Source organism: Zingiber officinale, chromosome 5A, assembly GCF_018446385.1.
Source record: "Zingiber officinale cultivar Zhangliang chromosome 5A, Zo_v1.1, whole genome shotgun sequence".
NCBI classification, from domain to species: Eukaryota; Viridiplantae; Streptophyta; class Magnoliopsida; order Zingiberales; family Zingiberaceae; genus Zingiber; species Zingiber officinale.
In genome coordinates this window covers 93,522,789-93,593,336 of record NC_055994.1, presented here as the reverse complement: position 1 = coordinate 93,593,336, position 70,548 = coordinate 93,522,789, and the positions used below count along the sequence as shown (strand labels likewise).

General features: G+C 37.0%; 5 protein-coding genes across 10 annotated transcripts; 3 read left to right on the top strand and 2 right to left on the bottom strand.

Annotated features, from left to right (window-relative positions):
• The first annotated feature begins 27,951 nt into the window (after window positions 1-27,951).
• Window positions 27,952-38,732, top strand: LOC121981020 (E3 ubiquitin-protein ligase RFWD3-like). Of its 3 annotated transcripts, none has more exons than XM_042533337.1 (14): window positions 27,953-28,499; window positions 29,337-29,415; window positions 29,527-29,616; window positions 29,691-29,735; window positions 30,765-30,800; window positions 30,998-31,033; window positions 33,153-33,246; window positions 33,365-33,423; window positions 36,208-36,318; window positions 36,431-36,561; window positions 36,648-36,687; window positions 37,268-37,330; window positions 37,428-37,615; window positions 38,036-38,732. In XM_042533337.1, the coding sequence occupies exons 1-14, from the start codon at window positions 28,096-28,098 to the stop codon at window positions 38,523-38,525; spliced, it is 1,866 nt and encodes a 621-aa protein (XP_042389271.1). In that variant the 5' UTR covers window positions 27,953-28,095; the 3' UTR covers window positions 38,526-38,732. The 3 variants fall into 3 exon arrangements, with proteins under 3 accessions (XP_042389273.1, XP_042389271.1, XP_042389272.1); XM_042533338.1 differs by having other exon boundaries at window positions 27,955-28,499; window positions 37,434-37,615; XM_042533339.1 differs by lacking the exon at window positions 30,998-31,033 and having other exon boundaries at window positions 27,952-28,499.
• A 596-nt stretch (window positions 38,733-39,328) lies between these two features.
• LOC121981019 (vacuolar protein sorting-associated protein 24 homolog 1-like) lies at window positions 39,329-42,565 on the top strand. Its single transcript, XM_042533336.1, has 6 exons — window positions 39,329-39,539; window positions 39,604-39,680; window positions 40,307-40,409; window positions 41,318-41,439; window positions 41,926-42,117; window positions 42,187-42,565. The coding sequence occupies exons 1-6, from the start codon at window positions 39,428-39,430 to the stop codon at window positions 42,262-42,264; spliced, it is 684 nt and encodes a 227-aa protein (XP_042389270.1). The 5' UTR covers window positions 39,329-39,427; the 3' UTR covers window positions 42,265-42,565.
• Window positions 42,566-42,994: 429 nt separating this feature from the next.
• Window positions 42,995-45,365, bottom strand: LOC121981017 (deSI-like protein At4g17486). Of its 2 annotated transcripts, none has more exons than XM_042533332.1 (4): window positions 45,015-45,365; window positions 44,101-44,388; window positions 43,954-44,022; window positions 42,995-43,314 (listed from the first exon to the last, which is right to left on the bottom strand). In XM_042533332.1, exons 1-4 carry the CDS (start codon window positions 45,178-45,180, stop codon window positions 43,187-43,189), a joined length of 651 nt encoding a protein of 216 aa, XP_042389266.1. In that variant the 5' UTR covers window positions 45,181-45,365; the 3' UTR covers window positions 42,995-43,186. The 2 variants fall into 2 exon arrangements, with proteins under 2 accessions (XP_042389266.1, XP_042389267.1); XM_042533333.1 differs by having other exon boundaries at window positions 42,995-43,311.
• A 154-nt stretch (window positions 45,366-45,519) lies between these two features.
• On the bottom strand, window positions 45,520-46,521 carry LOC121981018. Its single transcript, XM_042533335.1, has 3 exons — window positions 46,320-46,521; window positions 46,042-46,247; window positions 45,520-45,945 (listed from the first exon to the last, which is right to left on the bottom strand). The coding sequence occupies exons 1-3, from the start codon at window positions 46,407-46,409 to the stop codon at window positions 45,684-45,686; spliced, it is 558 nt and encodes a 185-aa protein (XP_042389269.1). The 5' UTR covers window positions 46,410-46,521; the 3' UTR covers window positions 45,520-45,683.
• Window positions 46,522-62,748: 16,227 nt separating this feature from the next.
• LOC121981016 (CDT1-like protein b) lies at window positions 62,749-68,283 on the top strand. 3 transcript variants are annotated; one of them, XM_042533329.1, is made up of 10 exons: window positions 62,749-63,007; window positions 63,111-63,348; window positions 63,877-64,123; window positions 64,204-64,270; window positions 64,340-64,459; window positions 64,532-64,763; window positions 65,473-66,234; window positions 66,692-66,896; window positions 67,005-67,095; window positions 67,778-68,283. In XM_042533329.1, the coding sequence occupies exons 3-10, from the start codon at window positions 63,892-63,894 to the stop codon at window positions 67,839-67,841; spliced, it is 1,773 nt and encodes a 590-aa protein (XP_042389263.1). In that variant the 5' UTR covers window positions 62,749-63,007; window positions 63,111-63,348; window positions 63,877-63,891; the 3' UTR covers window positions 67,842-68,283. The 3 variants fall into 3 exon arrangements, with proteins under 3 accessions (XP_042389263.1, XP_042389265.1, XP_042389264.1); XM_042533331.1 differs by lacking the exon at window positions 63,111-63,348; XM_042533330.1 differs by lacking the exon at window positions 62,749-63,007 and having other exon boundaries at window positions 63,080-63,348.
• Window positions 68,284-70,548: the final 2,265 nt, after the last annotated feature.

Below are 70,548 nucleotides of genomic sequence, written 5' to 3'. Positions count from 1 at the left end.
AATTTCTTAGTCCAAGAGTAGTACCACTCAACCTTATCATCATGTCGGACTAAGTCCACCTGCAGGGTTTAACATGACAATCCTTATGAGCTCCTCTTGGGGGCATTATCAACCTAGATTACTAGAACACGATTTCCTTCTATAATCAACAACACACACTATTAGTAATATTATTTCCCAACTTATCGGGCCTATTGATTTATCGAGCTAAATCTCACCCTTTGATAAGTCAAAGAAATAAAAATACTAAATATATACGCTTGTTATTATATTAGGATTAAGAGCACACACTTCCATAATAATTAAGGTCTTGTTCTTTTATTAAGTTAGTATAAAAAGAACTTACCTTAAATGGTGCTACTTAATACACTTAGAGTGTACTAGTGTAATTTATTAGTCAAGATAAACTAATACCTAATTACACTACGACTATTCCAACGGTTTATTCCTTTCCATCTTAGTCGTGAGCTACTGTTTATAATTCATAAAGAACTGATAACATAATCTTCTGTGTGTGACACCACACATCATGTTATCTACAATATAAATTAATTGAACAACTACATTTAGCATATAAATATAGATATTGACTAATATGATTCTTATTTCTAAGTAAATGTTTATACAAAAAGCTAGGCTTTTAGTATACATTCCAACAATCTCCACTTATACTAAAAGACTATGCTGTCATACAACTGATTCACATCCCTTCTGTTGGAGTGTATACTGAAAGCCTAAGCTTTGTAAACATTCATTATGAATAAAAAATCACATTTGGTCAAATTGTCTACATTTAGTTGTAGTTGTTCAATTAATTTATACTGTAGATAACATAGTATGTGGTGTCACATGCAGAAGATGATGTTGTCAGTACCTTATAAATTATAAACAGTAGCTCACGACCAAAATGGAAAGGAACAAACCATTAGAAGGTCGTAGTGTAATTAGGTATCGTCTTATCTATATAATTACACTAGTACACTTAGAGTGTATTGAGTGGGACCATTTGAGGTCATTTTTTTATATTGACTTTATAAAGAAACAAAGACCTCGGTTATTATGGAAGTGTGTGTAATCTGATATAATAACAAGCACATATATTTGATATTTATTTCTTTAATTTATCAATGTGTGATATTTAGTTTGATGAATCAATAAGCCCGATAAGTTGAAATGGTATCACTTATAGTGTGTTGTTGATTATAGAAGGAAACCGTGTCCTAGAGATACTGGGTTGATAATGTCCCCAAGAGGAGCTCATGGGATTGTCATGTTAAACCCTATCGACATGATGATAAGGTTGGTGGTACTCTTGGACAGATATTAATTAAATGAGTTGTCGAACTCACTTAATTAGTGGACATTCGATATCTTAAACACAGGGAGACTAACACACTCATAATAAGAAGGAGCCAAAAAATGTAATTTGGGATTGGTGCGGTAGTTCAATGATAGTTCTTTAGTGGAATGAATTATCATTGATAAAATTAAGTTGTGTGTTCGGGGCGAACATGAGACCAAAACCAATTCCTCCTCTCGGTCCCTATCGTAGCCTCTTAGTTATAGAGTTCTATACCCACCTATACCCACCATCTATACCCACCCAATAGGGGCCGGCCAAGCTAGCTTGGGAAACAAGCTAGGGCCGGCCTAGGTATAAGATTGGGTGGCCGGCCCTAGCTTGAACCCAAGCTAGTAGGGCCGGCCAAAATAAATTAAAAAGAATTTTAATTTTAATTTTAATTTTTATTATGTGGAAGAAATAATTTATTAAAGAAAATTTAAATTAAATTATCTCTCTTGTAAAATTTACAAAAGATTAAAGAAAGAGATTAGATCTCTTTCCTTATTTGTAGATTGGTGAGATATTTTATTTTCTCTTTAAAAATTATTCACATGTTGTAAAATTAAAATTATAGAAATTTCTTTTATTAACCATGTAGAGATTTTTAAAGAGAAATTTTAATTTTAAAATTTCGGAAACAAATTAGGAAGTTTTAATTGTTGATTGAAACTTGTCCAATTTGTTCTCCAATGATGTGGTCGGCCAATGTAGATTTAATTGGGAAATTTTATTTTATTTTTCTCAATTAAATCATGTCAAGGAAATTGAGGAAATTTTATTGTAATTAAATTTCCTAATTTGCCTAGGCCAAGGAATATAAAAGAAGGGGAGAGGGTGCCTTCATGAGATAACATCTATTATTTCTCTCCCTCTTTTGTTCCTTGGTGTGGCCGGCCATCCTCTCCCTCTCTTCCTCTTGTGGTGGCCGAACCTCTCTCTCTCTCTTGGAGCTCTTGTGGTGGCCGGATACTACTTGGAGAAGAAGAAGAAGAAGGAGAAAGCTAGCATCTCTTGGAGCTTGGTTAGTATTTTGGTTTTTCTCCTTGGTGAAGTTTTCCTTTGTGGCCGAACCTTGCTTGGAGGAGAAGAAGGTGGTTGGTGGTTTCTCATCTCGGTAGATCGTTGCCCACACAACGTCCGAGGTTAGAAGAGGAATACGGTAGAAGATCAAGAGGTTTTTCTACAATGTATAACTAGTAATTTTTATTTCCGCATCATGCTAGTTATTTATGGAAATAATACCAAATACAAGAGGCTTACGTTCTAGAATTTCAAATATGTTTTTCGATGCTGTGTTCTTTTGTTTTTTCTTTTCCTTGTGATTTGATTGTTCTTTTTGGTTAACCTAAAGTTATTTTAGGAAATTAAATATTAGCTTTCTATAAAAGGTTTTGTCTAGTCGGTGGTGGTTGCTCCCATATCCAAGAAGGCCATGTGCCTCGCCCGTTGATACTGGGAACCGATTATGGAAATTAATATTTAATAGAATTAATAACTTAAGGTGATTTGGGTCGAGCGTGTTAAGTTCCGCAGAAGACCCAAGTCAAAACCTAAAAGAACGAATAGATTAAGTTTTGGATCAAGCGTGTTAAGTTCGCAGGCGATCCAAAATTTAATTTAAAAGAACACATGGTAGCTAGGAAAAGGTTCGGACCTTTGTACAAAATTTTTATACAATGGAACCTATAGGTTTTCGAGTAGCAACCAACAATTGGTATCAGAGCTAGGGTTTTGCCTCTGTGTATTTGGTATTAGTTTAATTATGCATATGTCATACATAATTTAGGCGGGTTAATAGTAGGATGTGCTAACTTTGTGGATGCAGATCCAACTATTATGGCTTTTAGTTATTATGTGTGTGATTGGACCCTGGACATGTCAAGGGCATTTATATGTGTGCATGATTGTATTAAAATACAGAAGGAGTTGTATTTATTAGGTTTTATTTTTGATCTAGATACATGTACATTCCTTTTATGGAATATAGGATCAAAATGTAAAATTCTATTTATGTCGCGGATCGAATCTTGCAAAGCGTGGAACCTTCTAAGGACCAGAGGCGCAGCGGAACTAGGAGCAAGATGGATGCGACAGCTAGACCCGGTGGCGGTGGCCAAATATGGCAGCAGCTTGGGATGACAACACACGGAGGACAACTAGAGATAAAAGCCATAATAGTTGAAAATTAGATTTTCTATTTATTGCTTTTATATTGTGCTGTGTGTATGTGTTAGTTTACATGCTTAGTAGGCTAGCATAGTTAAAATTCCTCATTTATAAATAACTAAGTGGGAGAGGGATTTTTAAATAAATCCCATGGTCTCCATTACTGGTTTGTAAGTGATGCAAACAAGCTTGCGCGTTGGCTCTTAGTGCCTTCCTCCATAACGGATGAGCTTGTTTGTGGATCACTAGAACAGACTTCCATTTTTGGATGACTATAGGAAGTTAATTAAGAGCGTGTGATCTTCCCCAACGGAAGAGGCATAATCTTATTAATGGACTTAGTGTCAAGTAATGGTATACACTTAGACACACCTAATAGTATACTCCCCATCGGAGTCACTGCTATTATTTGTGTGACCAAAAGATACCAACTATTAATTCTATTTGTCAAAAAGTTAGGTTGACAAGATAATAAAATTAATGGGTTAAAACCCTCCTTTTACAAATGTTGAATTTGTATACGTCCACACTAACGTGGCATACAAAATTCACAGTGTTTTGAGGTGTTGGTTAATTTAAAATAGTATTGTTTGAGGAATCAATATTATTCTAAATTTAGAGTTCTGACCAAAAGTTATTTGTGATTCTTAGGATGTCTTTCAACCCACTGTCCATCATACTTCAACAGAATAGACTTACTGGACCAAACTACATAGATTGGAAAAGAAACCTGGACATTGTTCTTACTGCTGAAAGCTATAAATTTGTACTGACTGAGTAGTGCCCTGATGCACCTACTGGTGAATCTACCCAAGAGGAGATTGAATATCATAGGAAATGGGTAAAAGGAGATGAGATGGCGCGGTGTTACATTATGGCTTCAATGTCAAATGTATTGCAACATCAAGATTTACCAACTGCTGATGATATTATGAACAATCTCAAGGAACTCTTTAGTCATCAGGATAGGGCTTCAGGCAAGAAGCCATGAGAAAGATAATGACACCACCATGCAAGAGGGTACTCCTGTAAGGATCATATCCTAAAGATGATGGCTTATCCGAACGAGATAGATCCTTGGAGGAGAAATTGATGGGAAACCGGATCGATATGATCCTCCAAACGCTACCTAGAAGTTTTGAGCAGTTTCCCGAACTATAATATGAATAAGAGGGTTTATTCATTAGCGGAACTATTAACTGAGAAGGATTATTTCGTCACAATGCTTAAATTCACTATGTGAAAATGGTTCTACTTCTAAACCGAAGGAAAGAAGAACAAGAAACAAGCTGGTTCAAGAAAGAAAGTGAATAAATCTCAGTCTGGGATTTAAAGCCGGAATGAAGAAGCCAAGGGCAAGTGCTTCATCTGTAAGCGGGCAGGACATTGGAAGGCGGATCGTCCTCGTAGGAACCAAAACAAAGGTATATCTCATGCTCTAGTTGTTGAAACATGTTTAACGGTGTTATCTACCAGCACTGGTGTGTAGATACGGGAGCCATGTCTGCAATTCCTTGCAGGGGTTCTAGGAAACCCGACGACTATCTGAAGGAGAAATTACCGTCTACATGGGCAATGCTACTAAGGTGGCAGCTGTTGCAGTGGGAGACGTCTACTTATCTTTTAGTAGAAATAGAAATTTGATTTTAAGAAATTGTCTTTATGTACCCAGTTTTAGAAAGAATTTAATTTCAGTTTCTAAACTGTTTTTAGATGGATATTCAGTTTCTTTCAGTAACGATGTAGTTATTAAAAGAAATAAAGTGATTATCTGTTCTGGTACATTAGTTGGCAATTTGTATACTTTAAATCCAATTTCTTCCACAAAGCAAAACATGAAAATTTATAACTCATCTTCTAACTCTAATAAGAGAAAAGAACCTTCGGAAATGAACCAAGCATATCTTTGGCATCTAAGGTTTGGTCATATTAACTTAAGTAGGATTCAGAGGCTTATAGCCGATGGACTTTTGAGTTCATTTGAGTTGGAAAATTTTCCAACCTGTGAATCTTGCTTGGAAGGTAAAATGACCAAGAGGCCGTTCAAGGCCAAGGGGTATAGAGCCAAAGAAGTGTTAGAGTTGGTCCACTCTGATTTGTGTGGTCCTATGTCCGAGCAAGAGGAGGTTTTGAATATTTTGTCTCTTTCATAGACGATTATTCAAGATATGGATACATTTACCTAATGCGCCAGTCCGAGTGCTTTGATAAGTTCAAAGAATATAAGGCGATGTGGAGAAACGACTAGGTAAAGTATCAAGACACTACTGTCAGATCGTGGTGGCGAATACCTCTTAGGAGAGTTTAGGAATTACTTATCGAGGCCGGGATTCAATCCCAATTGTTCACACTGGAACACCCCAGAATGGTGTGGCAGCGAAGGAATAGGACTCTTATGGAGATGGTTAGATCAATGATGAGTTATTCAATTACCAAATTCGTTTTGGGGATATGCTCTGGAAACAAGTATGTTCCGAACTTAGTACCTTCTAAATCGTTTCTTCTACTCCCATAGAATTGTGGAATGGGCGAAAGCCCGATCTAAGACATATTCGGATTTGGGGTAGTCCAAGACATGTCTGAAACCAGATCTTGATAAGTTAGAATCCGTACAGAGTGCGATTTGTAGGATATCCCAAAGGAACGAAAGGTGGTTTATTTTATAGTCCTAAAGACCAGAAGGTCATTGTTAGCACCAATGCCCGCTTTTAGAAGAAGACTATATAATGGATCACAAGCCCAGAGCAAAGTTGTTTTAGAAGAACTTAGAGAGGACATGTCTACTTCAGTACCAACAGTACAAGATGAAGTACCACAAGAGACTGCAACACGTGTTGCACATGATACACAACCACAGACAGTGCCTCGTCGTAGTGGGAGGGTTGTGAGGCAGCCTGAAAGATTAATGTTTCTGGGAGAGTCTTCGGACTTGATCCCGGGTAAACATGAACCTGATCCACGAACATATGACGAAGCACTCCAAGATATAGATGCAGCATCTTGGCAAAAGGTAATGAATTCTGAAATAGAGTCTATGTACTCTAATAAGGTCTGAGAGCTTGTAGAACCACCTGATGGTGTAAAAGTCATTGGATGCAAGTGGATCTACAAAAGGAAAAGAGGGATAGACGGGAAGGTAGAAACCTTCAAAGCTAGGCTTGTTGCGAAAGGGTACACTCAGAAAGAGGGAATCGATTATGAGGAGACTTTTTCACCAGTGGCCATGCTTAAGTCTATCCGGATACTCTTATCCATTGCTGCTCATATGGATTATGAGATTTGGCAAATGGATGTCAAGACAGCTTTCCTTAATGGAAGTCTTGAAGAGAACATCCATATGAAGCAACCAGAAGGGTTCATTGAAAAGGGCAAAGAACATCTAGTGTGTAAGCTCAATCGGTCCATTTATAGACTGAAGCAAGCTTCAAGATCTTGGAACATCCGGTTTAATGAAGTAATCCAGTCATATGGATTTATTCAGTGTCCGGATGAGTCTTGTGTATACAAGAAGTGTAACGGAAACGTGGTGGTATTTCTTGTACTATACGTAGATGATATTTTGTTAATTGGCAACAATGTCAAGGTATTATCAGACGTAAGGGTATGGTTGTCCAAACAATTTGATATGAAGGACTTAGGAGAGTGTGCACACATTCTTGGGATCAAAGTTATAAGGGATCGTAAGAAAAGAATGTTGTGTCTGTCCCAAGCTTCATATATAGATACAATCCTTGCTCGTTTTAGCATGCAGGATTCCAAGAAAGGTTTCCTACCTTTTAGACATGGAGTAGCTCTATCTAAAGAGATGTCTCCAAAGACGTCAAAAGAGATAGAGGACATGAAAGCAGTTCCTTATGCTTCGGCTGTAGGAAGCCTTATGTATGCAATGCTATATACGAGACCTGATATTTGTTTTGCCGTGGGCATGGTCAGCAGATATCAGAGTAACCCTGGACAAGGACATTGGACTGCGGTAAAGCATATATTAAAGTACCTGAGAAGGACTAGAGATTATATGCTAGTTTACCAAGCAGACGATTTGCTCCCTGTGGGTTACACGGATTCAGATTTCCAATCAGATAGGGACAACAGTAAGTCTACATCAGGCTATGTGTTTACTTTAGGAGGTGGAGTCATTTCATGGAGGAGTGTTAAGCAGAAATGCGTTTCGGACTCAACCATGGAAGCTGAGTATGTAGCAGCCTCTGAGGCAGCTAAAGAAGCAGTATGGCTCAGGAACTTTCTAATGGACTTAGATGTGATTCCTGGTTTGCCCAAAATCATCACAATTTATTGTGATAATAGCGGTGCAGTTGCAAACTCGAAGGAACCACGAGCCCATAAGGCAAGTAAACATATAGAGCGCAAGTACCACCTGATACGAGATATCGTGAAGCGAGGAGAAGTTGTCATCGCCAAGATTGCATCAGCAGATAACCTGGCAGATCCTTTCACTAAGGCCCTTCCGGCGAAAGCTTTTGATCGGCATGTGGAGGGAATGGGAATCAGATGTATGGTAGAAGATATGGCAGCTTAGTCATTAGTATAAGTGGGAGATTGTTGGAGTGTATACTGAAAGCCTAAGCTTTGTAAACATTCATTATGAATAAAAAATCACATTTGGTCAAATTGTCTACATTTAGTTGTAGTTGTTCAATTAATTTATACTGTAGATAACATAGTATGTGGTGTCACATGCAGAAGATGATGTTGTCAGTACCTTATAAATTATAAACAGTAGCTCACGACCAAAATGGAAAGGAACAAACCATTAGAAGGTCGTAGTGTAATTAGGTATCAGTTTATCTTGACTGTATAATTACACTAGTACACTTAGAGTGTATTGAGTAGGACCATTTGAGGTCATTTTTTTTATACTGACTTTATAAAGAAACAAAGACCTCGGTTATTATGGAAGTGTGTGCTCTTAATCCTGATATAATAACAAGCACATATATTTGATATTTATTTATTTAATTTATCAATGGGTGAGATTTAGTTTGATGAATCAATAAGCCCGATAAGTTGGGAAATGGTATCACTTATAGTGTGTGTTGTTGATTATAGAAGGAAACTGTGTCCTAGATATACTAGGTTGATAATGTCCCCAAGAGGAGCTCATAAGGATTGTCATGTTAAACCCTGCAGGTGGACTTAGTCCGACATGACGATAAGGTTAAGTGGTACTACTCTTGGACTTAGATATTAATTAAATGAGTTGTCAGTAACTCACTTAATTAGTGGACATTCGATATCTTAAACACAGGGAGACTAACACACTCATAATAAGAAGGAGCCAAAAAATGTAATTTGGGATTGGTGCGGTAGTTCAATGATAGTTCTTTAGTGGAATGAATTATCATTGATAAAATTAAGTTGTGTGTTCGGGGCGAGCACGGGATGCTTAATTTTATCGGGAGACCAATGTTGGTGCAACATCCCTCAGGTCAAGGTTGACCTGTTTGACCAAGCTGAGTCTTGGTTTGGGTTTAGATGTTTGACAATAAGATGTTAATTGAAGAAGAGTCAAGTAGGTCAAGGTTGACCGGATATTTGACTGGGAAGTCCTAACTGGGATGTTAGGCAGAAGGAAGTCCTAGTGAGTGAAGCTAGGCAGAATGAAAGTCCTGGTGAGTGAAGCCAGGCAGAAGGAAAATCCTGGTGAGTGAAGCCAGGTGAAAGTCCTAGTGAGTGAAGCTAGGCAGTATGAAAGTCCTGGTGAGTGAAGCCAGGCAGATAGAAAGTCCTAGTGAGTGAAGCTAGGCAGAATGAAAGTCCTGGTGAGTGAAGCCAGGCAGAAGGAAAATCCTGGTGAGTGAAGCCAGGTGAAAGTCCTAGTGAGTGAAGCTAGGCAATATGAAAGTCCTGGTGAGTGAAGCCAGGCAGAAGGAAAATCCTGGTGAGTGAAGCCAGGTGAAAGTCCTAGTGAGTGAAGCTAAGCAGTATGAAAGTCCTGGTGAGTGAAGCCAGGCAGATGGAAAACCCTAGTGAATGAAGCTAGGTGGAAGCCCTGGTGAGTGAAGCCAGGCAAGGGAAAATCCAGATGGATCGAGGGTGGACATCCGGTGGAAGTCCAAGTAGGTCGAAGGAGTGAATACTTGGCACGACGAGAAAAGTCCAAGTGGGTCAAAGGGATTGACCGACACTTGGTGGGAAGTCCTGGCAGTCAAGGGTGACCAGATGCTAGGCATGATGTACCAACAGTCAAGGTTGACCGGATGTTGGTTTGGGAGTCTTGGAACTTGGTTTTGGGCAAAACCGAGTGTTGGATCGACTGATCGATCCAGAGTGATCGATCGGTGGATCGATCCAGGCTTCTGCTCGCGAGAGATGCCTGGATCGATCCAGATGTCCCAATCGATCGGTGGATCGTTTGGGGCTTCTGCTTCGGCGATAACCGGATCGATCCGTGGATCGATCCAGCGCTTGCGAGAAGCACTGGATCAATCCATGGATCGATCCAAAGCCTCCCGATCGATTGGGAACATTCGAATCGATCGGGATCCGACCGTTGGCGTCGATAAAGGCGTGCGATGGCTGCGGCATCTTTTCACCGATTCATTCCAGCTCTCTCGTCGGCTCCTCCACAGCACTTACAAAGCTCAAATCGCCAGTTCTTGAAGGATCTTGGAGGCTCTCCAAGTCAAGAGGCGAATCAAAGCCAAGAAGAGAAGCTAGGGCTAGGGTTTTGTACTCATTGTAAGCTTGTAAGCTTGTATTTCTTGTATCCTTTCCCTCTCTTCTTGTATTGAGTCTTGTAGGGCTTCTCCGCCCTTGGTAGTTACCATAAAGGAGAGTTTTTACTAGTGGAGGGTGTGTGCGTTGGTGTGGATCCTTGGATTAGTCACCTCTTGTGAGGTGGATACCAAGTAAACCAACCGTGTTAGCGTGTGTGATTGTTTCTGTTATTTTCCGCTGCATATCCTTGAAGAAACAAGCAACGCCGAGCACCGAGAGAACGCGACGAGCTATTCACCCCCCCCCCCCCCTCTAGCTACTTTTGGTCCTAACAAGTGGTATCAGAGCGAGGCCGCTCTTCACCGGAATCACTGCCGGAAGGGTCAAGCATAACAAGAAAAGCTAGAGGGTGAAGAAGTTGAAGCAAATTCATCAAAAGTCAAAGATTTCAAGAAGCTCAACTTCAAGATGCAATTCCAAGATGGACTTGGATTTGACACAAGGGTGGCTCCACCGTACACTTCCACGAGCTTCGATTCTTGGAAATCAAGAATCGAAAACTTTCTTATGATGGAGATAGAGCAATGGTTTGCTCTAATGGAAGGCTTCAAGGCTCCAAGAAATTCAAAGGGCAAAGTTCTCAAGAGGAACAAGTGGAGCCAAGAGCAAGTCCAAAGGTGCGAGGCCAATGACAAAGTGATCAAGCTTGTGGTCAATTTATTGCCAAGCACCATCCTTTGCAAAATTGGAGAATTTGAAGATGCAAAGGAATTATGGAGCAAATTGGCCAAGCTTCATGAAGAGATCCCCTCCACTGCACAAGATCATGAAGAATCCAGAGAGGGTGACTCTTTGGAGCAAGACCAAGACCAAGAGGAGGACTCCGAGATTGAGAGATGCTCAACCTCCGAAGAAGAGAAAATCCAAGAAGCTTCATCCTCAAGGGAATGCACCGAAGGGAACAAGGAGGGAGTATACTCCTTGTTTCATATTCAAGATGATGAAGCCTCCACCGCTAGGATTGAGGGGGAGCAATCCTTGGTGACACCGGATCAAGAAGAAGGAGAAGTTTCTACATCCGGGTCAAGAGACGAAGAGATTGAAGAAGCTTCTACCTCCACGAGTCAAGAAAAATCAAATGGAGGAGAATCAAGGTCCGATCAAGAGGAAGCTTCTACCTCCGGATCCAAAGAAAAAGATGCCACCCCTACAAGCAAAGGTATAAATATTTCAATTAATAATAAAAATCATATTATATGTTTTGAATGTAGGGAACATGGGCACTACAAGAGCAAGTGTCCAAACTTGGCCAAGAAGAAGGGTCAAGTGGCACAAAAGGGCAAGGAGAAGCCAAAGGAGACCATTCCCGGAATAAAGAAGAGCAAGGAGCACATTGTGTGCTTCTCTTGCAATCAAAAGGGGCATTACCGGAGTCAATGCCCTAAGGGGAAGAAGATGGTCAAGGCTCAAGGAGGGAGCTCAAGTCAAGGGGGAGCTTCTAAGGTAAAAAGGAAGGTAACTTTTATTGAGCCTACCCCTTTACATCATGGTAAAAAGCATGCTAGTTCTAATTTTTATCATTTTAATGCTATTTACCATGAAAATAGAAAGCATGATAGCGTTAAAGAAAAACATATAGCTTTTCATGCTAAAACTACTACACCTAAGGCTAGGAATGTAGGTAAAAGTCTAGGCAAGAACTCTAAGGATTGTAGCTACAAGCCTAGACACAAAAATGCTCATGAACTTAATGGAAAACCAAAAACTAAGGACTTAGTGATGGAAAATCAAGTCTTGAGGTCAAGACTTGATAAAATGGAAAAGACCCTAAAAAGAATGGAAAATATCCTATTAGGGCAAAATGAGCATAACCTAGGTTTAGGAGTACAAAAGTCATCCAATGGCCATAGAGGTTTGGGATACAAACCAAAGGCTAAGAAGGATGTGCCCTCTTACCATAGAGTTCCATATAGTTATGGAACAAACCCTAGGTCTAGTGGTCAAGCTAAAAATACTAGGGAAGTCATCCCTAAGAGTATTTTTGCAACAAATGTGACTAAGACTTCTAAGAAGTCTAAGAAAGTCACAAACAAGGTCACAAGGGAGGTTATCCCTAGAGTTGACCTAGAAAGTGTGACCAAGGCTTCCAAGAAACCAAACAAGGTCACTAGGAAGGTATCTAGGGAAGTTATCCCTAGTGAATACCTAGAGCCTCCAAGGAGCACCAATAGGTGTTGGGTTCCTAGGAGCATCTTCTCTACCCCATAGATGGGTTAGAGAGTGTCAACTCCGATTAGAAGGGTAGTTAACCCAACTTTGAGGAAATTGACACTCAAGGAGCATTTTCAAGGTTTTTGTTAACCTTTGAAAATGAAATGGAACTATCATTTACTCATTGAAAGAGTAACATGTGTCTATTGGTGAAAAAAAAAATTGATTTTATCTTAAAATGGCACAAATTAGAAAAATATAAGAAATACCAAGTTGGGACTTTGGTATTTTCTTAGTGCTACTCTTGTGGAAAAATGAAATATGCCAACGATTGAGGATATGTTTAATTATTAAGTGGCATAAACAAATCAAGAGAAATAAGAAATGTCAATTTAGGTTTTGGCATTTCTTTTAAGCATTTAGGGCAATCTAGGTTACATGTTTTAAATTAAAACAAGTGGTATCGTTTTAAGTTAAAACAAGTGGTATATTTTAAGTTTAGCTAAGTGAGTAAGGATATTTAGATAGGTAATCTAGGTATATTTTATTTATGCTAAACCTTGCCATGATTGTTTGCCCATCATATGCCATGACATCATGTCTATTTTTGACTTCATTGTTTTATTATGAAAAATCCAAAAATACCATGTCATGACATTCATACATCATGTAGTAATAGGATATTTTCTTTTGAAAATTATTTTCTTTTGATGTATGCCATAACATAATCATGCATTAAGTTTAATTCCTTGTAATTAAGGACGAATGACATTTAACAACAAGTATTGACAAGTGACATCCTAGGTGGATGTCTAATATCTCTAGAATGCCTAGATAGATATGCATGATCCCTAGATTAGGGCAAAACCAAAATCTCACATCTCACAAGGACTATAAGGTGACTTGTACGTGTTTTAGTGTACATTAGATACAAGTGAGATGTTAGGAAGATGAACAAAACTCAAGATGTTGATTTAGTGCATTCTTTTGAGTTTTAGGTTCATCAAAACACATAGTTATGTGTTTTCCCATCATTGGGAAAGCTAATGTACAAGTCATGTGCATTATGCCCAAGGAACATGATGGGATATTGGTTTTGAAAATGTTTTCAAAATGATTTTGGAAAACCTTGGTGAAGGCTATCTTTTGATAGTAATCACCATTAAATAGTTAGACACAAACTTGAAGAAAACACTAAAGTTTTTGCAAGTTTTCAAGTTTGTGTCAATCTTTGAAAATATGAAGTATTTTCATAGAAAACTATTTTTCCGTGATAGTAAACGCCCTAAATAATGTCCACACGAAATTTCATAATTTTTGGATTTTTGTAGAATTTTCTAGGGGTTTCTGAAGTTGACTGAAATGGAATTTCAGCAACTATCAGAGCTCCGATCGATCCATGGATCGATTGGAGTTCCTGAATCGATCCATGGATCGATTCAAACGGCAATTTCCGCGAGCAGAAGCTCGCTGGATCGATCAGCCGATCGATCCAGGGAGTCTGAATCGATCAGTGGATCGATTCAGAAAGGTTCAATCGATTGGAACCCAACTCAAATCGATCCAAGTTGCTGATTTTGGCTGGGAAGGCCTGATTTCAGCATTTTTGAACCATGGTTAGTCCTTGTAACCATTCCAAACCCTTAAAAATACATTTGTATACACAAACCGGGTGTTTTCATGTTGAAAACAAGGATGGAATGGTTAAGGAAGACTTCGTTGAAGTTTAGGTTGAGGTTTGTTTCAAATTTTGAATATTTGAACCTCCAAAACTTCTAAATTTGGGTTTCCTAAAGGTTTAGGGATTCCAAGTCATTGTTGGTGCAATGACAGAAGTTACCACCATGTCTTTAGGGGGAGGGACTCTTTAAAGACATGAAAATTATTTTTCATGAACCTTGGAAGGTGGTCAACCTTCCGTTAAGAACATGCTCAAGGTTGAGCGTTTGAACTTTAATGGGGAGTGGATATCCTCATTGTTCAAGTGGCTTCAAGTGGATAATGCTCAAGGATGGGCATTTGCCTACATTGGGGGAGAATGTAGGGTTAAGGTTAATGAAGGGTATGGGATCTTCATTATAGTGTTGGTCACAACGAGTGAAGTTGTGTACAACGATGCGCAACTCTTCAGGGGGAGAGTTTTCAACAATGGGGCTTTTGTTGAAGAGTGTCCAAAATTGAGGCACGGGTTGATGTGTGCTCAAAGATGGTTTGATGTGTGCCAATAGGGGGAGAATGAAAGGGAGTAAGTTAGGCTTTCATTACCTAGAGGAAGTTTGCCCTCTTAGGGGGAAAATGAAAGGCTTAACTTATGTATTCATTACCTAGTGGCATGAAGAAGGTTTAGGCTATGGGATTAGCCTAACTTACATGTGGTATTGTAAGTGATAGTGTTGGTATTGTCAAACATCAAAAAGGGGGAGATTGTTGGTGCAACATCCCTCAGGTCAAGGTTGACCTGTTTGACCAAGCTGAGTCTTGGTTTGGGTTTAGATGTTTGACAATAAGATGTTAATTGAAGAAGAGTCAAGTAGGTCAAGGTTGACCGGATATTTGACTGGGAAGTCCTAACTGGGATGTTAGGCAGAAGGAAGTCCTAGTGAGTGAAGCTAGGCAGAATAAAAGTCCTGGTGAGTGAAGCCAGGCAGAAGGAAAATCCTGGTGAGTGAAGCCAGGTGAAAGTCCTAGTGAGTGAAGCTAGGCAGTATGAAAGTCCTGGTGAGTGAAGTCAGGCAGATGGAAAGTCCTAGTGAGTGAAGCTAGGCAGAATGAAAGTCCTGGTGAGTGAAGCCAGGCAGAAGGAAAATCCTGGTGAGTGAAGCCAGGTGAAAGTCCTAGTGAGTGAAGCTAGGCAATATGAAAGTCCTGGTGAGTGAAGCCAGGCAGAAGGAAAATCCTGGTGAGTGAAGCCAGGTGAAAGTCCTAGTGAGTGAAGCTAGGCAGTATGAAAGTCCTGGTGAGTGAAGCCAGGCAGATGGAAAACCCTAGTGAATGAAGCTAGGTGGAAGCCCTGGTGAGTGAAGCCAGGCAAGGGAAAATCCAAATGGATCAGGGATTGACCAGACATCTGGTGGAAGTCCAAGTAGGTCAAGGAAGTGAACGGATACTTGGCACGACGAGAAAAGTCCAAGTGGGTCAAAGGGATTGACCGGACACTTGGTGGGAAGTCCTGGCAGGTCAAGGGAGTGACCAGATGCTAGGCATGATGTACCAACAGGTCAAGGTTGACCGGATGTTGGTTTGGGAGTCTTGGAACTTGGTTTTGGGCAAAAACCAAGTGCTGGATCGATCAGGGGATCGATCCAGGAGCTGGATCGATCAGTGGATCGATCCAGGCTTCTCTCAGCGAACAGAAAGCCTCTGGATCGATCCGTGGATCGATCCAGATGTCCCAATCGATCAGTGGATCGTTTGGGACGCGGCTGCTTCGTGCGATAAGCGCTGGATCGATCCGTGGATCGATCCAGGCGTTTTTCCCAGAGCACAGAGGCACTCTGGATCAATCCATGGATCGATCCAAAGCCTCCCCGATCGATTGGGAACATTCGAATCGATCGGGATCCGACCGTTGGCGTCGTTTATAGCTGCAGGCGTGCGATGGCTGCGGCATCTTTTCACCGATTCATTCCAGCTCTCTCGTCGGCTCCTCCACAGCACTTACAAAGCTCAAATCGCCAGTTCTTGAAGGATCTTGGAGGCTCTCCAAGTCAAGAGGCGAATCAAAGCCAAGAAGAGAAGCTAGGGCTAGGGTTTTGTACTCATTGTAAGCTTGTAAGTTTGTATTTCTTGTATCCTTTCCCTCTCTTCTTGTATTGAGTCTTGTAGGGCTTCTCCGCCCTTGGTAGTTACCATAAAGGAGAGTTTTTACTAGTGGAGGGTGTGTGCGTTGGTGTGGATCCTTGGATTAGTCACCTCTTGTGAGGTGGATACCAAGTAAACCAACCGTGTTAGCGTGTGTGATTGTTTCTGTTATTTTCCGCTGCATATCCTTGAAGAAACAAGCAACGCCGAGCACCGAGAGAACGCGACGAGCTATTCACCCCCCCCCTCTAGATACTTTTGGTCCTAACAACCAAAACCAATTCCTCCTCTCGGTCCCTATCGTAGCCTCTTAGTTATAGAGTTCTATACCCACCTATACCCACCTTCTATACCCACCCAATAGGGGCCGGCCAAGCTAGCTTGGGAAACAAGCTAGGGCCGGCCTAGGTATAAGATTGGGTGGCCGGCCCTAGCTTGAACCCAAGCTAGTAGGGCCGGCCAAAATAAATTAAAAAGAATTTTAATTTTAATTTTAATTTTTATTATGTGGAAGAAATAATTTATTAAAGAAAATTTAAATTAAATTATCTCTCTTGTAAAATTTACAAAAGATTAAAGAAAGAGATTAGATCTCTTTCCTTATTTGTAGATTGGTGAGATATTTTATTTTCTCTTTAAAAATTATTCACATGTTGTAAAATTAAAATTATAGAAATTTCTTTTATTAACCATGTAGAGATTTTTAAAGAGAAATTTTAATTTTAAAATTTCGGAAACAAATTAGGAAGTTTTAATTGTTGATTGAAACTTGTCCAATTTGTTCTCCAATGATGTGGCCGGCCAATGTAGATTTAATTGGGAAATTTTATTTTATTTTTCTCAATTAAATCATGTCAAGGAAATTGAGGAAATTTTGTTGTAATTAAATTTCCTAATTTGCCTAGGCCAAGGAATATAAAAGAAGGGGAGAGGGTGCCTTCATGAGATAACATCTATTATTTCTCTCCCTCTTTTGTTCCTTGGTGTGGCCGGTCATCCTCTCCCTCTCTTCCTCTTGTGGTGGTCGAACCTCTCTCTCTCTCTTGGAGCTCTTGTGGTGACCGGATACTACTTGGAGAAGAAGAAGAAGAAGGAGAGAAAGCTAGCATCTCTTGGAGCTTGGTTAGTATTTTGGTTTTTCTTCTTGGTGAAGTTTTCCTTTGTGGCCGAACCTTGCTTGGAGGAGAAGAAGGTGGTTGGTGGTTTCTCATCTCGGTAGATCGTTGCCCACACAACGTCCGAGGTTAGAAGAGGAATACGGTAGAAGATCAAGAGGTTTTTCTACAAGGTATAACTAGTAATTTTTATTTCCGCATCATGCTAGTTATTTATGGAAATAATACCAAATACAAGAGGCTTACGTTCTAGAATTTCGAATATGTTTTTCGATGCTGTGTTCTTTTGTTTTTTCTTTTCCTTGTGATTTGATTGTTCTTTTTGGTTAACCTAAAGTTATTTTAGGAAATTAAATATTAGCTTTTTATAAAAGGTTTTGTCTAGTCGGTTGTGGTTGCTCCCATATCCAAGAAGACCATGTGCCTCGCCACGTCAGTACTGGGAACCGATTATGGAAATTAATATTTAATGGAATTAATAACTTAAGGTGATTTGGGTCGAACGTGTTAAGTTCCGCAAGAGACCCAAGTCAAAACCTAAAAGAACGAATAGATTAAGTTTTGGATCAAACGTGTTAAGTTCCGCAGGCGATCCAAAATTTAATTTAAAAGAACACATGGTAGCTAGGAAAAGGTTCAGACCTTTGTACAAAATTTTTATACAATGGAACCTATAGGTTTTCCGAGTAGCAACCAACACCTTCAACATTTCCATCAAAAGCTCTTGTTTAAGGGCCTCAGTGAAAGGATCTCCCAGGTTATCACCTGATGCAATCTAGGTGGCAACAACTTCTCGTTATACGATGTCTCGTATTGGGTGGTACTTACACTCTATTGTGTTTACTTGCCTTATGAACTTATGGTTTCTTCTAGTTTGTTATTGGACCACTATTATTACAATAAATTGTAATAATTTTTACGCAATCCAGAAATCATGTCTAAGTCTATTATGAAATTTCTGAGCCATATAACTTCTATGGCCGCCTCAGAGGCTGCCACATACTCAGCATCTATGGTGGAGTCCGGAAAAGCACCTATACTTAATACTCCTCCATTGTTATGGCTTCATCTCCTAAAGTAAACACAAAACCCCGAGGTCAATTTACTATTGTCCCTATCTGATTGGAAGTCAAAATCTGTGTAACCCACAGGGATCAAATTATCTGCCTTGTAAACTAGCATATAATCTCTAGTCCCTCTAAGGTATATGCTTTACGGCAGTCTAGTGTCCCGGTCCTGGGTTACTTCGATATATGCTAACTATGCCCTGGGCAAAATAGATATCTAGTCTCGTATTACATACATTAGGCTTCCGATAGCCGAAGCATAAGGAACTACCTTCATGTCCTCTATCTATTTTGATGTCTTCGAAGACATCTCTTTAGATAAAGATTCTCTATGCACAAAAGGTAAAAAAACTTTTCATGGAGTTTTGCATGCTTAAACGAGTTAGGATAGTATGAAGCTCGAGATAAGCACAACATTCTTTTTTTGTGATCCCTTTGATCTCGAGAATATGTGCGCACTCTCCCAAGTTCTTCATATCGAATTGTTTGGACAACCATACCCTTACTTCCAACAATACTTTGATATTGTTTCCAAGTACCAAAAAATGTCATCTACATATAGTACAAGAAATACCACCACGTTTTCATCACACTTCTTGTATACACAAAACTCATCCGGACACTGAATAAATCCATAGGTCTAGATTACTTCATTAAACCAGATGTTCCAAGACCTTGAAGCTTTACTTCAGTCCATAAATAGACTGATTGAGCTTACATACTAGATGCTCTTTGCTCTTTGCAATGAACCCCTCTTATTGCTTTATATGGATGTTTTCTTCAAGACTTTCATTAAGGAAAGTTGTCTTGACATCCACTTGCCAAATCAATATGATACAAGTATCCGGATAGACTTAAGCATGACTACTGGTAAAAGGTTTCCCTTTTTCAACAAGCCTTGCTTTGAAAGTTTCCATTTTCCCGTCTGTCCCTCTTTTTCTATTGTAGACTTATTTTCATCCAATGGCTTTTACACCATTTGGTGGTTCTATAAGCTCAGTATTCATTGCTCTTTGCCAAGATGCTGCATCTTTATCTTGGAGTGCTTCATCATATGTCCGGGAATCAGGTTCATGTTCACCAGGGATCAAGTCCAAAAACTCTCCCAAAACATGAATCTTTTAGGTTGTCTAACAACTCTCCCACTACAACGAGGCACTTTGTCCAATTATGTATCATTTGTGATACGTGTGATATCTCATCTTATACAGTTGGTACTAGATTATACGTGTCCTTTATTATTTCCTTAAGAACAAATTTACTTATGGACATGTGGTTCATTACATAGTGCTTTTCTAAAAATCGGGCATTGGTGCTAACAATGACCTTCTGATTTTTAGGACTATAAACCTCCTTTCGTTTCTCTAGGATAACCCATAAACAAGTGAACTCTTGTTCTTAATTCCTATTTATCAGTGTCTCCCTTCAGCACATGTGCTCGACTACCCTAAGTCAGAATATGCTTTAGACTAGGCTTACACTCATTCTACAATTCTATAAGAGTAGAGGGTTCTGATTTAGAAGGTACTATGTTCACTTTCGTTTCTAGAGTATATCCTCAAAATGAATTTGGTAATAACTCATCATCGATCTAATTATTTCTATAAGAGTCCTATACATTCTTTCTGTCACACCATTCTGTTGGGGTGTACCAGGTGCAGTCAGTTGAGATTTAATCTCGACTTCTGATAAGTGTATCCTAAACTCTCCTAAGAGGTACTTGCCACTATGATCTCACCGCAGTGTCTTGATACTTTTACCTTGACATTTCTCCGCATCAGCCCTGTACTCTTTAAACTTATCAAAGTATTTAGACTTGTGGGACATCAAGTAAATATACCCGTATCTCGAATAGTCGTCTATAAAAGAGACGAAATATTCGAAACCACCTCTTGCCTGGATAGTCATAGGTCCTCACAAATCAGAATGAACTGATTCCAATATGTCTTTGGCTCTATACCCCTTAGACTTAAAAAGCTTCTTGGTTATTTTTCCTTCCAAGTAAGACTCGCAGGTTGGAAAGATTTCCACTACTAATGAACCCAAAAGTTCATTGGCTATTATCCTTTGAATCCTACTCAAGTTAATATAACCTAGCCTTAGATGCCAAATATATGATTGGTTCATTTCCGAAGATTGATTTCTCTTATTAGAGTTAGAAAATATGTTATTTTGTTGCATCGTGGGAGTTATTGGATTTATAAATTGCCAACCAACGTACCAGAACAGATAACTTCCCTCTTTTTATTGATAACAATTTTGTTATTAAAAGAGGCAGAATATCAAGTTCTTTGAATAGTTTGGAAACTGAAAACTAGTTCTTTCTAAACTTGATACGTAAAGATAATTTCTTAAAATCCATATTTTATTTCTATCAGAAGATAAACATCTCCCACTGCAACAGCTTCTACTTTTGCAGTAGTGCCCATGTAGATGGTGTTTTCCCTTTCATATAGTTGTCGGGTTTCCTGGAACCCTGCAATGAATTACAGACATGACTAGTGACTCCCGTATCTACACACCAGGTACCGGTAAATAACACCACTAAACATGTTTCAACAACTAATGAATAAAATACACCTATATTGTTCTTAGTTCTGAAAAGACAGTCCATCTTAATGTCCAAGTCTTATTTCCAATCTTAATTGGGACTATTAAGTCTATTCTATAGTATAACAGCTAGGGAATTGACAAACATTTGAAATCCTAAGAATCACTAAAATATTTGGTCAAGACCAACACCTTAAAATCCCCATGAATTTTGTATGCCACGATAGTGTGGACGTATACAAAATCAAAAAGGAGATTTTATCCATTAATTTTATTATCTCGTCAACATAACTTTATGACAAATTAATAGTTGGTCTATCTTTGATCAAATATTTGGTCAAAACTTTGAATTTAAAATAATATTGATTCATCAAAATAATATCATTTAAATTCACTAACACCTCAAACACTGTGAATTTTGCATGCCACGATAGTGTGGACGTATACAAAATCAAACATTTGTAAGAGGAGGGTTTTACCCATTAATAACCTTGTCAACCTATCTTTATAACAAATTAATAGTTGGTTTTCCTTCGGTCACACAAATAATAGCAGTGACTCAAATGGGGAGGATACTATTAGATGTGTCTAAGTGTATACCATTACTTGACACTTAGTCCATTAATTAAGATTGTGCCCCTTCCGATGGAGAAGATCACACGCTCCTAATTAATTTACGCTACCATTACTTGACACTTAGTCTATTACCACTTGCTTGATCATGAATTCAATAGAGAGGGGTGTGAATATCGATTTAAAACTTGGGCGAGTAAATGCACAGCGGAATAAACGAAAAACAACAATGCTAACAAGGTCGTTTTACTTGGTTCGAAGCCTTTGTCGACTTCTACTCCAAGGCCCGCACTCGTTGAGTGCTTTCGTTAGGCAATTACTAATAATTTGAAATGTTTTTACAAATGCAGTACAGAAATTTTAGTAAAGGAAAAGAAACCGACAATAAGAGAATAATAAGAAAACAAAACTTATCGGAGAGTCTTCGCAGCGTCGCAGGAGCACAGGAGAGTAGATCGTTCGTTGTTGTTCTTTGACTCCAGCCTTTACCCTCCTTATATAGGAGGTTCAGGGCGCCTGAATCCCTTCGGGTGCCCTGAATATGTCGTAGCCGAGCTAACCAGGGCGCTCCACGTGGTGAATCTCGTTAGGGAAAGATTTTGCATTCTGAGTGCCCGGACCCGTTCCGGGCGCTCGGACCTCCACTTTTCAACAACCTGCAAAAAAGAGTTAGTCCAAGGTAAAATGCAAACTACCCTGTAAAATAAAGTGTTAGCACAGTTAAAGAATAGAGTAGTAATTAGATTTTGTCTCCTCGAGACCGGAATCTAGTCACGATCTCGACTTAGATATCCGAAATGGATCTAAGTCGGATCGGCGCCTAATGTTCCCTTCCCGGGAACACGTCCTCACAATCACTTCTCTCCAGTGACTTACCTTCACTTACTTGTCAGATGTCTGGTCAGCCCTTCGACTCATCTGGGCTTCGTGCCAGCTATCCGATCAGCCCGTCGACCTAGCTGGACTTCGTGCCAAATGTTCGGTCAGCCCATCGACCCGTTTTGACTTCGTGCCAACTATCTGGTCGGCTCGTCGACCTGTTTGGGCTTCTCCTGCACACTCGATCAGAGTGTTAAATAACAATGAAACTAACTTAACCTATTTTGTCATTCATCAAAACTTGAGTTAGACCGTTAGTGCTAATCGCACCAACAAACGAGACTAACTTAACCTATTTTGTCATTCATCAAAACTTGAGTTAGACTGTTAGTGCTAACCGCACCAACAGGTATCATCCACATCTTCAAGGGAGGAAGAAATGGAACCATCCACGTCTTTAAGTAAAGAGGACGAAGAGTAATCCAAGGAAGAGGAGATCTTGGAAACTCAACCCTCCACCTCAACTACCAAGAAGAGCACAAAGGACCATATCAAATGCTTTAAGTGTAGTAAGATGGGGCACTACAAGAGTATGTATCCTTTGCTTAAAAAGGTAAAAGAGGTAATCTCTAAAGTCGGTAAAGTTGCTTTAAAAACTAACGTGGGTTGTACGGATGGAGTCAAGGAAAAAAACACATTATGTGTTTCACATATGGTGAGTGGAGACACTACCACACGAAGTGCCCAAGGAGAGGAGATATCAAAAAATTAGTGCACTTGAAGAAATGGGAAAAGAAGAGGAGCTCAAGTCAAGTAGGAGCTTCAAAGGTGAAAGGGAAGGTAATCCCTATTTTGAAGTTTAATCTAAGTTCAAATTCTTTCATCGTTGTTAGGAATATTGAAGTACTCATGTATAATTATGGATTTAGGTATAATGATAGGAATTGGGTTAACACGATAGATAACCTTAGGAAATCATGTACTAAGGTTAGACCTAATAAGACCAAAACCACTTTGCCTAAAGGAAGGAAAGTGGGTGAAAACCTAGGCATTAATCCCAAGAAGGGGAGACACATGCCTAGGAAGGGCAGGTCTAGGAATATCAATGATGAACATGTTGATTCTATGGTTAAAAATCCATAATTGGAGAATCAAACTTTAAGGGAAAAGCTTAATAAGTTAGAGAAAGTTCTAGATAGGTTCATTATTGGACCTAAAGGACTTGCATGCGTTTGGGTGGTCAAAAATCTAAAAATATTAAATTGGGTTCCTCCAAGGCCAAGGAGAAATCAAATGCTAGGATGACAAATGATAATGACAAGGGAGAGTCATCCAAGGCCAATAAGAAGGAATATGCTAGGGTGACATAATTATGGTAAGGATGAGGTGCTAAGGTTAATAACAAGAAAAAATTAACTAAAGATAAGGTGTCTAAGCTTAAGAAGGTAAAGTTTGTAGGCCAAGTATCACTCGAGGTGCACCAAAGTGGCTTAGCCATAGTGGATGAGTCACCTAAAGAGGTGGCTAAAGCTAAGAGCTCTAGGGAGAGCTCAAAGAGTCTTTGAGACATATGATAATGGATCTCAAGTGGATATTACTTGGGATTCTAGAAAAGCCATGAAATGTGCCAAAGGGTTTTGGAGACGGACTTTAGTTTCAAACCTAAAGGATTGACACAATTGGTTGAGTTTCATGCATGAAAATATGATTTGGGTTTATATTCCATGAAAATTGATTTTTGATGTATAGATGTCATATAAATTAATGTTAGGGATGCATTATGGTTTATTATGGGCAGATACATCAAGAGGAACTCAAAACTAGGACTTTAGTTCAAGATTCAATTGAACCATTTAGGTAGTTTTAGATTTTATGTCAATCTTGGGATCTATGATAAATATATTTTTTCTAAGTATGCATTGGTAAAATAGACATCTCTATAAAATTTGAAAATTTTTGGAGGTCTATGAAATTTCTTGTGTATTTCTGAAGTTGAGTCAGAAATGTTGTTTTTGGCTAAAATAGTGTACTAGTCGACTGATATAGTTACCAGTCTTCTGATAACATTGTTCATGAGCACAGAATGTTTATGTGAGCTCGTTTTGAAGAGGGCAGTCGACTGAAGTTAATGTCAGTCGACTGATACAGTTTGAAAATGTGTTTTAGCAATAGGAAATTACCAAAAGGATGGTGAATATGTATGTAATTTTATAGGAGATTAATACATGATGTTTATGATCATTAGATGTTAAAGAGTCTAATAATTGGGATATTATTGGAGCTCTTTTTGATATATGACAAAGGGGAGAAGTGTTGGGTTTAAGTGGGAAACTTACACACCCTTATAAGAAAACTTAGCTCAAGGGGAAGCTTAGGTGAAGGGGGAGCAATTGCTCACTTGTTGCTAAAGGGGGAGAAGTTTCACTTTATGGGGAATTCTAACTCAAAGGGGGAGTTTAGGTGGAGCAGGGATCTTCTGGTCGCATTTAGCGGACCAGGCCCTGGTCCACTGTAATGATTGGAGGGATTTAATGGTCCCCACCTGCTAAATAGTTGGGGACCATTCAATCCTTGCAATCACTGCTCCTAGTCAAAGAGCGGACCAGGACAGATGGGACCAGAGGATCCCATCTGGTTTAGGTGAAGGGGGAGCCTAGGGTTAGGTTTCATGACTTATGCATGGGTATATATGTATGTTTATTTGCATTGTTATTATATTTATATTTTCCTAACTTAAACAGATTGTAAACATCAAAAAAGGAGAGATTGTTGAAGCAATCTAGGTATCCTAGATTTTGATGTTTGGGTAAAGGTTTAAGTTAAATTTATTGTTGTATTTGATATGCATTGTGAGTGTGCAGGATATAAGTATAACAAGGAGAGCCCAAGTGTGATCTTGGCAAAGGAGGAAAGTTCGAGGGTGAGCCTTGACGGTGTAAGTCCAAGCATGTAGTTCTGATAATGTAAGTCCAAGTGTGACTTGGCAATGGATGAAGTCTTGGAGGCTTGGCCTCTTGGCAAATGAAGACCCGACGACAATGACAAGACTGATGGAAGCTCTAGAAGGCAAGACGTGAATGATGGGGAGACATCCGAGGGGCGCGAGGCTGATGGAGGATGTTAGAAGGCTAGGTTTAGGTTGTGTTGGCAAGGACAAGTGCATGAGAGACTATACTCAGGATAAAATTTCATGTTACTGTAGCATACTATAGCGTTACTATAGCAGTCGACTAGTAACCGACCGTTGGCTTGTAACAATCGAATTTTATTTATGACCAGTCGACTGGTAGTTGACTGGTAGCGGAAAAATAGCTTGGTGTTTTCATCCCTAGCTCTATTTAATAGAGCTCAAGGTTCTTAGTCATTGTTGATGAAATTAGTGGTAGTTAATCCTAATTAGAGTCTCCAAGTGCTCAAGTGATCTAGTGTGGTTATGTGCGAGTTGTGGACCCATAAGGAGCTACGCGAGCTAGCCGAAAGTTCTTCGGGGAATCATCCATCGACGAATTTGGATCGTCCACCTTATAGACAACCGGTGGAGTACAAATAAGTGATCTCCAAACCATGTTATATAAACGTGTTAAAGGTTTGATTATCTTAGTTATTGCCTCTTGGTTTAGTTTTCTATTTTTATTTTTATTTTGCATTTTCGCTGTGCACTAATAAGCGTAGGAAGCGACGATTTGGGTAACGAGTTATTCACCCCCTTCTAGTGGCGTCAAGGTTCCAATCATAATGCATGTGAAATTAATATAAACTAACTAATATATCTTGAAACTCCCAATATAAGATTAAATTTTCATTCACAATAGAGAGCTTCTTTCTTTTCTACCTCTTCTCAAATCATATATATCCAACAGCGTGTTCGTTTTCCAATTTTTTTTATTAAATTAAATTGACCAGTCATTTATATGAACAAGAAAAATTTACATTTTAACAGTTATCATTTTGTAATTGCTATATAATAGTTACAAAGTGATGGAGACAAAATTATAATCTACTTGTGTTGTTGATCGATTAATTTGGTTTGAGGATTTAAGACTTTCGGGCTGATCAGAATTTGATTTGGCGATTTAGGACTAATCATATATAGTTGTTATTTGTTGGATGCCTTTCCATGTGCGAGTGCACTTGAGGGAGACGCTGACGTGGCAGTAGGGGGTCAACCCCTACCAAGTCAGTGCCCCCCTTACACATGCATGTGTGTGTATCTATATATATGGGTGACTATAATATCTTGGGGTGCTATAAAATAATCCGAGTGTCCTGAGCTATCAGAGTCACCTACCGTGGGTATATATATGAGAGAGAGAGAGTATTGTTAACTTGGATGATGCATGTGGGCGTCACCCATGGGTGCCTCTCACGTGCGAAGGCGACTCAAATGATTGGAGGCATCTCCCGTGTGAGAGGCGTCCACCTGTGTGTGTGTGTGAGAGAGAGAGATAGACACCCCCTATACGTGCCTAGGTTGTCTATATAGGACATCCCCCTCAGTTGCACAAGTAGAGAGAGCATGAGAGACATCCAGTATAATAAATCCCTCTATATATATAAAATGAGCCTAACATTAAAGCCTAAATAGATTAATATCTCTTTTTATCTTTGAGTTATATTGTTATATAGTTTCTAGAATATGAATATATGATGTTCAATAATATTTAATTATTATGAAATTATAATTGTCATAGCTGGTAATAACTAAAAAAAAAATAGCTACGGTAATAACTAAAAAAGTATATATAGTTACTCTAATATTATAAGAATTATCATTTTATCGCTGTAATATGAATTTATTTGTTTATATAAGAAAACCTATCAATTTAAATTAGAGAAAAATCTCCAATCATAATATTAACTTTACATATAATCCTCATGTCCAAAAAATTTTGTTTCCATTCCTGCATGCAAAGTATTATTTGTTTCAACTCCCTCATACAAATATTGATACCTAAATTGCCCTTCAGATTTTTTAGGTACAAAAATTTCAAAATTGAGTACAAAAAGTCCAAAAATGAGTATAATTCTTCTTAAAGTCAGTATTTTATATTAAAAATCGAGTATATTTTCTATCAAAATTGTTCATCTTATTTTTTATGTATAAAAAGTCTAAAAATAAGTATAATTCATGTTAAATTCAGCACTTTACACTATAATCTAGTACTTTATACTAGGATCGAGTATATTTTCTATCGAAATTAACCCTCATATTTTTCGGTACAAATAGTTTAAAAATGATTATAATTCCTATTAAATTCAGCACATTAAACTAAAAGCGAGTATATTTTGAGGTGAAAAAAGAATCGTAGATAGAAAATATACTAGATTCTAAGTTAATATACTCAATTTAAGAGGATTTATATTGATTTTTAGACTTTTTGTACCTAAGACTATCATGGACAATTAGATAAAGATGTTTAACTGGGGAGTAAAAATAAAGATTTTTATGGATAGAGATTACATGTAAATATTCAATAAGGACTACATGTACAATATTTCGCAGGTCTAATAGGCGAATATAAACTTATGTCAACTCAGTTAAGCTATGGTGAAAAAGCGGCTTGACTACAAACGTTAGCCTTGCGAACGCAGTGACTCACGTGACCTGTGGGGATCTCTTGCACAGTTGCCGGCACAAATCCCGCTAGAAAACCCTACACGGCTAAACCCTACTCGGCTGCTGCGGTGTGTTTCACTTAATGATCCATGGTTCATGGCGTCGGATCTGCATCATTGAAGCTTCGAAGGGGAGCAGTTGACGTAGCATCAGATGGAGGTGGAGGAGGCGGCGGGGGAATCCTCCATTGCGCGGAATATCGATCTGGGAGAGGACGAACCGTTGCTCCACGACTCGGGGGTGGAAGATCGAGTGGCGCGACAGGAGGTTGATAGTCGCGCCTTCTCGGAGGTTACGGAGGATGCGCGAGAGAGGATGCATGACGGTGAGCGTGAGGTGATTTCGCTGGGAGAATCCGACGGAGAGGACGATGCCGACGGGCAGAGCGGGAGAGAGGAGCCAGCAGAGGAAGAAGGAGCGGAGGAGGGGAACGAACGGGGTGGGGCGGAAGGCGAGAGTTTGGGCAAGACGGAGACCGTCGAGTTGGACGCTTCCTCGTCCCCAAATTGTCCCGTTTGCTTCGAGCCGTGGAAAGGCGAGGGACTTCACCGTGTTTGGTAAGGAAAAAATTTGAGTTTGTTTCATTTGTTGTTGTTGTTGTTGTTGATATATTCTCATTTCAATTCCTTTTCTGTTACATTGCTGATTAGCATGTTGGCCAAAAAATTGTGTGCGCTTGGGGTTGTCTGTAAGAACCATCTTCCACCTAGTTTGCTACTTTGCATGTTAGTGTCTCAAATTCGAGTTAAGACCATGCACAATGTAAGTGGTCCAGCAGTGGCAACACGATGATTGTGAGGGAATTAATGGTGGTGGTAGAAAGTTTGTGATGCAAGGTAGTTTGTGCTGGTGAGGAACAGTGGTCTAGGGGTAACTGACGCCCTATCTAGTAAGAAATCAGATTGCATGAAACTCAAGTAATGGGGGTTTCTTGAGCTATTGTTTTTAATATGTTTAACAATTTGAAGTACATGTTTCACAGAGAGCTACTGGTGTCTAAAACTCAACTGCATGTCAATATTTTGTGACTGTTCATGAGCATTAGTGTTGTAGTAACATTTATATGTTACAATTTTTAACCTAGACTTGTATATATGATTACTAAAAGATCAAGATTTGCACTTTAGTCTGTCTTGCTATAATACTCTAAATGATCAACACGTTAAATTCATTGAATTAGAATGCATATCTTTCATCTTAAATCATTTTGTTTGGAGATGATGATATATTACTAAATTGCTTTTTTGGCTGTACTGGGTAGTATTAAATTTAATCATAATTTTCAGGCAACAACTTTGTGGCTCTGGCTGAAATATATGTGATTTTTTTTCCAAAATTTTGTAGCTTAAGAATTACTTTTACTTTTCTGTTTTTGTCTGTTGTTGCAATTACAGCTGTGTACCCTGTGGGCATGTTTATGGTAGATCCTGCCTTGAGCGATGGCTAAAACAATGTGGAAAGAATGTTGGAAAGGTACTTCTCTGACTTCTGGAACTAGAATCCGATTTCCAATTAAATTATGCATTTTTTTTTTAATTTTTATAACTTATCTGTTTGTTAATTCTTATTGGCACAATTTGGCAGTGTCCACAATGTAGTAAGAAGTTTAGGCGAAAAGAAATTGTTAATCTTTATGCACCAGTGATTGCTGTACCTAATGCTGATCTAGAAAAGGTTGCATCTCTTTCTACACTACAGGATCTATTTATTCATGCTGTCTAAATGCTGAATAATTTGGTCATCTTCAGGAAGTGCAATGTTTAAAGAAGGAAAACATGTCTCTTAAAATAGAGGTAAGATTAGAGGACTCATTGTTCTCTATGTGCTGTATTCTATGTATTTTTTGCTCCTTTTTTTTTATTTGTAACCATTGGATATTGATATCGTAACCTTTTTGTTTTTCCTTGTCTTATCCAGTGTGTTTTATAAACTGCTCAACATTCTCTTTTTTAGTTTTTATATAAAAACATCAATCATGTATCTTGCATGTGAACTCAACAAACCATTTTCATTGGGTAAAATGAACATTGCAAAACTATTATACCTTGTGATTAGTACAAGCCATTATATAATTGGTAGACAATTCGAGTATCAATTTATCTAGAACATGTGTATGCAAATGTTCCTACAAAGAAAAATCCAGTTGCTTATGCACTATTTAACGTTATTAACTTGATCTATAGCTCTTTCCTTAGGAATGAAACCTTTGGATGCCAATAGGAATGAATAAAGTAACTGCATTGTTCCAATGAGTGAGGAGCTTTTAGCATTTGACCATAAAAAGTATTTACATGTTAATAAAATTCCCAGTTTGTTAAAGTCTAAGTCAATGCTGGCTAGGAATTTTGTTAACATATTAAATCCTTTATGTGTCATATGCTATAAAGCTCCTCACTCCATAAGCCTATGAAGCCACGTTAAACATTTTATGTGGATGCATTTTATAACAATGATGATTATCATTAGGGCCTTATGTTGCATTTTTTTTTTGCTGGAATAGGCAAATTACTTTTAGTCATGGGTGTATTATTGTTGCTTTAGCATAAACCCATTAGTTTAACTTAGTCTGGGTCAACTAATTGAATTAAATCAATATATGCTGAAGTACATTGTTTGACTTGCATGTATCTGATTTGACTGACCCTTAGGAATCTTGCATTCACATGGATGCATGTGCTTCTCTTTATAATATATTTTCTGAGGGATATTTTGAATGAACATTAGGATATTTGAGAATGTGAAGAATTATCATATATGTAATTTGAAAGAATTTACCCAGTGTATTTTCTTATTATTTTTTATGTTTTTTATTGTTTGTGCAGAGAAATGTATTGCTCGAGGAGATTAATAAGCAAAAGGTGATTTCATCATGCAGTTAGTTGCATGTAGCATCTTCTTATCATTTTTCATCATTGGAGAGTCATCCTAAGAAATTGTAGTAACATGACCAGCAAAATGTCATGTCATTGGCTATTTTGTTATAAGTTTTCCTGCAAATTTGTTGAGCGTTAGTCTTACTTTTCCTTTTTAACTTGTTCATGTGTTTTGTTATCAGAAGCGTGCAAAAGATATGGAATGTTTCTTAATAAATGTAAGAGATTATATTCCTTTTTTTAAATTAACCATGTACATCAGATTTTATTATTTTTATTTTTATTTTTATTTATAAATGTCAATGTTAAAATTACTTGCTTAGTACCTATATCAAGAACTTTTGTAATCATAAATGGCAGCTTATGCAATATCAAATGCCTCTTTTAGTAATAAACGATTACTAGGCGACTTACCTAGAGGAAGAACATTGAGGAGGAAAATGAAATGGCTGAGGGAATGAGAGGAACTTTCTTACCAGGAGGAAGAATGTAGCCACATCTCCACTTTCTTTGTTCCACTTCATGTCTTTACTGAGCTAGAGGAAGAAAATGAGGCAGAACATAGAGCTAGAGGCTTAACGAGGAGGAAGGAGACTTAAATTTGGAGCTAGATGTATTTCGTGTTTCCGTCCGTTCCACATGTGAACGTTGGTCAGTCAGTGGGGAAAAAGTCTTACAACCCTATTGATTGGCCTAGCATGGTATTTTAGACCAGGTTTTAAATTTCACTTTGTGTCAATTGGCACAAGTGTAACATATTGTTATAATAACTAATCTACACATGAGAAGCTTTGAGACCTCCGGTACATGTTGCATTGTGACCTTCTTCCATGAGAAACTACAAACCATTTGTCATAAGGAGCTCCAAATCAAAATCTCATCCATCATCTTGTCACGAGAAGCTCAAATTGTTCCTTCGTTGCAAGAAGCTTTATGCCTGACTCCCCCAAACAGCAACCACTCAAGCCTCATGCAAGACTTCCTTGAGGCTTTTTAGGGTATGCAATGATGGCCCAACTCCTCCTCTGCCTAGTTCCTACAAGGTGAAAGTGCCACATCAACGCGAGGCAAGGCAAGGCTTCCGATCATTTGATGACACTCCAAGTAGGTACATAACCCTCTTCTGCCTAGTTCTCCTCCTCCACATTGGGTTTGTTTCTCCTCTGTCACCCACAATCCTCTTCCATTTAGTTCTCCTCCTATGTGTTGGATTTTCTCCTCCTCCACATACACTTTGTGCTTGGCACAATCACCGACATCAGCCATGCTGGTCGGCACATCTTGTTCCAGTCAAAGACTATAACCCTGGCTTGGAATGAGATTTTAAGTCTTGTTTCAGACCATGAAAATAGACCTTTGTGCATTATGCATATACAGATAGCTCCTAAACAGAGGCAACTACTTCTGTTTGCAGGTTCATGATTGGATGTTTCGTTGTCTGTTGGCCGGTGGAAAAGAAAGGTGTCCCAGCATCGTGGGAGTGGAGGACAGATTTGGTTTTGCTAATGTAAGGGATATAAGGTTTGATGAGTCATGGGTTGAGTTTACAACTTGGCTGATGTCTTCAGGTTTAATAATGAAGAAAAAGTGTTATTGCCACGACAAGTAACAAAATTATTGTGTGAAATGGCAGCACAGGTGTTGGCAATGACAGAGGTGAGTATGGGTACTTTCAGCTGGTGTTTGGGATAGACCAACAATTGTTGGAGAAGGTGCCCCTCTGGAATTGGAGATGGAAGTTCAAGTGGAGATGTCAAAGAGAATTCTTCCTAAAGACAGTGTTTGAGGATCTCTGAAAGGGGCAGCATCTGGACTTGGTTTGAACATTTGAATTGGATCGTTCCTGGCCAAAAGAAGAAAGAGAAGAAGATAAAGGGAAAGGGGGAACTGAAGGTGGTAGAGAGAAGAGGAGACACTGGCAGGAGAAAGAAGGAAAAGGGAAGGAGAGGAGAGGAGATAGAGCATAAAGAGAGTGAGAAGGGGAGAGAAGGAGAAGAGTGCATAAGGGTAGTGAGAGCAGGCCGAACAGGGAGCAATGAAATTGGGAAGGAGGAAGAGGAGAGGAAGAATACGAGGAGGAAGAGAGAGGGAAATATCTGTTTCTTCTGGTACAAAACTGATGCTAGAGGGAGGAATGATGGAGAAGTTCCATGAGTTAGAATTAACTATAACCCCAACATTATGTGCTTTCAAACACTATGCAAGAAGCTACCCTACAATGCCCCTATTACTAAAATGAACTCGATGGTAAATGGAATTTTTATTGCATCATGTTGTCTGATATTTAAGACATTGTTATTAGCAGAATCTACTAAGTTTGTCCTGAATTCTGTGTAGAAAATGGCTTGTGTAGAACACACGTTATCAGGTTCGAGGGGACAGTTTGAATTCTTTGATAAAGCAAGGACTTCGGCATCTCAGTCATTTTATGGTAACCCTTGATATCATATATATGTTGTTGAATTATAGTATTTCAAAAAGCACCTATTTTTCCAAGTTAATTTTATCATAGTGTTTTCTCATGACATCTTTTTCTGGCATATTGGCAGGCAAAAGCTTTGTGTCTCAATTTGATAATGTGCTTCCACGCTGCTGCTTCACCTTGCAGGTTCTCTATCTAAATTTGATGCATTATTCTAATTTTGCAAGAAGGGGAGCCTTGGCGCAACGGTAAAGTTGTTGCCCTGTGACCAAAAGGTCATGGGTTCGAATCCTGGAAACAACCTCTTGCAAAAAGCAGGGTAAGGATACATACAATGGATCCTTCCCCGGGACCCCGTATGGCGGGAGCTTCGTGCACCGGACTGCCCTTTTTTATTCTAATTTTGTTGATTGGAGTTTAGGAATATTCTATCTGATGTGTGACAATGTATGTGTTTTGTAAATTTGTTTTATATTATTCCATCAAAGGGGATATAATTTGTATTTGTATCAATATTTCATTTGGCTTTTCTTGTTTTCGTTAGTTGTTTATGTGGTAATTACTAATTGCAAAATTAAATGAAGGAGTTCCTGTACAATACAAATGTATATAAGGTATACATCACCTAATTGTTGTGCATAAATCATTTAAATATTTATTTTGACTCCTCATATGATAAATATCATTGCAACTTGAGAAGGATATAGTGAAAATCAAGGCTTTATTTGTTAAGGAAAAACTTTTATGTTTTTATTTTTTGGTTTTTAGAAACTAAAACTCAGAGCTATTTGGATCTGAGAGTTTTAAGTATTTAGGATCGATGGAGGGATTGAAAGAGATGTCTAACATATAATACAAGTAGTGCGGTTGAAATAGAGGAGAGCGTTGAGTGTTTTATGTAACTGTTAAAACTTAAAAAGAAGTTTTACAAAACGGCGGATAGGTCTCTTATGTTATATGACGCTGAATGTTAGGCTATGGTTGGAGCACATGAGCAGAAGATGAGAGTTGCAAGATAAAAATATTAAGGTAGATATGTGGATATACGAGCATGGACAGAATAAAGAAATGAGAGCATTAGAGAAAAAAAAAATCAGAGTTGCATCTATTGAAAGAAAACTGCGAGAGACGCGTTTAAGATGGTACGACCATGTACCTAAACGACCAATAAATGTTCCAGTTAGGTGATGTGAAACTATAACAAATATGCACATCAAACGAGGAAGAGAATGACCAAAAAAAGACTTGGTTAACAACAATAAAATAAGATAAATTTTATTTAAGTATCGATGATGATATAGTAGGGAATAGATCCCAAGACATAGAAGGATTTATATAACCGACCCCAATTAGTGGGATAAGACTTGGTTATTGTTGTTGTTGTTGGGATATTCAACATTGATTTTTTTGGCACGTTTAAATTTATTAGAGGTGAATGATGCAATAATTTTATTCTTTCAAACTTTCAATGACTTTCTTTTATTTTCTAAAAATTGTAAGTTGAAAATATAAAAATTTCACCAACCAAACAGTGTCAAATTGTTTCTAGAACCATCTTGGTTAATTGTTGACAACATAAAAAAAAGGGAATATGAATATTATAGTTATGAGAATAAAGTTATGTAGTCTTTGCCAATTAAAAGATATCATAATTGTATTTGTATCATCTTTTTTTATTGGTTTTGAATATTGTGTCAAGGGGCTATATATCTGGGTTCTGCATGACTCGTGAGTTGAGCATGATCCAAGTTTAACTGGGCAAGGTTGTGCCCTCCGAGTCTTAATTAGATCATGACATGCTAGTCCAAAAGCTGCTAAACTTAGGCCTAGTCCAAGCATGCACCCGAGGGAATTAGATCATGCCTAGTTCATTTGATTTTTTATTTTAAATCTAGAAAGTAAAAATAATAATAATTACATTAATGAAAAGTTTTAGTTTTGTCTATTAAAATTTTAAATTGTACTAGATTTTTTAAAAGGAAAATTTCAAAGTATAAAAATTAGAAGAGACGAGGGATTAGAGAAAGTTAATCAGTAAGAGTGTATGGAGAGAATGAGAGCTTGTCTGACTAAGATTGGGTTTGAATGAAGTATGATGGTGGGTGGGTACTATTGTAAGGAAATTTTAACCAGTTTTATTTTCTTTTTTCCTTTTCTAATTGTGTTAGAATTCAGGATTAGGTGGTGGTTGGGGGATATTTATAGACTAAATATTAAGTGTATTTTAGTCATTTACATGCATTTAATTTTTTTTTTTTTTGCTAGTTGTGAAGCATAAATGCATACTGGTTTTGGATGAGAAAAACTTTCCAATGTTAAATAGTCATATTAGTAGAAAATTCAAAAGTGTTGAATTTATGGTCTATCGTTTCACATAAATTGTTTTCTTAGAAAATATTTTCTTTATTTTTAAGCTTTTGTTTTCATTGTATCATTTTTGCACTTGATATATGTATAACATGTTCTTATGTTTATAGTTCTGAAATTTTGGCGTTATAAAAATTTCATTTAACTCTTCAAGATGTATGAATCCCAGTTGTGTATATGAATTGTGTGCATTCCGTAGTCTCTGGATAGTGGATCTCATGTTATACCTTAAGGGTTATGTTAGATATTTTCTTGCCTATTTTATGAATAGGATATTCTGCAGAGTTGGAACCAAAGCCTGTCTAAATTTGTCTTGACTTATTTGATTATGATTTTTTCCCCATTATTTGCACCTAGAAATATTTCTGTAATTTGTACCCACAGCTCCTACATGGATCCATAGCTAAATAGGATGTGGATGCATATGACTTTTATTATGTGAAATATAATTGACTTAATGTGTATACCAAATTTCTCTTGTTTGTGATAAGCTGCTTTTCCAACATGAGTGTATTATCTTTGTAATTTGGTGTCAATTCCAATTATTTCAAAATAAAAAAAATCAAGGATGGATCTATATTTCTTTTACCTGCATATTTACAGAATGAGCTGGAGCTACATGAAGCACGGGTAATGGGAATAGATGGATCCAGTCACATTGTAATCGTCTCAGGAAAGTCCCCTGGAATTGAACGAGAGCATGTCCTTAACAAGGTAAATCTTCACTCTCAGAGCACTCATGTTGAATCTTAAAAAAATTGTTAGTTCCTTTATTTTGGCCAGGGTCATTTGATACTCGTGTAATGTTCTATTTTATTCTGTGCAGATTAGCTTGCTAAGTCAACATGCAAGTAAAATAGAGCTTCCTCCCAACACTAGCGCTATTAAGGATCTTCGTATCCTTCCAAATGGACTTGCACTTCTTGCATCATTGGGCAAGAAATTATTACTTTACAGGTTAGTGTGTTTTCTTTTGGACAAATATCATCTTGCAAAACTCAGTAAATGTCCTTGTTTGACCTAACTAATCACTTTGTATTCAGTATGGCGAGTAACAACCTTGCACTTAAGTATGACTTACCGGTAATTCTTTGATCTCAGTGGTACTATTAAAAAATTTCATTTCTGTTTATTTGGTTTAGTTCTCTTGACATACAATGCTTGCTGGATGTATTGTGTTATATTTTACATGTTGCCAAATTTCGAGTCTGCACTAGTTTTTTTCCCTTCCACTAAGCAAATTGGCTTTTATTTTTTTTAAATACGTGCTAGGAAACCTAGGTCTAGTTTGATTTTCTTTTACTATTTGTATATTAGACAATTTTGACTTTGGTGGTCACGAGTTCGAGTCGTGGAACCAGTCTCTTGCAATGGTAAGGCTGCGGAAGCTTCGTGCACTGTGCACCAAGCTTCCTCACCAAGGCTGCGGAACATGGCAATCCTATAGTTCCCTGAAAGATTGGAAATATTTTGTCAATCAAACTTCAACCAAAAGTCGACAAGTTTTTAATTGTTTCTCATATCTGGATGAGAAAAGCTTTCCCTGACAGATTGGAAATATTTTGTCAAACTTCAACCAAAAGTTGACTAGTTTTCAATTGTTTCTCATATCTGGATGTAAAAAGCTTCCTCTTAGTCTCTTGAGCAAGTATAATATTTGCAGGCTCCTGCTTGGTCATGCTGTGGAGATAAAAGCAATTCACATAGTGTGTATGCTGGATTGCAGGTCTGCTTATCTGCTCTTTACGAATGCAATTGCTAGCTAGTGTTAAATCATTTGTATTCATGCAGAGAAGGTTTCGTAACACAATTTTCCGTCATAGTCACAGAATGGCATGCTCTTGGTCTTTGATATCCGCCAGACCTCAGAACCCATGCAATTAATAGAGGGCTTAACTAGCCACCCAGTCCATTCTGTTGATTCCGTTGTGCTAAATGATGGTAGCGGGAGGGTTTTCAGTGCTTCTTCTTCAGGTCCTTGTGTCTGGGAAGTCGGCTTTAACTGTCGAAGGTATGGCTGGGACATCATTACTTTGTAGAATTTATGGTTCTTTTCAGTTTGTTACAATTTAATCTCGAGCGTGATTCGTCTTAATGTGTTCGAACATGGTTTATGGGACTAATTCTCGTGGTGTATATCAGCTCTAAATTTCCAAACTTTCACTAAACATGTTTCCTGAAACCCTTGTCCAAGGAATTATATTCAAATTTGTTTGCACATTCATTCTCATTATTGACTAAAACATAAGGGCCGCGCTTTACATTCATTCTCGGTGTGAGCTTTATTTTGTTCCTCATTTCAGTTGGATTTTAATCATCATATTCATAAATACAGAAATATTTCATGATAGATTGACAAGGTTGCTGGTATTTTGTCATAGCGATATCAAATTATTTCTTGATTGATGACATATCTTCCCCTTTATTGCAGACCATTTTTGATACCAGAAATGCAAAATCGAGGTGTTTGCATCTCGCTTGCCTGTTGCGGTTCATCCGATACTGCAGTAGCTACCTTTCGACCAAAATTTGGACTGCTCGATGATATCACGCCTTCTCAACTTTCATCTTCTCCTGTTCTTGTTCCTCCATCCGGAAAGGTAGGTTCTCATGTTCTCATCGAGGGGATCAACGACTTAGATTTTGAGACTCGCCAGATCGGTACTAGTGCTGTCAGCAATATTCGAATGCCCAAGTCTGCAATCTGCTCCACGAGGGGCGACTTATTATTCACTTGTGGGGATGAAACGACCAACGGAGTGCACATTTGGCAGCTGCCGTTCTTCAACAGTCGCATCGAACTGAAGCCTCATCCGCATCCTATTCTCGATGTGAGGTATGATCGACGACCTGATGGCGATGGCTTACTAGGTTGCATAAGTGACAATAGACTACAAGTGTTTAACTGCTGCTCCACTTAGTTGCTTCACTTTGTTAAAGGCACACCTAGCTCAATGCGCTCGATTACTCGTAAACTTAGCTGTAAATTTACCGAAATGTTAATGTCTTAAGGCAATGACTTGTGACAACACTTAACCTTTTGTGCGGTTGTACTCTTGCTCGAGGTCATCGACCGATGGTCTTGTAGTTTCGTTTGTTCCGAATGTGACATTTTTTTTGAGAGCGTATCACATTGTTTATGTTCTAAAATGTGGCCTCGCTGTTTAGAGATTCCATGAGCATTCCACTCTGATAAATTATTCTCATTCATTAATATTTCAAAAATTAATAAAATCAATTGTTTAAGTTAAATATTTATTTTCCTAATTGACTCATGGAAAAAAAAAGAGATCAGATCTTTTGGTCTAAAAAAATATGGGTCGAGGGTGGACTACTTGTAATTGTGGTTTTGAATTGGCTGTAGTTAGTTTTGATCTCTTCTTGATTTTATTGTTTCATTAGGTTATAATTTAAGTCGGGACAGATAGTCGAAGGTCGTCTAGAGACAATAGGTGGTAGGTAAGCGGTCAGGTTGTCAGGTCCCGTATAGGGGCGATCTTTGATTATACGTGATTCATCTTTAATCCACAATTATGGACTAAGCAATTGGCCTCGTAAAAAAACAAGAGGTAAAATTATTAAATTCATCAAAATATTTTAATAACTCGTCGCCAACTTTAATTTATGAAGATGGGAGATAGAATGAATTCTCAAAATGTTCGAGGAGGTTATTCGAAAGCTAGGAAGTCTTTGGGGGTAAAAAGAAAGTTCTTTATAAAAATAAATTAGCAATTTCTGGAACGCATGTGTGCGCCAGGAATTATCGAGGGCATAGAGGTGGTCGTCCGATCGAAACCGAGGAGGATCTTCGGACTGTGCGGAGATGGAGTCGGTGAAGAATCTGCTGCGACCTAAGCCCAATCCTCAACAGCAGCTCCGGGAATGGCAGCGCCGCCTCCGCCAGGAGGGTCGCAACATCGAGCGCCAGATTCGAGGTGTGCATGCTTCCTGACCTGATCTTTCTGGTTGGCGCTGAGATTTGGTTGGTTGGTGTTGCAGATGTACAGAGGGAGGAGAAGAACGTGCAGAAAGCGATCAAAGAAGCCGCAAAAAGGAACGACATGGCCTCAGCGAAGGTTAGGTCAACTCCGATCTTCATTCTTTTGTTATAGTCTTTTCGGATCCTTTTGAGGAGTTGTTTGCTGGATAATAACCATGCACGTATCAGCAGATTGTCTGGTCTTTGTGTGCGAAAAAGGAAATTAACATTAAATGAGAGAAGAAGAATCAGGGAGCAGAATCATCCTAACAGATATGATAACATTTCTGAGTTGGTGTTTGAATTCAGCTTCTAATTCTATGTAGCCTTGTGCATGAAACTGCTATAGGATACCCGTCCTCAGGATACATGTTAAGTTAGATAGATCTAGCTATTTATTTTGCAAAATCTGGCAAATATGCGAAGCTTTTAAATTTTCAGCATTCGTAGTTTCTAACACTTTTTATGTCATTGCCTGTGCAGAATTCTTAATGTATAATTAATTGTTAGCTTGTACATCAATATTTTGGTTTTAATTTGAATTTCCAATGTCTTGTTTACAATCTGTTTACTAATTCTTCTTATGATAAATCTAGATGAAATTATTAAATCTCAGTTAAACCATGTCTATGTTTCGACTTGCTGACTTCGTTATGGAGTTACTTTGGATTTTTAGGAGCTAATTATTAAAACACTCATCGCTGTTCCTTCATGTGTATGTAGTCTCTTGCTAAGGAAATTGTCAGATCAAGAAGAGCTGTCAACCGTCTTTATGAGAACAAGGCACAACTAAATTCTGTTTCGATGCATCTTGGTGAATTAGTTGGTATGGACTATGGACTATGGATAACATTAACCTCTTGACACATCTGTGAATGAGTCAGATTATCTGCATTTAACCTGTTGCTGCTTTATCTTATTCTGTAGCCACAAAACCGTGGCATTCCTCGTATAAAATATTGATAAAGATGAATGATATTAATATCGAGTTTAGTTTTTAACTACCGGTATTCTGATATCCAAACTTCTGGGATAATGGTTGAGTGCAAAAATAACATCTTTTTTAGTATACTATATATAATGCTATGGGTAAGTTTGAAATATAATATACACAAACTATTATACCATTTCTTCTATTAACATAGATAAGAATTCATTTTATTGTTTTTCAATATATTAGAATAATTTCATTTTTCTACATGCCTTGGAGCATATGGATAGAAAGTTTGGACTTCAAAATTATTCGTCCTAGTTGTATGAGTGTTAAACTAATTTACAACTACATGATCTTCTCAACCTTTTCTTCCCTATTTATTCTGACTTGTTGGTTGCCCTCATAGCAATATTTTGCCAAACATTTCCAGATACTGTGTTGTCTGAAACCTTATTGTTTTCGATCAGTCTTTTTTAGATGATACTTTTCTTGCTTTTTAGGAGGATTGGATGTTATATGTAATTTTGAATTCTTTTTTATAACCTGCTAGTATCACATGTTTTTTTTTTTGTACTTTTTGTGTAACTTTATTATGCCGCCTTCAAGGTTAGTACACTATCCCTGCTAGTGAGTTTTCCAACTTTTCCCAATGAAAGTAGTCTGTTAATTTTTCTTTTTGAAATTTTCAAGGATGCCTGCTCAACATATTTGTTGGAGAAAGTATTATTTTCTTTCCTTATGTATCTTCTACTTTACGGTTAATGATGGCTAATCAGATGAATGCTGATTTTTATTTTCAGCAACGGCCAGAACTGTGGGTCATCTGTCCAAAAGTGCTGAGGTTATGAAGCTCGTCAATAATCTAATGAAAGCTCCTGAAGTTGCTGCTACCATGCAAGAGTTTAGTAAAGAAATGACAAAGGTATTGCTCATCGATTAATGTTTTTGTTATTCTTCCTGAAATAATTCTTTCATCCAAGCAAGCATGAGTTTTTATTAGAACATGAGAATTCTTTTCGTTTATGAGTTAACAAGCATTTAATCATTAACTTATCAGAACCAACCCCTGCCTTATATATCCCTATTATTAGTCGCAATAGGACATGGGGCTAAACTATCACAATCTCCACCCTTAATGTCGTCACCATGATTCAAATTTCAAATCATAGTTTAGAATCAATCGTTCTTGATCGGCAATTAGATACACTCTGACACCAATTACTATATTTTCCGATTCATTCAAATTAGAAAACTTATCTATTAACTCGTCAAAATCAATCACAAGCTCAAAATGTTAAACTCAAATTAATAGTAGCTCAACCTATCTAAAGATTATGAACTCCCTTTCATCAGCAAACCAGTTTACCAGTGCAATGAATGATCCACTTTGCATCCTTTTGGTATTTAGGCTGGAGTGATGGAAGAAATGGTGAATGATGCTGTCGATACAGCTTTAGACTCTGAAGACATTGAGGAAGAAATAGAAGAGGAAGTGGACAAAGTGCTCGCTGCAATAGCCGGTGAAACCATATCAGAGTTACCAGATGCTACTAGCAAGCAGAAGATAAAACAACCATCAACCAGCATCAAGATTCAAGCGGTACAAATCACTGAAGTAATTTCTTAAATACTATTTGCCATTCCTGATCTTTCACGGTGTCTATTACAGCAAGAAGCCGTCGCTGAAGGTGCAGATAATGAAGACCTGGACGAGATACGGGAACGGCTAGCCAGGGTAAGATCATAGCTTGACTCCATTTTGCAAGCACTAGTGGCACTAGTGCCTGGTCGAGGCACAAAGATGCTGAGTAATTGTTGCTATATGCTGCCGCGAATCTAATTCTAAATGTTGTATTTACTTGAGGGGAGCTCCAACACACAAACTATCTTGATGGCCGCCTATCTATTTTGTGCTTAGTGGAAGAACCTAATTCTGTGCATATAAAGGAAACTTGTGAAGGTGAGTGTTTCTACTTTGCTGCAAACTTGAGGCTCATAAATTTCTGAATCATTCCCTTTTAACTCGATGAATAGATGTTTAAGATAGAAAAGTTAACTTGAAAGTGTTTGTTTGATATAAAATAAACAAAAGATTGATCAATAATAAAACTCTATGGCATGAATAAATTTATTTAAATTTGAATGTATGAAAAATACAATGAGCATTTATATTGTAATATGTGATATGTAAATATTATATCTTATGAATTTGATCAATTCATGACATGCTAGAAACAAATAACGATATAAATTTTATTAATTAGTGTAATAATTTAATTTATTTTAATTGGAAAGCTCAATAGATTTTTACACTCCCGTATGAAATTATGCACTTCATCTCAAGTAATACTACAAATATGACTTGAAAATGAAAATCTAATTTCGATCAAAGTGTTTATAAACAACACTCCTCCACACGAAAACAAATTAGTCGATCCACTTGAATAAAAATAATTGCATTTACCTTTCGTATATAGTTGGCAAACAGCAGATGAACTATCATCAAACTTCTATTTAGAAACCAGCTACAAATTTCGATGTTTACACTAGAAAAACACAACCAATCACACGGTATACGCCAAATCCTAACAGATCGCTCGGAGTGATATTTTTACATGCCAAGTTAGGTGGTTAAATCAGAATAAGAAGGCAACAGGCCAAGAGAAAAATCACACGACACCTCTAGCGATCCCGGACGAATCATCATTTGAATGCACAGTTTCACCAGCTGGTTTGCTTAGAAGGTGCTGATCTGCATCTTCTTCATCACTCGAGCTGCATGATTCTGACCCATCTTCTGAAATATATTTGTTTAGAGGCGGGCATTTCATAGGAAAGCTTAAGAGGTTGTAGTTCATGTAGTTGGTTTCTCAGAAATCAAATTCAAGAATCAGTTCTAACTCCATCATATTCAACTATCCATTTGAACAATTGCCTCATATCATTACAGACTTGGTTGTTGTATATGATTTGCTTGTCAGAACATTACAGAAGCAGTATAACAATTTCATCAAACAAGAATGAGACTCGACTGCTCTAGGAAATTGATGTTTTGATCGCTTTTAGAGCTGACACTATGCTCTACATAATAAGTCAAATAGCACTACTCGAAAAGAGTCAAGGGCACTCATGCAAGTTGGTAGAAGTTCCTGCTACTTAATATTGGACAAAGTAAAATCAACAAATTCAACTAGCTACCCTACAAGTGAAAGAAGAAGATGATAAAAGATGAGTTTGACAAGAAACAGGAACTCCCCTAGGTTTTAGGTTGTGCAATGTGGGATACCTGAATGGTGGCATTCAGATAGCAGACTCTAAATGGACCAGTGCCACCATTGTTATGAGACTGGTCTCAAGATCTTGGTGGTTCTAGCAACTGCATTTGCAAGAGCACCAAAAACAAACTACAGAAATCTGCAAGTATCGACACACTCACCAAGATAAACGGACTGAGAAGGTCCAACAGTCATCATGTTTTCTGGGAGAATACAACTGCAATGTGATCCTGAAACATTGCAAGCTCTGAATGAGTAGATACTACAAATTTTTAGATCCGAAAAAACCTTACCCAACATGTGCTTACCCACTCGCGCAAGTCTATTCACCCATCCAGGTATAGGCTTCCCGGTCAGACGCGTGCAAACTTCATCGGTGAAATGGTTGCAATTCTTGATGATCAAATGATAGGCGTCGCCATGATATCTCCCAGCAAGTTCTTCAATCAATATGCGGACTTCTCCACGAGACATAGTTGTAGTGCCTAGCCACACAGAGCGTCTGAAGATAAACCCAGGACAACTTTTCGGTTCCACCTCAAACACTCCACTAGTCGAATAATCGTGTGCTCCAAAACTATACTCCATTCCATGAACTGCAAGCACAAATTTGGTATGTCACACAAGGCATAGAATCGAAATGCAATCGAAAGAGAGCCTTGACCCAACAAAAAGCTGCAGCATGATAAGCATAAGGTATGAATTCTGAAATATAGGGAACTAAAGTTGTTTTGTGGCTTGTGAAATGGAATCTCGACCAAACAAAACAAGCTAAAGCTATCAGCCTCTTATTATTAATGATAAATTTATCTATGAGCAACACTGAATCTACAACAGAATTCAACTTCCTGTCGACAAAGTTGATCCGGAATCTGGGCGGGATCATTTGTAGTAAATTAAATGTCAGTAAAAGCATCATACAGAGAACTTGAGTGAGCAAAAATAAACGGGCAAGTAGAACTTCCCTAGTGCTGAGAAAAGAACTTGGCAATCAGTAATCTTCACTATCAAAAGGTTTCTTGTAATCGGAAAAAAAAAACTATCAATAGAAAACTGCATTCGGATTAGTTTAGTAAAGTTGCCAGAATTCATTGTCCAAGAACGATCTGCTAAACCATAAATCCTATCGGAAATTTCGAAGAAGCGAAATGAAGCAGAGAAAAATCGAATTTCCAGATGGAAATCGTTGGAGATTTGGTAAGTAGAATGAACCATAACGCACCTTCGATCCCAGAATGGAAGACGCCGATCCCGAACCAGTAGAGGTAGTTGTTCGCTGGCGTCAGATCGTAGACGTTCAAGTAGAGGCGCGTGCTTCCGCCCGCCTCGCCGCCTTCTTCATTGCTCAGCGCCTTCTCGGAGAGAGATCTCGGAAAGATCGAGCTCATGTCAACCCAAGCCTGCAGAGCAAACAGCCAGGAGGCCAAAACGAGCCCTAGAATCCCTAATTCCGCATCGGTTCCCCCCAACTCCGATCCCTAAATTAGAAGCCAGGACGAAGAATCGGCGACCGAATCGAATTGGGGTAACCGACGGTGGGCATTATCAAAGTGGGGCGGAATTTGAACTGTATTTTTTTTAAAAAAAAATTAATATGTTTTACTGTTGGTCAAAATTGATCTAAAGAAATATAAATTCTAATTTCGCGTGGAAAATATCTGTGGTCACGTGCGATCTTGCTTGATCTGCACGCAGTTTCTCCGCCTTTTTGTCCAGATCCAGGGACAGCAGTAAACCAAGCATATCATACATAAGATCAATTAATCAGGTTCAGATCATCCAAATAATAACTATGGCTACCAGTGATGGATGAACAAACAACCAATAGGGATACAAAAAGGGAACGATCGAAGTTTTTTGTTTGGCAGTGATTGAGGATGAGAAGTGAGATCTACTTGTAGGTGCCCATGCCGACGGCTGGTCCGCCGTAGGGCGGCGGGCCGGCGTCGCGTGTTGCCCTGCTGAAGGTGATGTAGAAGAACTCGGACAGGATGGCGGTGAAGAAGACGAAGGCAGCGCCCGCGGCGAAGACCCCCTTCCGCAGCGTCTCGCACGAGGGATTCCCGTCGAAGAACATGTTCCGGTAGCGGGTGTGCTGCGCGTTCCGCACCGACCCGGCGAGCAGGCACGCCTCCGCGATCAGGAATGTCAGCCTGGGGAGGAAAATCAGAATCGTAAAAATCGGGTTACGCGCTTATCGGAAATGGCGGAAGGGGGAGATCTAGCCCATCTAGGGATCGAGTGCGTACCAGGAGAGGAGGAAGAAGAGGAGGGCGCAGGCGCGGGAGCCGCTGGGGCTGATTCCACGGCCGCAGCAGAAGCACTTGCTGACGGCCATGAGGACGACCTGGCTAAGGAGGAGGAAGAGGAGGGCGCCGACGCCGAAGCCGGTGGCGATGTCGGAATCGTAGACACAGTAAGTGTAGTCGCCCTCCGAGTCTCTTTGGAATCTCGCCTGCGAGAAGAGATCGGCGAGCCGAGTCAGATCTTCCAGATCTGGTTTTATAGGGGAGGAAATAGGACTCACCGTGCTGCGGCGCTGCTCGGCGGCGACGGCCAGGGCGAACGCAATGAGATCGAAGACGAAGACGAGGGCGATGACGAGCTTGGACGCCATGGAAGGAAGGAAGCGAACGCTCGATCTCTCTGTGGCGATCCCGGTTGGAGTCGGTGGGCGAAGTATAATAGAGGAGGCGTTCGGTAGTGTGTCAGTAAATGCTAAATAAGAGACGCCAACTACTGCAATAAGCACTGTGAGCAGTTGGGCTGTTGGTGTCGGTGTAAATTTTTAACTTGCCCTCCGGACTTTATCTTTTTTAAAATTACTCCTGACAATAAAATTTCATAAAAAATAATACTAAAACGGGCCGGGCCATAACGGCCCAAGTGATGCTGGAACATTGAAATCCGAAACTTGCCTGCCGACGACTGACGAACCGCTATTTTTTCAGAAAAGTTGACGCGCATACCTAGGGGTCTAATCGATTCGAGCCAAACCGTATTTTTTGATGTTTGAGTTTGACTCGTTTATAATCGAGTCGAGCTCGAGCTTTATTAACGAATATATTCATGGGTCACAAGCTTATTCGAGCTTTTATCGAGCCTAAACGAGTTTAATAAATATAAATTATAAATTTAAATATTCATTAAAAATTAAATTATATATTTTAAAAAAATTATCGGTTAAAATTTATAATTTTATTCTAATAAATAAATTTAATATATTTATTTTTTCATAAGTAGAGTATAAAATCTCTAAATTCAATATCAAAATTATTATTTTTTTATTTAAAAGTTGATTTATAAGCTTAACGAACATGTTCACGAGCGAACAAGCCGAATATTGTGAATCTTGAGCTTGGTTTGTTTATCTTAACGAACCCCATTAAACGAACTCAAACGAACTTTTATCGAATCGAGTTTCGAATAATTCACAAGTGACTTGGCTCATTTACACCCCTATGCATACCCTATGCGTTTTGCTTACCTGTCATATCCAACCGTTAAAATGTCCTTACTTTTTCATTGGGCGGCTGGATTTCGTGTTGGGCAAATGAGACAATTTGATTTGTGGTCTTTTATTAATTGTCGAAGGTAGTGATGTAAACAAACCAATTGCCTAACCAAGTTTAGTGTTGTCAAGTCTGTTGGGTAAGATAATCAAATCTAGCTTAAGAAAATTAATTAAGCTGTTAAAATAATTATTCAAATTTGATTAGATTTTTTTTTGAGTTTAAACTTGATCAAATTTTTGTAGGATCGAACGAGTGCGATAAAGGGAAAGTGAATATCGCGCTTTTAAAAAACTTTTCTTTTACTCATTTAAAACAAAGTCGTGCAGCGAAAAAATAGAGAACATGTTCGGTTATTTGGTTCGGAGACTAGGTCAATTCCTACTCCAAAGCCTGCAATCCTTGATTGCACCGATGGACAAATCACTAAAACTCTTCTTTCCGAAAACCTCGGAAAGAAACAGTGCATACAAGAAAATGAGTAAGATAGTAACAATCTATTATCTTACTTGAGTTAAATACAATGCAAGCAATAAAATAAAAGTATACCGATAGTATATTAAAGTTGAAGCTTGGTCGACAGTTGAATGATGTAGTTGCTTGAGAGTTGTAGTAGCAATAACACAAGCAGCTTTCACAAAGATGATCTTCGAATCAACTAGAATCAGTGTGTTAGCCTTGGACCTCGAGCTCTCTTTTATAAGAGTCGTCGATGTTCGGTCGACCGATCTCCAGGTTGTGTCAACTGAACCAGCTCCCTTCCATCTTCGCTGAGATCTAACACTGATTCGATCTTCCACATTTACTATCATCAAAGTGTTCGGTCGACCGATCACTTTTTTCGATCGACTGAACAGAGAGTTTCTCTGTTCATCGAGATTCTCACTTAATGCTGCATTGATGAGGTATTGTTCGGTCAACCGATCTGCTGATTCGGTCGACCAATCAGCTTGGCTTCCTTCTCTGCTTCTGATTGAACTAATCTGTGCAACATCGTTAGGGTTCAGTCGACCGATCAAACTCTGATCGAATTTCACTCTGGTTTAGTCTAAACTTGTGTCTGTTCTGAGTTAGTCTGGTTCGGTCGACTGATCCTCCTGTTCGATCGACCGATCAAGCTGAACCTGTAAAACAGAGTTAAACAGTATATTTATGCAAAATAGATATTAGCACAGTAATGTATAAAATGAATGAGTAAAAATAATATATGGTTCAACTGTCTTGATCTCAACTTGGAAACCTTCCCGATTTTCTCAGTTGGATCAGCGACCTTAGGTTGTTCCCTTCAGGAACACGATCTCACTGTTGCTCCTCCAGTTGTTTACCTCAACCTACCTATCAAACTTTGATCCTCCAAATCTGTTTGGACATTTCATTAGCCTTAATCGGTTCGCCAAGACTTTCTCTCGATCTTCGGTCCTCCAGACCTCTCTATTTCACTGTCGAGTGTCGGGTCCTCTCGACCCACTTGGTCTTTCCACCTAGGTTCCACGATCTGCTAAGACTTTTCCTGCCTAGCCTCCAACTAGGTCTTTCTCGGTTGAGTAAACAATTTGTACACTTAGTCAACTTGTTAGATCACAACAAGACTTAATTTGAACCTTTGACAACATCAAAACTTAGGTTTGATTCTGGTGCAACTTGCACCAACAATCTCCCCTTTTTTGATGTTTGGCAACTAAGGTTCAAAGTTAAGTTAAAATATGCAAAAATAAATAATCAAACACTTTAACTCTCCCTCTGAGTTAAACATCTTCCCCTGAATTCACTATTTCTCCGAGATCAAATCCTCTGTCCCCAAATTTCTCTGTCCCCGTGTCCCCTTGCCGATCGGACGGACCAGATTACATATCAAGGATGCATTGCACATCACGAGGATATTGCACACATCTTAAAGATGTCATGATGCCTTAAGATGTAATCTGGTCCGTCCGATCGGCAAGGGAACACGGGGACAGAGAAATTTGGGGACAGAAGATTACATCCTATCTCTCCTCCTTCGACACACATCAAAAATAGGGAAAACAATCACACATAAGTAAAGCTTGATTTTAAAAATTTATAAAGGCAAAAAAATAAGAGAAAAAAATATTTTAAATACATTTGAAATTTTAGCAAAGTAAAATTTTCAAAATAAAGAACAATTGTGAGTATTTGAAAAGATTAAGTAAAGGTAAGACTTGAAAAAAAAATCGTAAAGTAAACCTTTAAAAAAGTAGTTAAAAATATGCAATGTTTAGGAAAGTGTAAATTTTGAAAAATTTTAACAAGGTTAAAATTTAAAAGTTTTTTTTATTGAAAATTATAAAGTAAATAAAAAAGTTTAGAAAAGATAAAAGATTGAAAAATAATTGTTAGGAAGAAATTATGAAAAACAATAGTATAGGGAAAGTTTTGAGAAATTATATTGAAAAATTACTAAGGAAAAATTTGAAAAAAAATAATTTGAAAACTATAGATAAAATTTTGAAAAAATTTAGAAGTAAATAAATTTCAAAATATTTTGTTAAAAGAAAAGGAAGGGGTTTTGAAAGTTTAGTGTGAAGCTCCCCCTAAAATCGATAATTCCAAAAAGTCCAAGCATGGTTTAAAAACTAAAAAAAATGTTCTTATAATAAAATGTGCAACCTTTGTACAAAGCTAACTACCACAAGATAGTAACTATTGACTCGGGTTTGTCAATTTGAGCATTTGTGACTAACTAGGTTGTTACTAGCTAGAAAACTCAAATTGATCAATGTATATTGTTTAAAGCTCAGATTTATGGTGATGCATTCACATAAGCATTTGAAATCTTAGGCTAAGTCCTAAGCATCTCACTCATTCTAAGTTGTACAAGCAAGGGATTCTACTGTGCTTGTGAGATGCTGGCTGCTAAAACTATAGGATCATGTAATTATATGAGAAAGACCTAAACTACTCCAGAAAAATAAAATATTTTGAAAAGTTTTGAAAACAAAGTTTTGAAGGGAGAAATTTTACAAAAATAATTTTGAAAAACTACTAAGTAATATTTTCAAAAACATGTTAAAAGAAAACTATTCTACAAAACACATTCCTAAATGTCTTCTTAAGTTACTAAATTCAGCTTCAGGTAAACGTTTTGTGAATAAGTCGGCTAGATTAGATTTTGAGTGAATATAGTTCAGTTCAATATTTCGTTTAGAGACATGATCCCTAACGAAATAATGTTTAACTTCGATGTGTTTAGTTCTAGAGTGATGGATTAGATTTTTAGTTAGATTTATAGAACTTATGTTATCAATATAGGTTTTCACATTTTTATAATCTAGATTAAAGTCTTTTAAGGTATGAGACATCCATAGCAATCGAGCTACACATTCACCCATTGCTATGTATTCGACTTCAGTAGTAGATAAGGCAACACAATGTTACTTTCTACTAAATCAACTAACTAAAGAAGATCCTAGCAGTTGACATCATCCACTTGTACTTTTTCTATTTAACTTACATCCGGCATAATCCGAATCAGAATAGCCAACTAATTCAAAATGTGAAGATCTAGGGTACCACATTCCTACATTAATAGTTCCTTTTAGATATTTCATTATTCTTTTAACACATGATAGATGGGACTCTTTGACACATGTTTGATAGCGAGCACACATACTTACTGCAAATAATATGTCTGATCTACTTGCAGTTAAGTATAATAAGCTATCTATCATGCTTCTATAATATCTTAAATCAACTAATTTACCATTTGGGTCACTATCTAGATTAATGTTATTAACCATAGGTGTTTTTAAAGCTTTTGAGTTTTCCAAACCAAATTTTCTAAATAGATCTTTTGTATATTTAGTTTGATGCACATAGTTGTCTTCTTTACTTTGTTTAATTTGAAGTCCTAAAAAATAATTTAACTCTCCAAGTAAACTCATTTCAAATTCAGTTTCCATTAAAGTTATAAATTCTTTGAAGAATTTTGAATTTGTTGATCCAAACACTATGTCATCGATATAAACCTGGGCTATGAAAATATCAGAATTAAGGGTTTTTTATAAAAAGTGTAGGGGCAATTTGACCCTCCTTAAACCCTTTTGAATTTAGAAAGCTAGACAACCTTTCATACCAAGCCCTAGGCACTTGTTTTAATCCGTAAAGTGTCTTTTTGAGCTTAAAGACATAGTTAGGGTTTTCTAGATTTTCAAAACCTGGTGGTTAACTTACATAGACTTCTTCTTTAATTTGTCCATTTAGGAATGCGGATTTAATATCCATTTGAAATAATTTGAATTCTTTGTATGCTGCATAGGCTAGCAACATCTTAATTGATTCAAGTCTAGCTATCGAGACATAAGTCTCATCGTAATCTAGTCTTTCAACTTGACTAAATCCTTTGGCAACTAGTCGGGCTTTATTCCTTATGATTTTTCCTTGATCGTCTAACTTATTCCTAAATACCCATTTTGTGTCAATAATTGTTTTTTCCTTCTGGTGGAGGTACTAGATCCCAAACCTGATTTCTTTCAAACTGACTTAACTCTTCTTGCATTGCAATTATCCAGTCGGGCTTTGAAAATGCATTAATTACAGTTTTAAGTTCAATTTTAGATATTAGTGCTATTTGACTTAAATTCCTAAAGGTTGATCTAGTTTGAACCCTTAATTCAGGATTACCTATGATTTGTTCAATTGGATGATTAGGGTTTGATTTCATTATACGTGAGTTAGATTTTTCAGACTGCTTAGTTTGTGTTATTTCTTCTTCTTCTTGATTTATAGAACTATGTTGTTTATTAGTTGTGATATTATCTATATTTTCATCAAAGGTTACATTTGTGGTTTCTTCAATTGTTAAGGTAGATTTATTGTAAACTCTATAGGCTCTACTTGTAGATGAATAACCAATAAAAATTCCTCGTTGAGTTTTTGAGGTGAATTTACCTAAGTAGTCTTTAAGATTTAAAATATGTACATTACATCCAAATACTTTAAAATATTTTATGTTTGAAATTTTATTAAAATAGATCTCATAAGATGTTTTATTCAGAAATTTATTAATTATTGTTCTATTTTGGATATAACAAGTTGTATTAATAGCTTCAATCCAAAAATATTTAGGTAAATCATATTCATTTAATATTGTTCTTGCATCTTCTTGTAAAGTTCTATTTTTACGTTCTACTAGACCATTTTATTGTGGAGTCTTTGGGCATGAAAATTCATGATGATAACTATTTTCTAAGCAAAAGTTTGTCAAATTGAGATTCTTGAATTCTCCTCCATTATCACTTCTAATTTTCTTAATTTTTATTTCTTTTTCGTTGTTTATTTGTTTGCAGAAATTAGAAAATATTTCAAAAGTTTCATATTTATGAGTTAAGAATTTAACCCAGTATATTTAGAATAGTCATCTATTATTACTAAGTAAGAAAGACTTTCATTTAATGATTTATTCCATGAGAATCGAATAAGTCTAAATGTAATAATTCGAGCATTTTATTAGTTTTATTTTGATTAGTTAGTTTATGTGTTGATTTAATTTATTTTCCTTGTTGACAATGATTACATAATTTATTTTCAGGATTTCCTAATTTCGTTAGTCCTTTAACTAATCCATTTTTGTTTAATTTTAGTAAATTCCGAATATGGGTGTGAGCTAGTCTTTTATGTCATAACGAAGTTTCTTCATGATGAGTTAGAAAACACTTGGGTAATGTTTTTGGTAGATTAATTGAATAAATATTTTTATCCCTAAACTCTTTTAGCAATATATTAATTGATTCAGTGTAACTTATTAGACATTCAGAATATAAGAACTTTACTAAGCAAGTTATAATTAAAATGTTCAACAAGCAAAACCATTTTAATTGATATATTTAATTGTAATTGAATTTTATCTGTACCAATTACCTTTAGTTTGTCATTATTTCCAAAGGCAACTGGTCCAAAATTTTTGAACTCGATATTTGTGAATTTGTGCTGATCCCCAGTCATATGTCTAGAGCAGCCGCTGTTCTAGATCCATTTATCTAGAACTTTGGATTCCTACACATAACGTAGGATTTGAACCAAAGTTTGGGTAAAGGATGTTCAAATTTATGAGTTTGGTTGTTAGGTAGTATTTTAAGGTAATGTTAATTAAGTTTAAAAAAAATTATGAAATTTTTAATTAAATTTTAATAATTTTAATTAAGCTTTAAAATAAATTTAATCAAGTTTTAACGTAATTTAATTAAGTTTTGAAATAATTTTAATTAAGTTTTAAAATAATTTTAATAATAATTTTAATTAAGTTTTAAAATAATTTTAATTAAGTTTTTAAATAATTTAATTAAGTTTTAAAATAATAATTATAATTAAGTTTTAAAATAATTTTAATTAAGTTTTAAAATAATTTAATTAAGTTTTTAAAATAATTGTAATTAAGTTTTAAAATAATTTAATTAAGTTTTTTAAAATAATTTTAATTAAGTTTTAAAATAATTTAATTAAGTTTTAAAATAATTTTAATTAAGTTTTAAAAAATAATTAAATGTTAAATTAATTTTAATATCGATTTTTTTATTTAAATTTTATTATTATTATTATTTTAATTAAAGTTAAATTTTAATTTAAGTTTTTAATTTAATTTGAAAAAAGTTATTAAACGTATGCTAGATTAAAATTTAGCTTTGGGTTAATCAAGCAGACTTCCTAAAGCTAAGTTTTCAGTTCAGTGGCGAGGCATATGACCTTCTTGTGCATCAACGGTGGATCACTTGCTGAATACTTCCCAAAATAGTCCTGGCGAAAAAACTTGATACTAGATTTTGATCTAACTAGCCTATGTTTGACTAGGGTAGCTTCTATCAGATCCACTAAGTCTAGTGCACCAGGTAGAATACACAAGATTCAGCCTAGACATGCCTTCAACAAAGCTTCTTTGACGTACTATCATCCCAATATATTCCGGTGCCATGTTATAGGGTTTGGTAAACCTTTTTAACTAATCGTTCTAAACTAGGTAGAGAAACTAAACCTACTCCTAATCATGCATAGTAGTGATCAAGTTGGTTGAATCATTTTTCTAATTGCTCCCCTGAGTTATCATAGCTTAGATATGGTCTATCTAAGTACTGAATCTGACTCTTAGGGATCAAATAGATATTTGGTTTAGTTGGTTTGGTTAAATGTTTTATTGGAACCCATGCTTGGACTTGACTTTTAACATTTTGACTACATAATGACAAATATAATTTGTTTGTTCGATTTGGTTTATAGCCAAGTCCTGATTTGTTGTACATAGCTCGTTGCGATCCAAGTACCATGTTTAGACACTTGGATCCCAGTTTGAAATTTTCTAACATTTTCTTGAGTCGCTCGACTTGACCTTTCAAGTTGGTTTTTCTTCCTCAAGTTTTGCAACTTGAGTTGAAGTTCTGACTTGAACTTGGTTAGTCGAGTCACTCAAGTTAACTTGATTCTTAAGGTGGTCTATTTCCTTAATTGTAGCAAGTTGTTTTGTTTTCCAAATTTTAATAATTTTTTAAATAAACATTTAACTACTTTAAGCAAATTTGACTTTGAATAAATCGTTACCATATTTGGACTTTCGGATATGGATGCGGATCCGTGGTTTCTCTCGGACTCGACGTCGATCTCAGATTCGGTGTCAGTTTCGGACTTGTATTCTTCCTCGGATTCGGAGTCTTCATTTCTTGCCATAAATGTAAGATGGCTCGAGTACTTCGATTTTTCCGTATTGGATTTGTTGGAGGATGTCTCGTCCCACGTCGCTTGGAGGGCTTTCTTCTTTCTTGTCCACTTGGGCCTTTCTTTCTTCCGGTTTGGGCATTCATTTTTGAAATGCCCCTTCTTGTTGCATTCATAACAAATCATTTCTGATTTGTTTTGCGTTCATTGGTGTCCTTCTCGAGCTTCTTTTGAATTTCTTATTTGTTAGCAATCTCCGGACCATATTAACCAATTCTTCTTCATTTATTGAATTAGAATTTGACTCACTGTTTGATTCGATCATTGTTCTTTATTTGTTTTCCTTGCTTGGACCTACATACAAGGCAAGTCCTTTCTCGACTTGGCTCACGTTAGATTGTTCGTGTAGTTCTAATTCGTAGAATAACTCATCTAGTTTAAGAATTGAAAGATCTTTAGAAACTTTGTAAGCATCTACTATTAATGCCCACAAAGTATTCCGTAGAAAGGCATTTAGTGCGTACCTTATTGTATCACGTTTCTCCAGGTTGTGTCCGATCAGATGGAGGTTGTTGAGGATGTCCTTTAGTCGAGCGTGTAGTTGCGAAGCCGTTTCTCTGGGAAGCATTTTAATATTAAATAAGTTATTTAAAAGCAAGTCTGTTTTATTTACCTTGGATTCATCGGTCCCTTCGTGTAGCTTTACCAGGTAATCCCGCAGTTCTTTAGCGTTGTCGTAAGGACCAACTCGGTTCAATTCCTCTATTGTGAGTCCACATTGAATAGTGTTGATCGTCTTGTAGTTTAGTTGTGCTTTCTTGATCATTGGGGGACTCTAGTCTTCTGGTTCTAGTGGCACTCCATCTTTGTTAGCGGTGTGTAGCCTTTCAGTATTGTGAACCAAAGCAAGATGTTTGACTTCATATAACACTCTATTCTATTCTTCCAATAGCTGAAGTTCTCTCCTTTAAATAGTGGAGGTCGGACGGTACTGTACCCTTCTTGGTAAGAGTTCGACATCCTTGTATAATAAAAATAAAACAAGTAAATTTCCAAAACCCTCGTCTTAGGATTAGTAGTGCTGGAAAAAGAATTAAAAAAAATAAGGGGAAAGAAAAAATTTTAAAGGTGCTCGAAAAACGATTAAGTACTTTCAGAGCTATAGGTGTAACGCCCACCCTTCTTACCCAAGGGCGGCGCTACGTTCTTATACTACTTACGTACATGCTTTAGTTATACTATAACAGCGGAAAATTTTAAATCATTCCTTTTATTTAAATAAGCATGATATCACATATTCTGATTAGTTCGAATGTGCATATATTGATCATATAACTAAAAATATTAATTTGTCCGAATCGTTCTTGCTGAGCCACCACCACACACATCACTATCTGCTCCTCCTGCTGCTCCGTCGTTCCGAATATCCGTCCCCCATATCTGCGGTACAAGGAAAGTAAGCTATGAGCACTCATGGCTCAGTAAGTTCCTTTCCTACTCACTAAAACCGAATTCATATCATTGCATATCAATATCATGCGAGGTATCATAAGCATACGACATACAAGGGTATCATATTCATATTCATATCATAATATCACATGACATTATATCTAATCATCAGATAATTCAAGCACATATGTAGGCAATGCATCATGAATTTGAAAACTTATACTTATAAGTACTTGAAATTAATATCATCATCATTTGGGATCCCGGTTTGTACCACATACTTAATGCGTAGGTCCAAGGTAGCAAGTCTTGAGCCCTACCATGCATACATACTAGGCCCGAGTCTTACTCTATCGACCTAGGGCACTCAAAGGCCCATTACTGACGAGGCCCGAGTCTTACTTCATCGACCCCGGGGCGTTTACGGAGCCCACCCTTGGTACAAACCATAAAAATAACTTATCATGCATAACTATCATATCATGTCCTTAACCATCTTTCATGCATTTATTCCTTTCATTTCCTTTCATTATGTATAGCATTTTCTATGCTATCACATATCATAACATAACTTCATTTCTTTTCATTATGTATAGCATTTTCTATGCTATCACATATCATAACATAACTTCATTTCTTTTCATTATATATAGCATTTTCTATGCTATAACACATCATGGCATATTTCATAATATAACTTCATTATGCATATCATTTCGTAACTAAAGCAATCATGCATTCTAACTTATTATCATATCATTTTCATACAGCATGGCATAGACATATTTAATTTTTGTTCTAGGGTTTCTAGGGCATCTATCCCTTCATGGCCGAACACATAATGATTCATTTAGGTCATACAAACATGTATCACCTTCACACATTATCAAGTTTTCATAAGAAGTACTTTTAACCCCTTAGGTTTCATTTCCAAGGCCTCTAGGTCCTTTAAACATTACTTGGCCGAAATTCATAGAATATAAACTTCCTTTAAGTGGCCTAAAGCATGAGAAACCTAAGTAAATTTCATAGCAAGATTTACTAAGAACATCATACACAAAGTTGGATCATAAACAAGCTAGGACTCTTGTGATCTTACATGTCATAAATCATGTAACTAATTTTCTACATTCCAATTAAACATGAGAGCATTAATCATCTTTCATAATATCACAGAGGTCATTGAGCATATTAGAATTTTGTTTAAGCTTCTCTAAACCATCACCTTACCATGGCCGAAATATTAAGAGTAAGGTTCATGAGTTTCTTTCAACATACAAGTATACAACTCTTAAGAACTTTATATTATGTCATATAAGCATAGTTATTTTAAATTCAAGGTCCTCCTAACCGTAAATTCTTTCTTGGCCGAAACATGAGAGTGGGGTTCTTTTGGTTCCAATCAACTTCCAAGCAAGAAAATCATAGGAAGGTCCTTAGCATTTCATAGAGGGAAACTTGCACTAGTTTGGTTAGACAATAATTTTCCTAACCTATTTACAATATTTTTGATTGAAATTCTAGAGTTACATACACCTCTGATCATGCATCATATATGTATACAAACATAGGGGAAAACTTTCTTTCAAGGCATAGAAAAAGAATCCGAAAATCACATGAAAGTCTTGTACCGCAGGTGAGGGGAAGCTTACTTTCTTTGCTTAAGTTTCCTAGAGTTGAGAACTTGCTTGTGGACCTTTCTTCCTTGCTTGCTTTGCTCGGCACCAATGGAGGAAGAAGTGGCTAGGTCTTTTGGTGGAGAGGAGGAGGAAGAAGAGGAGGCTTCTTCCTCTTGTGTTGCTCGGCAACAAAAAGAAAGAAAGAAGGGGGAGAGTTGTTGCTCTCGGCAACAAGAGGAAAGAGGGAGGGAGAGTGCTCGGCACAAATGGAGGAGAGGAGGAGAGTGAGTTGAGGATGAAGCCCCCGCCCTCCATGCCTATTTATACTAAAGTGAGGGGAGGAAAACTTGACTTGATTCATCCTCCTCATTTACTTCTCCTCTTAATGAGAAAGAATATGCTAGAGAAATGCTTCTTGAGTTTCTCTCTTTTCTTTCTCTTAATTTCTCTTCTTTCTTTCCTTTAATTATAATTCCCCTCTCTCCTCTTACAATATTCACTCCTATCACACTTGGTTAACACATGCATGCATCCACATGAGAACCAAGGATCAAATCCTTCTCCTAACATATTTTTGTACAAAATAATTCATGTATATGCATTATGCATAAATATTTCATACATGCATATATAATATCTCATATTTCTTTTGTTTACATTAATTCCTTGCATTATAAATCATGTATAGAACTTTATATTCTCAACTTTATTTTCTTTCATAAAGTTTTTAATCATCTAAATCCTTCCCATCGTAACATTCAACGTAGACTATCTACACATTCTTTTCATTACATTCGTACTCTCATTGCCCTTACTTTATCTAGGCTTTCTAGGGGTGTTACAATAGGACTCTAATACCAATTGTAGGATCGAACGAGTGCAATAAAGGGGGGATATCGCGCTTTTAAAAACTTTTCTTTTACTTGTTTAAAACAAAGTCGTGCAACGGAAAAATAGAGAACAGGTTTGGTTACTTGGTTCGGAGCCTAGGTCGACTCCTACTCCAAGGCCCGCGATTCTTGATCGTACCGATGGGCAAATCACTAAAACTCTTCTTTCAGAAAACCTCGGAAAGAAGCAATGTGTACAAGAAAATGAGTAAAATAGTAACAATCTACAATCTTACTTGAGTTAAGTACAATGCAAGCAATAAAATAAAAGTATACCGACAATATGTTAAAGTTAAAGCTCGGTCGACAGTTGAATGATGTAGTTGCTTGCGAGTTGTAGTAGCAGTAATATGAGCAACTTTCACAGAGATGATCTTTGAATCAACCAGAATTAGTGTCTCGGCCTCGGACCTCGAACTTTCTTTTATAAGAGTCGTCGACGTTTGGTCGACCGATCCCCAGATTCGATCAACCGAACCAACTCCCTTCCATCTTCGCTGAGATATGACGCTGATTCGATCTTCGGCATTTACTATCATTAAAGTGTTCGGTCGACCGATCACCTTTTTCGGTCGACCCAACAGAGAGTTTCCCTGTTCGTCGAGATTCTCATTTAATGCTGCATTGATGAGGTATTGTTCGGTCGACCGATCATCTTAGCTTCCTTCTCTGCTTCTGACCGAACTGATATATGCCACATCGTCAGGGTTCGATCGACTGATCCTTTAGTTCGGTCGACCAATCAAGCTCTGATCGGATTTCGCTCTAGTTTGGTCTGAACTTGTGTCTGTTCTGAGTTAGTCTAGTTCGGTCGGCCGATCAAGCTGAACCTGCAAAACAGAGTTAAACAGTATATTCCTGCAAAACAAAGATTAACACAGTAATATATAAAATGCATGAGTAAAATAATAGATAGTTCAACTGTCTTGATCTCAACTTGGAAAACTTTCCGATTTCTTCAGTTGGATCAGCGATCCTAGGTTGTTTCCTTCAGGAACATGACCTCACTGTCGCTCCTCCAGTTGTTTACCTCAACCTACCTGTCAAACTTGAATCCTCCAGATCTGTTTGGACTTTTCACTTAGCCTTGATCGATCGACTTGCCAGGACTTTCTTTCGATCTTCGGTCTTCCAAACCTCTCAATCTCATTACCAAGTGTCGGGTCCTCTCGACCCACTTGGTCTTTCCACCTGGGTTCCACGATCTGCTAAGATTTTTCCTGCCTAGCCTCCAACTAGGTCTTTCTCAGTTGAGTAAATAGCTTGCACACTTAGTCAACTTGTTAGATCACAATAAGACTTAATTTAAACTTTTGACAACATCAAAATTTATGTTTGATTCTGGTGCAACTTGCACCAATAATTTTATTTAAGCTTGGTTCGTTTCTAACTTCCAATTAAGTTTATTTGATTGATTATTGAACTGAATAATATAAACTTATTTATTAATTTATTTATTTATTTAATATGATGTACATGATTCATAAATATTATTTATGGATATTATTCATAAATATTGTTCATAAATATTGTCCATAAATATTAACGTGATAAATACATATGTATTTAAATTTATTTATTTAATTTAATAAATTATTTAATATTATTTATTTAATTAAGCTTGTATTGAAGCAACATAAACAAATTATTAAAAAGCCGAGAACAAATTAAACTTGCTGAACGTTGGATTCATTTCAGTCTCGAATGATACTTTAGTAATGACATAGTTGAGTTTAGTGAATAGTTTTTTTTTTTTTTTTTTTTTTGTGTTTTTTCACTTTAACTTAAGTCAATATATATTTTTAACATTACATTTATAAAAAGGAAATAGTGTTACATGATAATAATTCAACAAAAATTAAGTATGATATTTAATTAAAAAATGAATTTGTTCCTATGGAAAAAGCTTGCAAGTGCTTCTAGTATACGTCCAACATCTGAATTTTATAAAATATGCATATATATATATTTCTAATTAAATGTTACCGTCTTGGTTTAATGCTAAGTTCCTTTGGATGTAGGAAAATGTCTTAAGAGAATTATTCAGATATTTCATCTAATTTGACTGTGAAAATTGATAAAAACAAAAAAAAAAAAAAAAGTTGAAAATAACTTTGTGTCTACCATGCCACATAAACTTGAATGTAGTAGTAAAATAGAGCCGTTGCATCTCTTACTGGGAAACAATTTGCGGAAGAATTTGAGAATGAAGATAGTGTTGACGAATTTAGTTTATGTATTCTATAATTTCCAAATTTACTAAATCAAGTACCGTAGTCCGTAGTTGATGGATAAAAGGATAATGAGCCAGATAAACTTCCAGAGAAGTATGTTTTATTGTATTATATAATTCTATCTTTTTTCTTAATTCAACGCTGATTTGAACGTGGTTACAACTATCATATTTTGGCTGAACTCTTTAACCGACTAGATTATTGCTATAAGGTTGATTGAGTTGTGAAAGTTGTTGTCTACTTTTGGAAACATTCCTCGTATATAGATTTTGACAAAAATGTATTAGGAATAAGATATTTTTTTTTAATGAATTATGCTCTTGGTCTTTAAATTAATTTTAGTTTTGCAGAAAGTTTCTATATAGATATTTTTTACTTTTGATTTTGCTCTTGCTCAAATGATTTATATTTTCCTGAAAGCATTAAGAATAAGAAGATACTCGTTTGACAAGAAAATTTAGTGGTTGTTCGAGATATTTAATAAATCCTGCCCAATCTACACTATATAAAATGCCTTTTGTTACTTTGAAAGTTATTTAATTATTTTTTTTAAAAAAAATTACTTATGTTAAATTTTTTAATATTATAGTCTAAATATTTTACATATTAGATTTTTTTCTTAGCACGAAAATATCATACACACTGTATCAATACCAAATATTATGATATTAAAGATATACTAAAATTAATTTTTATATCAGTATCAATATAAGATTTAATATGATGCAATATATACTGCTTTCAATATGAATAATATAATGTTTTTACCATATTAAAGATTTTATATATTAAAAATTTAATTTATCAAATTTTTTATACATTATTGATTTATATTTTCTTTATATTAAAATTTTAAATTTTCTATACTAAAATAAACAAACAAATAAATAAAAATATTTTATTTATTGTTGGTTCACTTGGTGGTATAAGTTTGACCAAATTTTAATATTTATTTAAGATTTTAGATGACATTAAAATAGTTTTTTTTTTCCTTCCGTGCAAGCATATTTTATACTTGATTTCGGATTCATTCTACATTTTTTTTCTTCTTATTTTTAAAGTAACTCCAATTTGTCTTCATAGACCTGATGTCAAATTTCGATCCTATCCTAGCTAATCTTATTTATTGGTCGCAATATATACCAATAATCAATTCATATGACTTTTCTTCAAAAAAAATTAATAATTAGTATACACATGACGGAATAAATTCAGGCACCACAAATGGCCTAACTAAGGAAATTTAATCCGTCTCCGAGACTTTTATCTTTTATTAAATTATTCTTCATAATCTAAGATTATAAAACTTCATAACGGGCCGGGCCACGACCTATAGGGCAGTAGGCGCAGAGGCTCCGGCCTAAGTAACGCTTGAAATTTGAAATATCGGGTCGGATCTTTAGATATCACATCCGAAATCCGAAACCTGCCGCGCATGTGACGAACGGCTATATTTCAGCATAGTCGACGTGCGAATCTCACGCGTTTCGCTTACCTAATAAGATATCTGTCTTATTCAACCGTTAAGATGTCTTGCCTTTTTCATTGGGCGGCTGGATTTGATGAAAAGCACGTTGAGACAGAAAGAAATAGGACTTCCCTCCTCACTGCTCACCTGTGTCGTGCGACAACCCTACTTCGCCTGGTTCTCTCCCTGCCCTACCCTGCTCCCTTTCCTCGGCAGCCCTTTCGTCGCCTCGCAACCGCCGACCTTCGTCGCCGTTCAACCTCCGCCGCTGCGAGGTTCTGTAGCGGCGGTGACTGGTGCAGCGAACCCGCTTCGTCGTCGACTACTCTCAACGAGCAGCTCGAGGCGCACCTCCTGAAGACTCCGCACCCCGAATCCACCGTAATGCTCGCTAGTCACTTCTTTGATTTCCCTTTTGTGTTTCTTTGAGAAGTTGTGTAGATCTTTGAGAAGTTCTTCTATGATTAATTCCTATGCTCGCTAGTCACCTGTGTCGTGCGACAACCCTACTTCGCCTGGTTCTCTCCCTGCCCTACCCTGCTCCCTTTCCTCGGCAGCCCTTTCGTCGCCTCGCAACCGCCGACCTTCGTCGCCGTTCAACCTCCGCCGCTGCGAGGTTCTGTAGCGGCGGTGACTGGTGCAGCGAACCCGCTTCGTCGTCGACTACTCTCAACGAGCAGCTCGAGGCGCACCTCCTGAAGACTCCGCACCCCGAATCCACCGTAATGCTCGCTAGTCACTTCTTTGATTTCCCTTTTGTGTTTCTTTGAGAAGTTGTGTAGATCTTTGAGAAGTTCTTCTATGATTAATTCCTATCCTTGAAACGGGAAAACAAAATTAGGTAATAGGAATTTCGATTCTATGCAAACAGAATCCGCCTGCCCAAATTTTATTGGCTGACTGACTTTGCACTACCCTCTGATCGCATGAGTTTCCCTCATTGCAAACTCATCTCCACTTGGAATCAGCCAACATTCTCCGCAAAATAGCAGAAGCGATGTGACGTAAAATGGCTTCTTTGTTGTTGCTTCAAAATGTTCTGAGATAAATGAAGGAAATAGTTTCATAATCGATGTTTTCTTTTCTTTTTCCTTAAAAAACACTTGGCCTCTCTCCTTTCCTTTCATAATGAAGGAAATAGGTTTATTCCTATGAAAAAGCATGTAAGTGCTTCTAGTATGCCTCCAACATCTGAATTTTATTAGAGTACGTTTAAATTTGACATATCTTTTTCTAATTAAATGTTACAGCCTTGATTTCAAGTCATGGAGCACGAGGGATGCATGGAGAAAATATCTGAGTCCTCTGGTTGTAGGAAAATATTGTACGAGAATGATTCAGATATTGCATCTGATTTGCCCGTGAAAATTGATCAAAAGGAAGAAGTTGAAAATGACTTTGTATCTCCAACGCCACAGAAACCTGAATGGAGCAATAAAGATAGAGCAGTTGCATCTCTTACTAGGAAACAACTTGCTAATGATTTTGAGAATGAAGGTAGTGTTGACCAAATTCGTTTGTGTATTTATCATGGGAAATGTTCGACTCACTTTCTAGTCAATATTCTATTATTTTAGGATTTACTGAGCTAGGTACCGTAGTCGATGGACAGAAGGATAATGAGCCAGATAAACTTCCAGATAAGTATGTTTTATTGTATTATATCTTTCTCATTTTTTCCTATTCAATGCTGATCTCATCTTGTGGTTACAGCTATCACGTTTTGGCTGAACTCTTTAACCGACTAGATACTGCTATAAGGTTGCTTAGGTTGCGAAAGTTGCCGCCTACTTTTCGAAATATTTCTCCACGTGTAGAGATTTTGACAAAAAGGTATTAGGAAATAAGTTTTGTTTTCCTTATTGAAGTATGTGCTTGGTCTTTAAATTGATTTTTGTTTTGCAGAAAGTTTCTATACAACCATCTCGCTCAAATGATTTTCATTTTCCCCAAAGCCATTAAGATTGAGAAGATACTTGTCCATGACAAGGAAACCTTAGTGGTCATTCCAGATATTAATGTTACTCTACTGAAGGATGTTGTGGAAGATAATTTACATCCCAATGAATCAATATCCGTTGCTTTATGTGAAGCTTTCCGCAAGAGACTTTTCAAATTTTTTATCACCCATCCTGAGGTACCTTCCAAGATGGTTTAACTCAAGCCCAATTCTTATCTTAGAAATTAGAGTAATTAAGTCTTCTCTTTTTTTTTTTATTATTAAAAAAACCCCTAGTTCCAATATAATCTACACCATGACTAAAATGTCTCTTTACCTTGAAATTGTTAAAGAAAATTTTGGAAAAAATTATTTATATTAAATTTTTTAGTTATTGTAGTTTAAATATTTTATAAATTTGTATTGTTTTTTTGTCAAGCATGATGTGTAGCATATTTGATATGATAAATGTCTGTAATAAACCATGCTTATTAGAAATAATAGATAGGTTTGAAAAGTGCTATCCTACAATATCAAACGTAAAATGTTAAAATTAAAGGAAAAAAGTGCTTTTAGAAGGGGAGCCTTGGCGTAACGGTAAAGTTGTTGCCATATGACCAAAAGGTCACGGGTTCGAATCCTGTAAACAGTCTTGCAAAAAGCAGGTAAGACTGCGTATAATAGATCCTTTCTCGGGACCCCGCATGGCGGGACCTTCGTGCACCGGGCAGCCCTTTTAGTCCGACATTTCATGTTTATTTAAGATGTTTCCATGGCATTAAATATTTTATTTTCTTCTCTGCATGCCATTATTTATGGTGTTATAATTAATGACCTTTTGCATCAATTATAATGCTTGTTGATTTTGGATTCATTCTATATTTTCTCTCATTTTTCTTGATAATAGGATATTGATATTCCTAAGGCCATGCTACCTGAGCCATTCAATCAAAGCAACTGCAATTTGCCTTTAGAGACATTGCCTAAGAATTGTATCACGGAACCACAACCACCTGAAAGTTCCCTTGAGCTTGACGAGTTGCTTGGTGATTCTCTTTTACCTTTGTCCTTTGGAAGACAAATTCTTCGCAACGTTTTCTCACCTGGAAGTGTTATTGAGCATAGTGAATTGGCTAGTGCTTCTGTTTTACCTTCATCCTTCAAAAGACATTTTTCACAAAAGGTTATCATTCCAGAATCAAAGAAAACACAGTTACTTGCCACTCAACCATTATCTCACTTCACTAGCAATATGGAAGCTAATTCTTCCATCTCAGGGACAAAGTCACTTGCATGTTTGGTTTCTAGTCAGAAGGGTTGCTCATCCTCTTATCTTGATAACACCCCTCTGAAAGGTGCTTCTTCATGTATTGATGCAATGACAGCTGCAACTCCTGTCCTGCAGACTCCAAAACGACCTGTTCCGACTCCTAATGAAAAATTGACTATTGAAGATGATGACTTGGTTAGCGAATCTAAATTGAGCACTTCAGCACGTAGATCTCTAAAGTACTCGAGTACGGATATTGAAGCGAATAGTAATGATACCAATTATGACCCAAACCAACAGTGCATGGTTCTTAAATCTTCATCTGATCAGATTGACTCTGCTAAAAGATTGCTTTGGGAACAAGAGACTGATAAACCTTCTGGCCGTCTTCCCTGCATGGTATGCTATATATTTATACGAGTAATATAAAATCAACATTTACTAAATTTATCAACATTTACTAAACTTGCTGTCATATTACTCTTGTGAGACTCCTTATTCTTTATGTGTTGGTGCAATGACAGCTGAAATCAGTGTGGCAATCAATACTGGAGAAAATTCTGCTGCATAATATTTTAACATTAATATATCTGGTGCTCAGAACTAGAACTATAACACTTGGCAAACCATCTTTTTATTTGGTTAGATATGACAATCAATTCTAGTTCAGTTGTGTTCTCATGTGTATATATTTAATATATCTGCTTTTTCAGCTTTCAGCAACTGTAAATATATATTATCTATGTTTTATTCCTTTGTGGATTTTTGTCTTTTTTAAAAGATAATTTTTACCCATTTTGTTTTTGAGTTATTGTTTATTATTAGTAAAATGAACTAATTCTTTTTGTTATTATAGGTACATCATTTGACTGCTGCCAATTCTAAGGATAACACATTGAACCTAATGGGAGAGAGAAAGAAGAGCTCTAGGATGTTCTCTTCTGTGCTAGCAACTTTTGATGCAATCAGCTTCAATTCACAATCTAAATACTATTTCAATATCACAAAGGAGGAACTTGTGCATAAAATTCTCTCTAACAACTTGGAACTTGAGGATCCAAGTAAATCTTTTGAGTCTTTTCTTGTGTGTGTGTGTGCGTGTATAAGCTCTTCTGTTGATTCCCTCTTATGTTAGAAACTAAAATTTGTTTTCTTCCCTCTTATGGTAGGAGAAGCAGAAGAACATCTGAGTCTATTAGAACGGCTTCTCCCAGATTGGATTAGTAAGAAGTTTGCATTTGATGGACAACAGCTTTACAGGTAAGTTACTATTTTACTGTCACACAAATCTTTCTCTGTGTGTAAAACTGTTTTCAGATCTTTGAACAAGAATAAAGATTTATGTCGTGTCATCCAAATCCACACTGAACTCTCTTGTTTAAGTGCAATAACTTGTGATCTACTCTTGGAGTTTCTTTTGTTTCTTAAACTAGATTTGTGTAGCCATCTAGTCTAATGAAGTAGGGGATGATCGCCAAACAGAACTCATATAAGGTCTGGGGTACTCACATACTATGAGATTGAACTAAGACACCTTGATTGAATTATGTACGTACTAAAAAATTGGGCATTTGGTGGTAGAGTTGATTTGGTTCTTCATAAGAATTCTAAAGTTAAATGAGCTCGATGCTAAGTAAGCATGGAAAGTTCCAAACCAGTAGTATGGCAGGACGGCTGACCTTGGTAGAAACCTCAAGATCAAAGTCAATTTGCACCATTGGACAGAAATGGTTAAGAGTATAAAGTATGTAATGTAGTCGAAGTAGATAATATCTTAATGAATACACCAGGTTTATTTTAATTTCTCTGTCTTGATTCCTTGATCAAGCATATCGTTGAATATTCTTTGTTTGATCGTGGATATCCTCACTGTTTGCTACTCATGAAATGCATCTTCATTTTATTGATTTGATTTATTTTTTTTTTTTTAAATCTTCTGCAGCTTTAAGCAGACGGTTGATCGTGAAGCCTTCCGAACTCGAGTAGTTGAAGCTGAAGCTGTCTAACGTTTTTCATCTCTAACGAAGCACTCCTACTTCGCGCAAAATTGGAACACCAACATATGAGATTGTTGATTTCAAATTCAAGTTTCCTTAACGTGGCTGTAGTATGTTCTCCAAATTTACTCCATAAATTTCATCAATATGGTCGATGAGGGAATATTAATTCATGCCACGTGTCCGCATGGGCTTGCGCAATTAGTTTATATAAGGGTGTAATTGTCAATAGGTCTAGGGTCGATTTTCAACGGGTGTATAATGTTTCGTTGGTTGCCTCAACCCTTGCTTATATATGTTATTATTGTTGGCCAATGATCCCCGTGATTTAACTAGGTATCTAAGAGTCGAATCTTAGTTGTCGTGTATTATAAGAAGTTTTCTCTGGTGGGGAGATAACTTTAAGAATGTTGACCTCTTTAATGAGTTTTTATAAGCGTTTTCTGATTTATTTTGATGGTTGGTAGGAAATTTTTTTAAAACTGGATTGGTTATTTTTGGAATTAGTCGATTTGATGTCTGGATTATTAAAAAAACAAGAACTGATGAATGGAATGGTGTTGTTATAGGTTGATGTGGTTGTTATTGGTATGAGTATTTATTCTAATAAATTTTAGGATCAATTATATGAATGTAAAATATCTGTTGGATGTCTGACCTCTCATACATAAACGACTGCTTGTGTTAAACAAAAATGTCCTGAAGATTCGAATCCCTTGATATTTATTTTTGTAGAGCGGGCGTGAAGGGGGAGAAAGGGTGAGCACACTAACAAACTAATGAATAGAATGGTAGTCGAGTTAATATTTGAATAATGGAATGGAGGGTGTTAGATCTTGACATCAATATTATAAAAAAAAAACAACTAACTAATGGAATGGAGAACAGGCCCCAACTGAGTAAGGGCTGATGATGCATCAAGATTGTAAAAGTTCCATAGTCATCGTGAGAGTCTATAAAGGCATGACAATAAATGCTCTGTATTGTTCAAATATCTCAAAATTGTTTTTTTAATCGAAGAAATATATAGATAATGTTGTCAAACTCTTCTTACCAACTAATGGATAGCGGGTTAAAAAGCGTATTGTTTGGATCATTACGAGTACCTCCTAATTATTATCCATGGTCCTTGGGAAATTTTTTGAAACTATCGATGGTCCTCATACATAGCGAATCGCTTAGGTAAACAGTCGGTGTCGTTCTGTAAAGCATTTGAGCAAAGGGTCAAACGAGAAGCTGTCTAGGATGAACTCAATATAAGCAGATCCAAGGAGGATTTTTATATAAATAACTAAGAAACAAAGTATAAGTTGACAATTCAGTACGTGCGAACCAACTCTGTGATTGATACGTATTAACAAACAAATCAATGTTTAATGAAGCAATTCGTTCGAATTTTTTATAATAGGCGGTTCGAATTTTTTATAATAGGCGGTTGATTTAATTTAAGAATACTGAATTGATAGATAACTTATTATGAGCGCTTTTCAATTTATCTTGATTTATCCTGATGATCGAGCCAGTCATTTCCAGAATTAGTCAGCGTAAGTAGATATACGGTGCCAATTAAAAAATGAAACAATTCATGCTCTCGGAGCTACGGTATAGTGGTTAGACCCTCTAAGTAGTTTACCAAGCATCTAAGGTTCGAATATCAACTACAACAATTACAGTGATTTTCCTTCAATAGGACAATGAACCTTAAAAACACTGACAGCTTGTATGGGCCGTTTCCTGATTTACCCCTGGTGATCAATAAAAAATTTTCGTGGGACTAAGACAATCACCTAATCGCTTCAAAGAGGTGAATATCTAAATTACAAAAATGAAGTAATTCATGATTTCGCTCATCCCGAGTGTCTTTATCGTTGATCCCACAGTAAGATAAAAGGAGATAAATCATGTTACCGAGCCACCTTGTAGTTGGGAGGATATTTAATCTTTAGGGGAATAAACTCCGCTAGAATCAATCCTTGCTCAATGAAACAAGTCTATCTCCCGAGTATTAACTTGGATACGCCCGTAGGGGCAACAAATCAATGTTTAAGTTTAGCTTGAATGATTTTTTATCGACGATGAAGAGCATTCGGGGTGAGCGAAATCACCTTTTTTTTACTTCATTGAATTTAATTAATTTTTTATTATTAAACTCTTATTTTATCCCTATAGTGTAGTTGAGTTAGTACTCGGGTGACAAAATTACTTCATTGATAAGGGTCAATTTTTGAGGAGTTCATTCTCATGAAGATTAGGGGGTGTTTGATTTAGGAGAATAGGGATAGGGAATGAAAATAAAAGGGAATGATTGTCATTGTTAATGTTGGAACATGAAAATAAAAATTCAAATATGAGAATCATTATTTAAAATAGGGTAAAACCTTATTCATGTGTCTCTCACCTTTTATCAATTCATTCCCAAATTTGAGGAATCAAAAATTTTCTTAATGCCAAAATAGTCCTTACTCATAGCTTTATGATTTCCCCTCCGGCGGCTATGGGTCACGATGGCAGGTAGACGGCGGTGGTGTTGCATGGTCGAGACAACGTCCGGTGAACAGTGGTGGCAACCATGATGCGCATTCGCTCGGCAATGAGTGTGTGGCAGCTAGGTCTCTAGAGATGGCAGTGTGTAGGCTTCTTAGAGAAGGCAACACACAGCGATGGTCGTCCAGGGCGCGAGCGAAGGCACCGGAGATGGCGGTGGAGGTCACGGGCA

Excerpts from the sequence above, each read along its gene's own strand:
- LOC121981016 (XM_042533331.1), top strand. The coding sequence starts at position 63,892 with ATGGAGCACGAGGGATGCATGGAGAAAATATCTGAGTCCTCTGGTTGT. Across the intron at positions 64,460-64,531 it reads GTAGAGATTTTGACAAAAAG|AAAGTTTCTATACAACCATC; the intron begins GTATTAGGAAAT and ends TTTGTTTTGCAG. Across the intron at positions 66,897-67,004 it reads CTTGGAACTTGAGGATCCAA|GAGAAGCAGAAGAACATCTG; the intron begins GTAAATCTTTTG and ends CTCTTATGGTAG.
- LOC121981019 (XM_042533336.1), top strand. The coding sequence starts at position 39,428 with ATGGAGTCGGTGAAGAATCTGCTGCGACCTAAGCCCAATCCTCAACAG. Across the intron at positions 39,681-40,306 it reads ACGACATGGCCTCAGCGAAG|TCTCTTGCTAAGGAAATTGT; the intron begins GTTAGGTCAACT and ends ATGTGTATGTAG. Across the intron at positions 42,118-42,186 it reads CCAGCATCAAGATTCAAGCG|CAAGAAGCCGTCGCTGAAGG; the intron begins GTACAAATCACT and ends TGTCTATTACAG.
- LOC121981017 (XM_042533332.1), bottom strand. The coding sequence starts at position 45,180 with ATGAGCTCGATCTTTCCGAGATCTCTCTCCGAGAAGGCGCTGAGCAAT. Across the intron at positions 44,023-44,100 it reads GAATAGACTTGCGCGAGTGG|GATCACATTGCAGTTGTATT; the intron begins GTAAGCACATGT and ends GCAATGTTTCAG. Across the intron at positions 43,315-43,953 it reads TTCTCAGTCCGTTTATCTTG|AAGATGGGTCAGAATCATGC; the intron begins GTGAGTGTGTCG and ends AATATATTTCAG.
- LOC121981018 (XM_042533335.1), bottom strand. The coding sequence starts at position 46,409 with ATGGCGTCCAAGCTCGTCATCGCCCTCGTCTTCGTCTTCGATCTCATT. Across the intron at positions 46,248-46,319 it reads CCGAGCAGCGCCGCAGCACG|GCGAGATTCCAAAGAGACTC; the intron begins GTGAGTCCTATT and ends CTCTTCTCGCAG. Across the intron at positions 45,946-46,041 it reads CTCTTCTTCCTCCTCTCCTG|GCTGACATTCCTGATCGCGG; the intron begins GTACGCACTCGA and ends TTTCCTCCCCAG.
- LOC121981020 (XM_042533337.1), top strand. The coding sequence starts at position 28,096 with ATGGAGGTGGAGGAGGCGGCGGGGGAATCCTCCATTGCGCGGAATATC. Across the intron at positions 30,801-30,997 it reads AGGAGATTAATAAGCAAAAG|AAGCGTGCAAAAGATATGGA; the intron begins GTGATTTCATCA and ends TTTTGTTATCAG. Across the intron at positions 33,424-36,207 it reads GCTGCTGCTTCACCTTGCAG|AATGAGCTGGAGCTACATGA; the intron begins GTTCTCTATCTA and ends GCATATTTACAG.